Below are 72,089 nucleotides of genomic sequence, written 5' to 3' on the forward strand. Positions count from 1 at the left end.
AACAACGCACGGTGTTCCCAGAAAGGGCCCCCCAGTTAGTGGCTCCAGACTTCCTGGAGAAAGGGTGATAAGACATTAAGGAGACCCATGGGAAAGGCTCTAGAAGTGGTTGTGTGAAAAAGACAGTGGTGATTAGCCTAATCTGAAACTCTACAAATGGTAGAATAGAATAGAAATAGAGAATAGAATAGAATAGATAATAGAATAGAATAGAATAGAATAGATAGATTTCTGTATTGGCCAAGCATAATTGGACACGCATGGAATTTGTCTTTGGTGCATATGCTCTCAGTGTACATAAAATAAAAGATACATTCATCGCAAATCATAAGGTAAAACACTTAATGATAGTCATAGGGTACAAATAAGTAATCAAATCATACTAGGAAACAATCAATAAAGTTACAGTCATGCAGTCATAAATGGGAGATGAGTGATAGGACCCTGTTTCCCCAAAATAAGACCTCCCGGATAATAAGCCCAATTGGGCTTTTGAGCACATGGACTAAAATAAACCCCCCCGAAAACATCGCAACACAGCAGCCATGAGGTGACCACCCTCGCTCCCTCCTGCACCTCAAAAATAAAGACCTCCCTGAAAATAAGACCAAGCACTTATTTTGGGGGTCAAAAGAAAATAAAACCCTGTCTTATTTTGGGGAAACATTGTAATAGTAATGCAGCCTTAGTCAATGGTTTGACTGCGGTGAGGGAATTATTTGTTTAGCAGAGTGAAGGCATTCACCGTTATGGGAAACAGGTGTTGTTTGCGCTCTACATGGGGCAGCCTTTGAAGAGTATTGGAGACTTCAACTCGTCCAGAATGCAGCCGCGCGAGCGATTGTGGGTGCACCTCGGTACACCACGTTACACCTATCCTCCGCGAGCTGCACTGGCTACCGATCGGTCTCCAGATACGCTTCAAAGTGCTAGTCGTAACTTATAAAGCCCTTCATGGTATTGGACCTGGGTACTTGAGAGACCGCCTGCTGCCAATTACCTCCCAAAGACCTGTCAGATCTCACAGGGTCGGCCTCCTCCGGGTTCCGTCCACCAGCCAATGCCATCTGGCTACTACCCGGGGAGGGCCTTCTCTGTAGCAGCTCTGGCCCTTTGGAATGAACTCCCCGCGGAGATCCGGACCCCTCACCTCTGCTGTGCCGGCAGGCCTGGGGTTGATGAGTTCCCCTCCCTCTCGACTGGTATGGCTGTGTGATTTTTGTGTTTTAATTATGTGTACTGTTGTTTATGTTCCTTTCCCTTTTGAGTTGTTCGCCGCCCTGAGTCCCTCCTGGAGAAGGGCGGCATACAAATAAACCAAAACTAAACTAAACTAAAAACTAAACTAAACTAAAACTAAACTAACATTTTGGGGGGGGGAAAGTTGTCTGGTGTGCCGGGCTCTGTAGCGTCGTTTTGAGGGTAGGAGTTGAAACATTTAAGTCCAGGATGTGAGGGGTCTGTAAATTTTCACAGCCCTTTTTTTTTACTCATGAAGTATACAGGTCTTCAGTGGAAGGCAGGTTGGTAGCAATGGTTTTTTCTGGCCCACGGAGCTTTCAGCTTGAAAGAAAAAGACCGTTATGGGAAACAGGTGTTGTTTGCAAACTCTGTGGCACTGTTGGTGAAACGTCCTTGACAAGGCACTGCACCATGCCACCAAGGCTAAATTAGTCTGCTCCTGCTATCATCAATCCAAGGACGTGGGGAGGGGAAGTCACCACCTGGCGAAGCGCCACGGCTCATAGTAATAAAAACCTAGCACCCGGGGACCTAAACCCCTGGGAGTAGCAGCCAAAATGACTTTCCTGTGGACGGCTCTCACTTACCTAGTGCTCCTTGATGTTGCCTGTGGTGAGTAAAGCATGTGTTGCCTTTCTAGGTTGGGTGGTTGTTTCCTATTCTTTCATCACGGCTGAGGGATCGTGCAGTTCCTATGGGGGTGGGGGGAGCATGCTTAAGTTCATTGCTTGCAACATATTACACACAAGCGCACAACACACGTTGCTAAACTCATAGACCTGCTTGGTTGAATTGTCCTCCCTTGCAAAAACCAAAACAAAAGAGCAACAGGATGGGAAAGGAAGAACACAGAGGAACTGTGAATGATGCCAAGGACGTTTTCTGGCAGTTAAAGCAGCTTGTTGTCACTTCTTGGGATTCACTTTCCAACTCCAGCAGTCCCTTTTTCCCAAAAATTGCTCTGCTATATAATGTCACAGAGGAATTATTGAGTCTGTCATCTGCACCTCTATAACTGACTGGTTTGGTTCTGCAACCCAAGAATAGCAATAGCAGTTAGACTTACATACCGCTTCATAGGGCTTTCAGCCCTCTTTAAGCGGTTTACAGAGTCAGCATATTGCCCCAACAACAATCCGGGCCCTCGTTTTACCCACCTCGGAAGGAGGGAAGGCTGTGTCAACCCTGAGCCGGTGAGATTTGAACAGCCGAACTGCAGAACTGCAGTCAGCTGAAGTAGCCTGCAGTGCTGCATTTAACCACTGCGCCACCTCGGCTCTGACAGACCGAGACTTCAGAGGATAATTAGAACTGCAAGAAGAAACAACTGCTACCAACCTGCCTTCCATTGAGGACCTGTGTACTGCACGAATCAAAAAGAGGGCTGTGAAATATCTACAGACCCCTCGCATCCTGGACATAAATTGTTTCAACTCCTACCCTCAAAATGAGGCTACAGAGCACTCCAAACCAGAACAACTAGACACAGAACAGTTTTTCCCTGAACCTCATCACTCTGCTAAACAAATGATTCCCTCACCACTGTCAAACTATTCACTAAGGCGCATTACTATTACTATTAGTTCTCATTGTTCCTATCACCCATCTCCCCCCTCTTATGACTACAGGACTGTAACTTGGTTGCTTTGTTGCCTATATTGATATGATATGATTGCTCCAATTGCTTATGACTATGACTATCATTAAGCGTTGTACCTTATGATTCTGGACGAACGTATCTTGTCTTTTTATCTGCACTGAGAGCATCTGCACCAAAGAGAAATTCCTTGTGTGTCCAATCCCACTTGGCCAATAAGAATTCTATTCCATTCTATATGTAGACAAAGAGGGACATGATTAAAAGGTATAGAAAAAACGTTGAGGATAGTTCACTTAGAACAGTGGTTCCCAAACGTGGCAACTTTAAGACTTGTGGACTTCGACTCCCAGAGTTCTCCAGCCAGAAGAGCTAGCTGGAGAATTCTGGGAGTTGAAGTCCACAAGTCTTAAAGTTGCCAAGTTTGGGAACCACTGACTTAGAAGATTGAAATGGACATTCAAGCGGAGTTACATCAAATTTACTTTGGCCCTACTTTGTCCAGGAAAATTTCAGAATGTGGGCCCTGCCACATGTATCACTCAAGGGCCAATTATGGCTTTCTCAACTTGATAATTTAAAATGCCCCCATTCTGTAGCCTAAAGTGTAACAGCCAACCAGTTGTATGTAGCTTCTGGTTTCCCTGAGCTTGTCAAGAATAAGCAGCGAACGAACAAATCTGAACCAGCCTCCACAATCTTCTGCCTTTCATGGAAGGCTACTCAGTCCAGATCTAAGATACTTATCAGATTGACCCTCTTTGTCTTTTTGTAGGCTGTGGGATCCCAGCCATTAAGCCCGATGTGAAATTTACAGCGAGAGTTATCAACGGGGTGGATGCCATTCCTAATTCTTGGCCCTGGCAAGTCTCGCTGCAGGTAAGGACATCAACCATGGTCACTGGTAGCTCAATAGTGGTGGTAGGGATAAGTACTATTATATCCAAGATGCTGAACTGCATTTTAGGCACAGCAGGCAAGCTGAGGACCCTGGAATGGAAGAAGATAGAGGATGGAGCACCAAGTGTTGTCTGGTTGAATTGAGTCAACATGTGGGCACAATTAAAGCACATTGTTTATGATAGAAGGTAGAGTGGTGTGGTGGCCTAATGGTGAAGACACTTGCCTTACATTCATAAGGTTGAGAGTTCAATCCCAGGGTGGCAGGTGTTTTAATCCCTAGCGCCGTGTAACGGAGTGAGTGCCCGTTACTTGTCCCAGCTTCTGCCAACCTACCCTGTTTCCCCCAAAATAAGACTTCCCCGGATAATAAGTCTAATCGGGCTTTTGAGCACATGTGCTCAAATAAGCCCTCCCCCGAAAATAAGCCCTCCCTGAAAATATTGCAACACAGCAGCAGCCTATGAGGTGACCATCCTCACCGCTCCCTGCACCTCAAAAATAAAAGAATTCCCGTAAATAAGACCAAGCACTTATTTTAGGGGTCAAAAGAAAATAAGACCTGTCTTATTTTTGGGGAAACACAGCAGCAGTTCGAAAGCACGTAAAAAATGCAAGTAGAAAAACAGGAATCATTGTTCCATGCGCCTTCGGTGTTTAGTTATGCTGGCCACATGACCATGGAGACGTCTTCGGACTCTTTGGCTCTTCAGCTTTGAAATGGAGATGAGCACCACCCCTAGAGTCAGAAATGATTAGCACATATGTGCAAGGGGAACTTTTGCCTTTACCTTAAATAGGTATATTTCTCACAATGATCCTTGAAGTGAGAAAAAGACGCTGCAGCTCTATTAATCCTAGTTTAAACTCTGAGTGGTTTTAGTAAGTCTGTTACTCTAAAAATAAATGAGCACTTGAACAAGCAGAGTTTGGCATAATAAGGCTACCCTTTTAAGACAATAATAGTGCATAGTTGAGAATAGGGTAGGGTGGACTTGAAGCTGCCCAGAAAAAGTGACTAAAATTTTGTTGCCGTTAACAACACAGTAGTGTATTTCTGAAAAATTTTTTAAAATGTGATGTCATTTTTGCTGACCTTCAGAATATATGCAGGCACTTATTTGCACTTTTCCCAATTCCTAAAATTCATGAAAATGATATTTTAAAATGTAAATAAACTGTTTTTTTGAAAATCAAAGACTACTTACCTTTCTCTGTTGTACAAATGTGTTTTTTGTTGTTGTAAATTAACTAATACTATATGCGTGCAACTTTAAGTATTGTATATTCTTTCTGGATTCCTGGTAGAAGAGTGTGCACGATTTTTTTTCAAGACAGATTTATTTATTAGTTTTTTGCTGCTACTTTGCATCCAAAGTGAAAAGAATGCTCAAATTAATTGCCAATAGGACGTGGCTTTTGAATTCATTCATGTCTATACTTGGAAAAGGTGAACTATAGATTGTTTTTCTCCCCTTGATCTGTTTAGTTCAAGTCCTCAAAAAATGAAAGGGGAAGCAAAGGAAAAATTAGGAGCATAAAGTTGCTCAACATTCTGTTTTCTTGATGCATTTTATCTTTCGTGCGTTCCAAATCTGTGCTATTTTGATATTTTTTTCTTTCTCTAGACTAGCTCACGTCACCATTTTTGTGGTGGTTCCCTGATCAATGAAAACTGGGTTATTACTGCTGCTCACTGCACTGTGCAGTAAGTAATGTTCTTCTTATATTGATCACTGTCCTAGAGGCACCATGTTACCAGTTTCATCCTTACTTGGGATCATCAGAGGCTGAGAGTTAAAAATCCCCAAGTCTTAATAGTTCCCGGGGACACCCCTGCTTTTGAGAATTCTCGCCTTTGAGCTCTGTCCATCAAAAGGCCTGATCTGATTTAACCATCTCTTTCCCCATCTGCATCTCCAAACTATTCTCTCCCTTTCTGAATTACTGAATCAACAAAATGATGTGAGATTCAAGAGTCTGAATATCGGTAGGGGCTATTATTTTTTTGATAGCCTATTTATGATCTATGATCTATAACTTCATTGTTTTATGTGTGAATACTGAGAGCTTTTGCATTGGAAGTAAATTTTCTATGTCTGATCACATTTGGTCAATAAAGAATTCATTCTATTCTACTCCACTATTCTATTCCTACTCTATTTATTCTATTCTGTTCCTAATTCTATTTCTATTTCTTTCTACTCCATTCCATTCCTGTTCGATTTCTATGCTATCTATTCTATTTCTGTTCTATTTTCTATTCTGTTCTATTTTCTATCCTATCCTATCCTACCCTACCCTTCCTTATTTCTTTCATGCCCAGCACTAAGGCATTGATTTACAGTATGCCTCAATGTTCAGTTTAGCTGCATGTATGCATCAGAGAGAAAAGGTCACAATAGCACATTAGACATGAGTTGTGTTTTTATTTCTCCAGACCGGGGTCAGATTTTGCTTACTTTGGAATGCAAAACAGATTGGATGATGCTGCGCCAGTCCAATCGCGATCCATAATCGAGGTGAGTGTCTTATTTGGGACCATGTCCAAATGACCAAAGAGTGCATCATGCAAGGAAAGCACATTTAGGCATCGGGGATAGAAGTAAGATCACCATCTTTACTTTTTTATTTGTCCCACTTCCCAATCAGCTTGTAATCCTATGCGGTTTATAATGGAAACCGTTTAAAATTATTTTATTGAAGCTCATCCCACAGGGCAATGCAGCCCCACAGTTGTGGATGTCATGACAGACAGTTCTGCTAAGACATGGTTTGTTGGCCTAATTGGTTCACTACTTAATTATTTCCCTTTAGAGAATCTTAACAAAGGAAAAGATAGCACTTAGATTAACAGAGTTGGAAGGGACCCAGTAGGTCATCTACTCCAATGCCCCACCTCCGGTCAAGCAGGAGACCCTACCCATTTCTAGCCAATGGAAGTCCAATCTCTTCTTGAAAGCCTCAAGTGATGAAGTTCCCACAACTTCCAAGGGCAACTTCTGTTCCATTGGTTGACTGTTCTCATTGTCAGAAAGTTCCCCTTATTTCTAGGTTGAATCTCTCCTTGGTCAGTTTCCATCCATTATTCCTTGTCCGGCCTTCAGGTGCTTTGGAAAATAGCTTGATCCCGTCCTCTCTCTGGCAGCCCCTCAAAGATTGGAAGACTGCTATCATGTCTTCCCTGGTCCTTCTCTTCACTAAACTAGCCATGCCCAGTTCCTGCAACCGTTCTTCATATGTTTTAGTCTCCAGTCCCCTAATCATCCTGGTTGCTGTTCTCTGCACTCATTCTAGAGTCTCAACATCTTTTGTATAGGTGATGATGAAAAGTGGAGGCAGTACGCTAGGTATGGTCTTACTAGGGCTTTATAGAGTGGCATTAGTAGCTCACTTGATCTTGATTGCATCCCTCATTGTATCCCTCACAATCTGTGATTTTAGATATAAGAGCTAAAGGTGATATGGAGAAACCCCAGTATTTCCATTCAGAAATACCAGCAGTTATCCGTTGCATAATCGTATTGTTCATCATCTTGGTTTTGGGATGGGAAAAGCTCTCAAGGGCTTAGCAGGGAGCGATGGACTTCTAAGATCTTAAAATCAAGCAGAGACTATGTTTTTTAAGGTTTCTTCCTCCAACCTGGACTACAATTAGTAGTGCAGAATGCAGCCGCGCGAACGATTGTGGGTGCACCTCGGTACACCCACGTTACACCTATTCTCCACGAGCTGCACTGGCTACCGATCGGTCTCCGGATACAGTTCAACGTGCTAGTCGTAACTTATAAAGCCCTTCATGGTATTGGACCTGGGTACTTGAGAGACCGCCTGCTCAATTACCTCCCATAGACCCGTTAGATCGCACAAGGTCGGCCTCCTCTGGGTTCCGTCTACCAGCCAATGCCATCTGGCTACCACCCAGGGGAGGGCCTTCTCTGTAGCAGCTCCAGCCCTTTGGAATGAACTCCCGCGGAGATCCGGACCCTCACCTCTCTCCAGGCCTTCCAGAAAGCCATCAAAACCTGGCTGTGCCGGCAGGCCTGGGGTTGATGAGTTCCTCTCCCCTCTCGACTTGTAGGCTGTATGACTCTTGTGTATTTTAATTACGTGTATTGTGTTTGTATCCCCTTTTCCCCTTTCGAGTTGTTCGCCGCCCTGAGTCCCTCCCGGAGAAGGGCGGCAAATAAACTAAAATAAACTAAATCAATCAATCAATCAATCAACCCGGATGTTTTCAGGTAATCACCCACTGACTGGGATTCTTACATATAGATAATGACCTCGCTCTATTGAAGCTGTCTACTCCAGTGGAGCTGAACGACTACGTGTCTCCGGTCTGCCTCGCTTCTCCCCACGGAACTTTTCTCCCCAGATTTAAGTGTGTCACATCTGGTTGGGGACGGGACAAACTGACTTGTAAGTGGCCCTTTGGGAATCAAGCGGGCTGAGAAAACCCAAGAGAGAAAGCGAAGACACCAGCCTGCCTTCTTTCATTCAGTCCGACAAGAGCCGAGGTGGCGCAGTGGTTAAATGCAGCACTGCAGGCTACTGCTAGATCAGCAGTTCAGCGGTTCAAATCTCACCGGCTCAGGGTTGACTCAGCCTTCCATCCTTCCGAGGTGGGTAAAATGAGGACCCGGATTGTTGGGGACAAGAGGCTGACTCTCTGTAAACCGCTTAGAGAGGCCTGAAAGCCCTATGAAGCGGTATAAGTCTAGCTATTGCTATTGCTATAAAATTCCAGCTGATTGCTTCCTCTTACACCATTTTTTTTCTTCTTTCTGCCAGCATATGAATCTGCAGTCATTACAGCAAGTTGTTCTTCCCTTGGTGCCAGTAAACGAATGCCAGGAAAAACATTACAGGCCTATCACCAGTTCTATGATCTGTGCGGGTGGAGCCGGTTCCTCGTCTTGCCACGTAAGTTTCTCTATAAAAAGGATTTTATCAAGGCAGTGGTGGATTCATGTACCTTCCCTACCAGATCGCAAATGTGAGCTCGCACGCGCCGTGTCTGTGCATGCACACCTCCTTCTCCACATGCGCAGTGCTCGTGCATTACGTCAGGGTGGGTGGGTGGAACCTCCCGCAGCCGCAACTAGCGATTTGCCTGAACCGGAGAGAACTGGCTGAATACCACCTCTGCAGCGTATTGAACTGTGGAGAGGTTCTTTGTGTCCAGCCATGGACTTATTTTGGTAAGGTAGAGAAATGCACCCAGTAATATACTTTAGTGTTTCATACCTTTGGCCCTACTGGAGGAGGCCTTAAGAGTTCCACTCACTCAAAGGTTCTATCCACTATCAGTGGAACAGCTTGCCCCCAGTTGTGAATGCCCCAACACTGGAAGTCTTTAAGAGGTTGGATAGCCATTTGTCTGAAACAATGTAAGGTTTCCTGCCTAGGCAGGGGGTTGGACTAGAAGACCTCCAAGGTCCCTTCCAACCAGAGGTGGGTTCCTACCAGTTCACACCTATTCGGTAGAACCGGTTCGTCAAATCTACCAAACCGGTTATAAGAGGTTCCACCAGTGGACCCGGAAAGCAGGCCACACCTACAGAAGAGGTTCCAAGATTTTTTGAAACCCACCACTGGTCCTTGGATAGGATTATTCTCCACTATCATGCTCCTATTTTAAAACTCAGTGCCTCTGTGAACGGTAAGGATGACTACTGCGTTTATGGTGCAATCAGAACATTGCGTGTGTTGAAGTTGTTTTAACGCAAATCAAAGATGCCTTTTAAAAAACAAGTTTGCATCATATTCTTATGCATGCCAGTGCTGTGTGTGAGGTAATTTAAGGTGGTTCTGACAAGTGTCATCGGCATCTTCATATCCGGTCACATGGGTGGCAGCCACTCCCATCCGGCCACATGGGCGGCAAGCCACTCCCACAAAGGAGGCCACACCCACAGAGTAAGTTCAAACAATTTTTGAAACCCACCACTGCTTCCAACTCTACTGTTGTATTATAAAGGAAACCAGAGTGGCAATCATGATCTAAAGCCTGATGAAGAGCTTCCAAGGGCTTTTTAAGGTCAAATTAATCTCCTTGGGTTGAGGTCAGCTCTTGTGCATCAAGGACATGACTATGTGATCTTCTTGACGCCCAACAAAAATGGTTGACCACTGCTGTCTTCGTCCAGGCTGCTAGTTCAGTTTTTCAGGCTAGCTTGTAATCCTTGATTTCCCCAAAGACCTGTTATTCAAGTACAATTGGGCTGTCTTTGGAGATTCTGTCACCCAGGTCATGGTTGTCCCAAAGGTGCTTTTTCAAAGGCAGCTTGACTTCCTCTCTTTTTCTTGAAGCCCTTTCGTTTCTCCTCCAAGAAGCTTCTTCACTTCTGATGGAAGAACTGAAGAAGCTTCTTGGATGAGAAGCAAACGTCTTCAAGGGAAAACAATGACACTGCCCAGTCACCTTTTGAAAAAGCACCTTTGGGACAAATTGGGCTCCAAATTGGCTAATTTTTCTGGCTCCAGGCTAAAAAAAGTTTTTCATAAAAGCATTTGCTTTTCTTTCCTTTTAGGGTGATTCTGGTGGCCCTCTGGTATGCCAGAACGGCCCAACTTGGTATCTGGTTGGGATCGTCTCCTGGGGAACTCCAGCTGCAACGTCTCTATTCCTGCTGTCTATGCCCGAGTCTCCAAATTCCGCAACTGGATTGACCAATAGTAGCCACTCGCTGATGACACACCTGGAGACACAAGACAAACACTCACTGGGACTCCCCCCATGTAGAAAATATATCAATGTACATTCTTGCAACTGAAATCTGGGGAAAAAACACATTAGTTTTCATTTCAAAAAAAATATTCAAAATTTTTTGATTAGAAGATACCTCAATATTAAAAGTCATAAAAGCCGGCAACAGTTCCAGCCTTACCTCTTTCAAAGTTTAGGGGGAAAATACTGAATATAGGAACGAATATTATCTACAATCACTTTCAAACAACTGTTTTTATCCTTCCACTAACTTGAGTTCAGGGCCTCACCTGAAAAAGCCTGCCATTCATTAGAGCATGTATTTTAACCATTGTTGTTGCTGCTAGTTGCAAAGTTGTGTACGACCCATCGCGACCCCATGGATGTTCCTCCAGATCTTCAGTGACTCCATCCAGCCACCTCATTCTCTTTCGTCCCCGTCTTGTTTTGCCCTCAATCTTTCCCAGCATGAAGCTCTTCTCCAGTGAGTCCTTCCTTCTCATTAGGTGGCCAAAGTACTTGAGTTTCATCTTCAGGATCTGGCCTTCTAAAGAGCAATCAGGGTTGATCTCCTCTAGGACTGACCGGTTTGATCACTTTGCAGGCCAAGGGACTCGCAGGAGTCTTCTCCAGCACCATAATTCAAAGGCCTCCATTCTTAGGCGCTCAGCCTTCCTGATGGTCCAGCTTTCACACCATACATTACAACCATACCCCACCAATAAAATAAAATAAAATAAATAAACCATCCTTCACTACTCTGTGAGGATCAACATTTTACTGAATAAAAAGGTTACAGTTCCAAATTTTAAAAAATAGACTGAATACACAAAATAAATAATTCCATACACTAATTTCAACATTACAGGTTAACTGTCATGCATCAAATCGCCCTCTAAAAAAGTAGAGATTCCATTGTGTAAAAAAAAAAAAATAATCCCAAAAGGCACCAAAGACAAAAATCACAGGTAATGAATACTTGGGAGAAACAAAGTAGGGAAGGGAAGTCGCTGATCTATAAAAGTGTAAGGAGTAGAAACAATTATTTTTGACAAATTGGATGTTATGGTGACAGGAAGAAGTATCGGACTAAAATTGCTTAATTCCTACCTTGGAGGATTTCCAAAGGACACTGGAATGCAGGGCTATCCAACTTCCTCAACTTTAAGACTAGTGGCTTCAACTTCTAGAATACCATGCTGACTGGGGAATTCTGGGAGTTGAAGTCTACAATCTTGCCGAGTTGCACATCCTTGCTGTCGTAGTTCCAAAAGTGACAACATTCGCAGCACACCAGATATTGGCAGGAAGGCAGCAAGTTATAGTTGGGGGCTGCTGGAGTAAAGAATATTTGAAAAGTACCTTCTCTCCAAACAGTTATCAGAAAGGAGTAACCTGTCAATCTTTTTTTTTAAAAAAAAACACACCATTTTCATGTTGGGTTCCAGACAGCCCGAGGTTCTTGGAAAGCCTCTCTAGCCTTAATTGAGGACAAACACTGTTAATGGGCCTCAATGAAACGGCTAGTCCCTCACTGCTGAACCATCTCAGCACCGTAGAGCTGCTACGAGTATGTCTGGACGCACTATCTGTACACAGAGTTACAGGACGTCCTTGACTTAACGGCCACGACCAAAACCTAAAGTTCTGTGGTCAAGTGAGTTGTGCCCGGTTTCACAACCTTTCGTTGCCGCCGTTGTTAAGCGAACCACTGCAATTGCTCAGTGGGTCGTGAAGGGAGCCCGGCTTTCCCCATTGACTTGGCTTGTAGGAAGCCAGCTGGGAAGGTCACAAATGGTGGGATGTATGACATGCTGGTGGCCAGGTGCCTGAATTTTGATCCCATAACCATGGGGATTCTGCAACTTAAAGTGTGAGAATGGTCATAAACCATCCTTTTCAGTACTGTTCTAATTGTCACTAAACAAAGAGTTGTAAGTCAAGAACTAGTTGTAATTCCACTATCTTAGCCAGCAACTGTCCATCTAGGACAGTGATGGCAAACCTTTTTGTTAGGGCCACGCGCCAGAAAAGCCAAACTTCCACACCCAACAACCAGCTGGCTGGCATGCATGTGCAGGCCAGTTTTGAGCACCGCAGCCAAACACACAAAGGGAGCTCCGGAAAAGCCAACAGTGTGCATGCACACCCAACCATCGGCATGCAGAGTTTTTTGGCACTGCCACATATGTGAAGGACAGCTGATTGTCGTGTGCGCACGCACGCCAGAAACCCGGAAGACAAACAGGCAAGGCTGCACGTGCCAGGCGACATGGCTTTGTGTGCCACTTTGGGCACACGTGTCATAGATTCACCATCACGGATCTAGGATTTCAGTTAATCTATAGGACCTCCTCCCTAAGATAAATGGTTTGGAAATAGGTGGCTTGCTGAACCAAACCGAGAAAAATTAAAAGCAGAGCAGGCAACAAGGGCGAATTTCCTATTTTTTTATAGCATTGTTTCTGCTTCGTGACATCAGATGAAGCCCAAAATCATCCAGTAGTTCAAAATGGTCGCTAAGATTTGTAATGGTTTTTCCCCTCTTTGAACACAGGAGTCCCTTGTGTTACATCAGACTTCCTTTGACACACTGTGTTTCAAAAGTTATTTGTAACCCAACACGGAGAGAAAGGAACCAGTCTGGACTTACTAAGGGTGCATCATCAGCAGAGAGGTTCTTTGGACTGTGAACTCCTTGTAACTAATGTAGGCCTAGGTTTCCAAGAATAATGACTGAGTGGTTTAAATAAAGGCCTTATATGGCACTTAAATCCATCTTGAGATAAAGGCAACTGTTTGAAAGTATTGGCAAAATGACTGGTGTGGATTTATGCAACTGATCCTATTCCCCAAATGCGTTTTCTTGACGTTCTCCAGCTGCTGAATTCTGTTTACAAAACCACGGAAGAACACAAAACTACTTTAATTCCATTTTCACCTCCTATTTACTCATCAAAGCTGAAACTTCCACAACAACAATCATGGTTATTTATGAGATAAATGTTTAAAGGCCAACCTAGGCATTATGGCAGACACAGAAGGACTGCTATTTAGATGACCTCCTGTCATCTCCACCAGTCACGGGGAAATCCATGTTGGTGCACCATGGGGCTAGTAAGCAGAGGAAGATTGGGACAGGAGTCTCTTGCTGGCAATAATTTCACATGAAACGCAGCTCTGACTGGCTTGTGAATTACCATACGGTCACAGTAACATCTCCGTATTTGAATTCTCTTCCACTGGAGAATAAAAGTCGTTAAAGAGCCAGAAACATTCAAGCGCGTTTTGTGACTCTTGGGGAAATGTTGGGAAGCACTGGGATTTGTGCTTCGTATGAAATGATGGGAACTGTTGAAAAATGTGGCTCATAGGAAATATTAAATTATCGGGACAGGATAAAGTGCAAGAGTTCCTGGATTCAAAAAAAAGCGTTGGCAGTTTAAAGGCAGACAATAAGAATGCCTGATAAAAGCTAAATATCCTGACACTGTGGAATACATAGATGCTTGGCTCCAGTCGGCCTTCTTTAATCACTGCCCTAGAAAAAGATCTCATGCTTCTTCCTACTCGGCAGTAATACAATGACACTTCTTGATGCCAGCCCTTGGGTAAGCATGGCTATAGTCCAATGAGCCCTTAGAAAGCGCCAGGAAGAGACTGGCATAAAAGGTCCCACTGATGCTCAAATGCAAGACATAAAAGGAATATATTTCTAACAGCAAAATGTGGGCCAGAAGTGACTTCTAATCTAGAGCACCACGGAGGGAGCCACAGGAGATGGTTTGGCCGTTTATGTCAAGACCATCTACCACCCTTCCCGAGCGGTGCTGGAAGCAGAAGCGGCAGAAAGGGAGCATCAGCTGGGTGCCCGGCCCAAAGTGCTGGTATCTGAGCGGGTCGTGCAACTGGGACCTGACCCTGCAGGGCAAAGCTGTGGGGAACTACACCACTCCTGGAGATGATGACTGGGGTGATGCTGTTTGAACCCCAGATGGATGGAAGCTAAGCGGGACAGGCCTCGATCCCGGATGCCCCACAAGAACGCCAGGGAATGGGGATTCCTGCCACTGTCCGTAGCCAAATGCTAGCTGGTCTCCTGGAGCAGTTTGGACCAACTCAGCATCGGCAGCGCCATTCAACCCCTTGGCACCGAGCAGCCCAGATGGACCTTGGCCCAGCCTACGTTCACCTTCCTGGGCCAAGAAGCCACAGCACCACTGAGTGCGTGTCCACCTCCTTTCACTCAGCACGGAGCAGTTTCGGCCCATAGCCTTATGCATCGGGCCATACCAGCTGGGGTGATGGTCATCACGGGATTGGAGATGACCCAGCAACAAAGCCTACTGAACCAGCCCGGCCCGGTGATATAGGGGCGCAGCAAGGATTCTAGGGCCAAGTATTCCACCACAGCAGCCGATATAGATGACGTCTTCAGAGTCCCATTGTTAGAACGTAACCCCAACTTTCCATTCTTCCTCTCCAAGGCACAGATGGATTTCAAACTAATCGTACTTTTCAACACAGTATTGCTAAGTTCCAGTATATTTACAATAGTTTAGGTATTCCAAGAGTGAGAAAAGGAGGCATGGGTACTGGGCACAACCTAATCTCGAGGTCAGGAGAATATTCAATGGTCGTTATTGCGTACATATCATAAATCAACAGCAGCTAAGCCCCAAAATGAATTGGAGCAGGAGAGGAGGAAGAAGCATGGATGAACAGTTATGCTGCAACCAGGATAAACATATTTTTTTTCTTGCCTTAGAAATTATGGCATAGACTTAAAAACAAAAACTCCACTTTGTGAATGATTTGCTTATCATTAGTAGGCCAGCGGACTACACTTAGCCATCCTTCATGGAAGTTTTTTTTGCTTCTGTGCTTAGATGGTACTGATCTCCATGGACACCAGGGGGTCAAAGCGGTGACTCTCGCTCAAATTGTCCTCTTCTTATTATCCAGAAGGAATGGAGCAAAGAAGAGTTAAAGAAATCTCTACCGCAGACCTCAGAATCTTCTGAGAGTCAAAGAAATCCGCAAAGGCCAATGTCTATGGAGATTCTCAGACATCCTGGTCATGGTTGTCCCAAAGGTGCTTTTCAAGAGGCAACTGGGCTTTCTTTATCCAGTGGCCTCTTGAAGAAGCACCTTTGATGCACAAATGCCAATGGGAAATTTGGTATGGCTCAACGGCTATCAAATATGAATCAAGGTATGCCAATTATGGTACAGTAAACATGACAGGATACGAAGTCATGTGTTATTAGATGTTTGCAACTAATTGACCCAACAGGCAAGAATATCCTGAACCACTAGATGGCACCCTGGCCTGAGAAACCAATTCTACACAAGGTTTGCTTAGTACAGGAGTAGAGAGAAATCAAAAGTTGAGTAACACATGCTCAGGGAATGTAAAAAATAAGCTGCAGGACTCTTCTAGAATCATCACTCACTAGAGTAAAACTTATCTTTAGGCTCATAAGGCTCATAAAATTCAGTGTCATTTTAACTGCCCAACATGATAAAAGCCCTTAAATATCAAGTCTGAAGAAATGCTAAACTTTAAACTGCCAGCTAATTATCGTTCAAGACATCTGTGTTAGTTTTGAGACAAGTTACATTTCTAAAAAGGATCTGCCAGAGGGTATGAGGAGATGGTTTCTGATAAAAGGCACTTTTTTATAGCTGTCTTGGCCACAATTCCAAACTGGAAAAAAAGGACAGAAAATGATCAAGAGGACTAGGTCAACTAAATACGGTTTGGGCTGACATAGAGAATTAAAGGCATCGCTCTGGATGGTTATTTCAAAGCTAGGATCAACTACTCGGAAACTCCAGATGGTCTTTTGAGCAGCCTTGGCTTCTCACAAGAGTCTTCCTATGCCCAGAATGAGGTAGCAGAATTCATTGGACCACTTCACCATGCAAGGGGAAGGGGAGGGGTACCACTTTGAATCAATCCCCACGTTTGGCAAATCATCTTTTTGCTAATGAAGATTTAGTGCCTCTGAAGGCTCCCTCCTACTCCCTGATGTGCTAGCTTTGTATGTGCAGGGAGATGCATTTTCTCCCCGCTGTTGAAATTAAAAGGATTAATGCTGTCATCAAAATTCCCACACTTCCTTTGGCTGTATAATTACATCAGGCTTAAACAAGGATAGAAGAATTCAACTCTCCTTCAAGTTGGTTAATGATTTACAGATGCATGTTGATAATGTGCAAATCTTCTTGTTATAATCGTTCGCATTGCTTCACCTGACTTTATTTAAAAAATGGCTACGGCAGGATTATTGCTTTTGGTTCCGGACTCTTCGTTTGCAACCGTGCAATATTTTTTTTAAGTGGGTTAATCCTTCGGGGTCTTTGCAGTGTAGATATTTGTGGATCTCATTAAACTACGCAAGTTAACGATTCTAAACTGTACTCTCTGCACATTCTATGGGCAGACACAACAGTCAACTTCAACCACAACATTTGATGAGAGATTCTACTGCTCATTCTGTCATTGTAACAGGACATCTATAGTAGGGTATGATGTTGGAAGACAAAGTTTTAAGGTTCTTCCAGTTCTCTGGAATGTGGAACGCAGAACCACATCTTACAAATTTGGCAGGCTTGGAATGACAACTGGGATTATAATATTCATCCCAACATTAAGTGAAAAAAACAGAAACAAATTGAAGTTCAAAGCAATGCCACAAAACACGAAAGAGGCAAGAAAGAAGAATAAAACTCATTCCAAGCCATTTCCAGCTAAATGTTGGCCCAGATGTAGAGAACATCCCCCTCACACACAGACATTAAATCTTAAGAGAATCTCTAGAAAAAAAATTGTTTAGCACAGTCCAAGAGGTCACGCTGGTAAAGAAAACTGATTGTACGTTTGTGCACTCTTGGAAATGCTTTGAACTCCGGGTGATTCCAGATCTTAAGCAAGTGAGCCTAGTGTGTACTTCTGTATGTATCTACACAGAAGTCGCCCCCTTAATTTAATCAAGCTTATCTCCAGGTAAGTTGGCAGAGAGGACTGCCTTCTAAATCTCCCAACCATTGGACACTGTGCCAACAACAACAACAACAACAACTGACTTTCGTCATTAAATAAGCAGTGATAGCAAGGATTTTAAAATGGAGTAAGCATTTTCTTTTCCACGTGTTTCCAGTATTTCAGACCATCAGCTCAGGACTTGACCCAGGGAAGGCCCAAAACGGATTTTCCTCATTTCCCACCACAGCAGAGATACTGTACTGACCCTGCCCAGGTAGGGCATTTCCCCCCAAGGTGTCAATGTCCCCACAAATCTCCATTTCTTTCCAAACAGAAAGACAGACACAGGGACTGAACTTTCAGAGAAGAAATAAGGCAGCTGGAGCACTTCGTGGGCCCCCTGCCCCAGTGACGAAAAGAAAGAAGCGAGATCATCTCTCGTGGAGCTGTCAGCCGTTGTACTGTTGCTGGTACCGCAAATTCAGTTCTCGCAGTTCCCTCTCCCGCACTCGGCGGGACTTGTTGGATTTGGTGGAACGGCTGGAACGGGTAGACTGAGCTGATTTGGTGCTTTGGCAACGAGACGACGCCCTCTTGAGGAGGTTCTGAGAGATGGAGCGGTGCAGGTTCTTCATGGAAGAAGAGGCCGCCATGCTCACCACCCAGGGATGCTTTAAGGCTTGAAGTGCTGTCATCCGGTCGCCAGGGTCCACCGTGAGCAGGCGGTCAATGAAATCTTTACCAAGATTGGACACGCTGGGCCAGGGCTGAAAATGAAGGAGAAACAAAGGGACGGGGAAAACATTAAATTGTGGTTGGAATGCAGTATTGCAGGCTGATTCTGCCCAATGCCAGCAGTTCGATCCTGACCAGTTCAAGCTTGACTCAGCCTTCCATCCTTCCAAAGTCAGTAAAATGAGGACCCAGATTTTGGGGGCAATAGGCTGACATTGTAAACAGCCCAAAGCACTATAGGGCAGTATATAAATTTAATTGCTATTGCTATTAAAGTTGGCAATAAGCAAACAAACTTGTTTTTCTTTAAATAGGGTGATTTCTCCTTTGCACTTGCAAGCACCCCATCATTTGCTCTACTTAAAGATTCTTTTGTCTGTGGACTTCCAACTCTGACTTTATGTTGGCTTTTCCCTACCAAAGTAATGGGTATCTGGCCACGCCCGCCCCTGGTTTAGCAAAGGGGGAAAAGTTGTGATATGTCACGTGACAACAATATGACATCATGAGTTTGACACCCCTGCACTATAGTATCAACGGATATTCAATAACCCCTGAGATTAGAGGGTTAGACAGATTTTTTAAATATCTACTGTGGTCTCTCAGTGTTCCCTCCAGACAGAATTCACTGGCTAATTAGATGCATACCCAATTTATACTACTGGAGCTGGAAACTGGTTTTGTTTATTTATAGCACAAATTTGTTTCCAGCACAATCAATGCCAAGAGAAAAAGGAGTACAAAGTACCATCAGGCTACTGCAATTTCACATTTATGTAGAACCTATGCTGAAGCACAACTATTATCTATCATTTGATTAACTATAATGGGCATCACAGTAATAATGTATTATGGGCATTTCAGTGATATCCAAAATAATTGGTTTCATCTAGATCAGGAGTGTCAAACTTGATTTCACTGGAGACTGCATCAGGGTTGTGTCTGACCCTGGGGGGGAGGGCATGGCCAGGGGACATGGCCAGCTTGACGTCACTCCTATTGGGGGCACTGGTGGTGGTCTGAGCACTCTGCTAGCGGAAACAGGCTCCTGAGCACCGTTTTCGGCTGCCACTGCCTCCTGCAACTCTCTGCCAGTGAAAACAGAGCTCAGGAGGGCTGCGTACTTGGGAGCCTGTTTTTGCTGGCAGAAACACCACGGGCCGGTTCTTCACTGTTTCCAAGGGGGCCCCACGGGCCGGATCTAAGTACCCTTCAGGCCGGATCGGCCCCTGGGCCTTGAGTTTGACACCCCTGATCTAGATTTTGTACCTAAATAAAATAAAAACAAAAAAGGACCGTGTTTGTAGTTAGAAATAGGTGTTAGGTGAAGCTCACATACTGCTAGAATGTTAAATTTAAAAATGCTAATTATCATCATCAAATAATCAAGGTTAATGTTTCAATGTTGTTTTAACAATTTAAGCAACCAGTATTATTTTAACCATAATGTGAAGCAATTCCTGAATGGGGAACTGAGACAGGCAGCAATAAATTATCACCTTCAATCTGACAAGCGAGTCAGCATTACCAGCTCAGTTAAGGGGCGCTAAACAGGAACAAATTCTCCAACAACAAGGAATTGGATTTCTTCTCCTTTCAATTACTCTGCCACCTTCTGAAATGGTAAGCAGAGAGCACTAGTAATTAGAAATCTCTTCTAGTCAGCAAACACAAATTGGTTTATTGATCTGTTTATTTTGCTGGAGGCTTCACCTGCTGTACAGTATGTATCTTTGGCTTGATTTAATTAAGCTACCCTTCTGAATATATATATATATATACACACACACACATACAGACAGACAGACATACATATACACCCCTATTAAGGTTAGAAGTGAAACGAGCTTACTAGCTTCTTTGCCTACCACCCATTAAAATGATCACTTTCATTTCCTGGGATGAAATGAGAATAACGTGGAATGCTGGCCGCAGAATCTCAATTTCATGAGCTTCATATTACTTCTTTATATTAATTTTTTTCAGTATTTGCTCAAGGAGAGTTACATTGGATGCAATGTTAAAAACCTGCGTTTGAACTCAATTCTTAGGGTATCACTTAAATGTCAAAGCAAGGAAAAAAAGATGATTGGTATACAACAAGTTCATGGACAGGAAAGAGGGTGGGCTTATCTCCCACCCACCCCAACTGAGTCCTAAACCAAATCAGACCCAACACTAATGATTGCTTGGATGATCTAAAACAAGGGTCTCCAACCTTGGCAACTTTAAAACTTGTGGACTTCAATTCTCAGAATTCCTCAGCCAACAAAACTGGTTGTGGATCATGGTACTTGGTAGTGGATCTGGGTACTTGAGAGACCGCCTACTGCCAATTACCTCCACCCGACCAATTAGATCCCATAGATTAGGCCTCCTCCGAGTCCCATCTGCCGGTCAATGCCGACTGGCAACTACGCGGAGGAGAGCCTTCTCGGTGACAGCTCCGACCCTATGGAACGATCTCCCCGTGGAGATTCGTACCCTCACCACCCTCCAGACCTTCCGCACAGCCCTTAAAATCTGGCTATCCCGTCAGGCCTGGGGCTAAAGACTGTAACCCACCCGAATAGTATGAATGTTGTGCTTTTAATGATGTATTGTCTTATGTGTTAATTGTTTGTTTCCCCCCCCCTTTTCGAGTTGTAAGCCGCCCTGAGTCCCCCCAGGGAAAAGGGTGGCATATAAATAAATTACTCTAACTCTAACTCTAACTCTAACTCTGGGAATTGAAGTCCACAGTTGCCAAGGTTGGAGACCCCTGATCTAAAGCGTAGAATTCAAAAATGTTCTCGGTATTGACATTCATTTAGCTACTGTTACTGGAAAGGATTATAAAGGTAGTTCTCGACTTACAACTCTTCATTTAGTGACCATTCAAAGTTACAACAACACTGGAAAAAAGTGACTTAAGACCATTTTTCACACGGATACTGTTGCAGCATCTCCGTGGTCACACATGACTCCCATTTGGACGCTTGACAACTGCTTCATATTTATGAAGGTTGCAGTGTCCTGTGGTCACGTGATTCCCCTTTTGCAACCTTCTGACAAGCAAAGTCAAGGCGGGAAGCCAGATTCACTTAACAATCGGGTTACTAACTTACGAACCGCTCTAATTCACTTAACAACGGCAGCGCGAAAGGACGTCAAATCCTTTGCCAAGGCAAAGGTTTTGGTTCCAAAAGCAGAACCACAGGTTATTCAGTGCCAATTTATCCTTGCCTAACTAGGTGTAGCATGGCATCTAGTCATCAACCTTGCACGGGTTTAGTCTGGAGCAGGTAAAATCCACAGGGAAAGAAATGTGCTACAATATTTGTATATTTGAGATAAAGTTCCATTCAGCTGGAATTCAAATTTCCCCCAGATTGACTCCTTTCTTCCTCTTTATTGTTCCAAGCTCAACCAGTAGAACAAGCAAGCAGCAGCAATAGAGGTAGAGCTAAATGGGACTCCGCAGGTAACTGCAGCAATAGACAAAATCCATAGCTGTTGCTATAGACATTCAGAGCCTCCTTCGTGGGCTTTTGTGTGGAGATACTGCTCCAATAGCAAACCCAAGCACCAAGGACAGAGGAGGCTTGAAAGTAATTATTTTGCCTGGTGATTTGTTTGTTTGTTTGTTTATTCCATTTGTATTCCGCGCTATTCCCGAGGGACTCAGGGCGGCTAACAAACAAAGTGGGGGGGGGGAATACAAACAACAGAACAAAATACAAAACAAGTTAAAAACAAAACAAGAGTCGCAATAATTCAAGTGGGGCTGGGAACTCAGATTTATACTGTGGTTGGTCATTGTTCCCAATAGTCATGCTTTGGTTAAAGCTTCATAGTGATTTCCTGAAGGGCTATTTCCAGTTTTTCAAAAACAATGGAATGTGTTGTGGCCCGGCAGGAGCCGTTGGAGCTGCCGCCAGACTCCGACAGCGAGGGGTCTTATGAGTCGGCCCTGGAGGAGGTGGAGGACCCTGGACAGGGTGCCGACTCCGAGCAGGGCGAGGAGAGACTGGTTGGCCACCAGGTGGCGCCAGAGCCTTGGATCAGTGGGGAGGAGACAAGAGTGAGTGATCCAGAAAACACCTGTGAGTTGTTCTGGGATGCACGCCGTCGAAGGGCTACTCGGCGTCAAGAACAACGGCGTAATTACAAGAGGTGATTACGCTCAGCTGATGCTCATTAAGATCCTCTCCTGATTATAAAAGAGACTGCTTGTGCCACGCCTTTCTGCAGAAGTCAACGTTAAGGACTAACAAGAAACAAACTTGGCAGGCTGGATTGCTGCCAGAGTTTGTTTGCATTGCTGCCAAGTTTTGTAGGACTTGCTGCCAGAGTGCTTATCTCTTTGTTTATGTGGCTTGCAGCCAACAAGAGTCTTGACTGATTAAAAGAAACCTTCTCATTTACGTTGGTTTCAGCTTTCGTTCCTGGACAGAGGAGGGGGATCAGAACAGGAATGTATCCATTTAGTTATTCACAATCCAAGAATGATATCCTAGAAATTCTAACCTCTTTGACACCCCTAAATCCTTGGTTAATTCACTTCTATTTTACTCTTCTGTCTTCTTTTTTTAATGTATCTTCTTTAAAATGCAAGGTTTGGCCAATGGGTTTGAGGAACCTAGAGAGGGATGAAGGCCATCAGGTGACTGACTGCTGTCGCAGAGGGTGTGTGTGTGTGTACATATCAGGGGGTTATTGCTTTTATTGTTGTATGTTGGGTTTTTATTTTTTTGTAAGCCGCCAAGAGTCACTGAGAGTGAGTGGGGGGGGAGTATAAATTTTCTAAATAAAAAAATAATAGCTAATTGTTTTCTTTCCGCTTGTCCTTTTAGCGGGGGTGGGGTAGGGGGGAAGGTTCCATCAACACCTATCAGAACCTCTTTTCACCATTTCAAAGACGCTCCTGAATGGCTTAGTGGGAAATTACAACTTAGGAGCAAAGTTTAAGGTTGACTGAATATTGAAAACAGGAAGGATTTGCTGTTCTGTGATCATCCCGGACAGCTTGAACTCCTGTCCAGTCTTTCTCTGTCAACCTGATCCACTTCACATGATTGCTGTATGTGGATAAAAGGGTATGCATGCTGCCTTAACTTTCTAACAAAGGATAAGATATGAAGGGGACCAGTGGTGCATACTGTCAGGCTTTTCAACCCCAAGCCCCCTCCAATAATAAGGCCCAAGCAAAGTTGGGGGGGGGGGTCAAAAGAAAATAAGACCCCACCTTATTTTCGGGAAAACATGATACATTTACAGTACCACATGGAACAGAGTACAGCAGGGCTGTCAAAGACAAGGCCTGGGGGAGCAGATCCGGCCCGCAGGGTGCTTAGATCTGTCCCGCAGGGCTGCCCTGGAAACAGTGAAGGACTGGCTTGCGGTGCTTCTGCCAGTGAAAATGGAGCTCGGGAGGGCCACATGCGCTCCCCCCTCCCTGCCAAGCTATATTTTCACCGGCAGAGGGTTGCAGGAGGCAGTCACAGCCGGAAACAGAGCTTGGGAGGGCTATGCACGGCAACCCCAAGCGACATTTTCACTGGCAGAGGGTTGCAGGAGGCAGTCACAGCCGGAAACAGAGCTTGGGAGGGCTATGCACGGCAACCCCAAGCGACATTTTCACTGGCAGAGGGTTGCAGGAGGCAGTCACAGCCGGAAACAGAGCTTGGGAGGGTTATGCACGGCAACCCCAAGCGACATTTTCACTGGCAGAGGGTTGCAGGAGGCAGTCACAGCTGGAAACAGAGCTTGGGAGGGCTATGCACGGCAACCCCAAGCGACATTTTCACTGGCAGAGGGTTGCAGGAGGCAGTCACAGCTGGAAACAGAGCTTGGGAGGGCTATGCACGGCAACCCCAAGCGACATTTCACTGGCAGAGGGTTGCAGGAGGCAGTCACAGCCGGAAACAGAGCTTGGGAGAGCTATGCACGGCAACCCCAAGCGACATTTTCACTGGCAGAGGGTTGCAGGAGGCAGTCACAGCCGGAAACAGAGCTTGGGAGGGCTATGCACGGCAACCCCAAGCGACATTTTCACTGGCAGAGGGTTGCAGGAGGCAGTCACAGCTGGAAACAGAGCTTGGGAGGGCTATGCACGGCAACCCCAAGCGACATTTTCACTGGCAGAGGGTTGCAGGAGCCAGTCACAGCTGGAAACAGAGCTTGGGAGGACTATGCACGGCAACCCCAAGTGACATTTTAACCGGCAGAGGTTGCAGGAGGCTGTCACAGACGGAAACAGAGCTTGGGAGGGCTATGCACGGCAACCCCAAGCGACATTTTCACTGGCAGAGGGTTGCAGGAGGCAGATTACCTCCCATAGACCGATTAGATCTCACAGGTTAGGTCTTCTCCGGATTCCATCTGCCAGCCAATGTTGGCTGGCGACTCCCAGGGGGAGAGCCTTCTCTGTTGCAGCTCCAGCCCTTTGGAATGACCTCTCCGTGGAGATCCGGACCCTTACTACCCTCCCGGCCTTCTGCAAAGCCGTTAAGTCCTGGTTGCTCCAACAGGCCGGGGGGCTTTCAAAATATCCAGCCCCACGGAAACTGTGACTGTTGTGTATTTTAAAGTGTTGTTTTGTTTATTTATCCCCTTCCCTTGTTTATTGTAAGCCGCCCGGAGTCCTTCGGGAGTGGGCGGCATACAAGACAAATAAACATCAACATCAAACATCAGTCACAGCCGGAAACAGAGCTTGGGAGAGCTGTGCACGGCAACCCCAAGCTACATTTTCACTGGCAGAGGGTTGCAGGAGATCATTGCAGCTGGAAAAAGGAGCTCAGGAGCCCATTTTGCTGGTAGAGCACCCAGGACGCTGAAGGCACCCGTGACATGAGTGATGTCAAGCTCTCCCCACCCACACCCCCGATGCGGCCCTCAATGAAATTGAGATGGACACCCCTGGAGTAGAGCTTCAAGAAATTGCCGCTCTATTTCAGTTTGTGTGATTGGACAGCTCAAGGAGTCCCAAGTATAGACTCAGGCCTTTGGGGAAAGCACAGGCTTAAATATATTGAGCCGACTGAAACAAGCAATATTCTTGTTCTGCACACCGGAGAAAAGGAATAAGTACTGCTAAGTAACAGATTGCCAGTGAAATGGCCGTTGTCAGCAAAAGACTTAGCAAGCTAAACAGGGAGAAATTGGGTGATGTACTGCCCAGAGCATTTTGAAGCTATAGCAGATATTTACAGGGGCTTCTCAGGCACTCTCTTCTAATGAGTCCCGTATCCATTTTGCTCAGTTCACTTTTAACAATACATATATTTGGAAATAAATAAATGACCGTGCTGTAGAGTAGCCGCATTAAACATCCAAAATTGTCACAATCATTTAAAGAAACAATCTATAGCAGGGGTCTCCAAACTTGCCTTAAAGTCACCAAGTTTGGAGACCCCTGATCTATAGTATAATTCACTTGGCAACATCATCCAGAATGGGTTTTATATATATTTATATAAAATATATAGTACTGTGCAAACGTTTTAGGCAGGTGTGAAAAAATGCTGTAAACAAAGAATGCTTTCAGAAATATAAATAACGATTGTTTATTTCTGTCAATTTTCAAAATGCAAAGTGAGAGAACAAAAGAAAAATCTAAATCAAATCAATATTTGGTGTCACCACCCTTTGCCTTCAAAACAGCAGCAATTCTCATAGGTACACTTGATTTTGTAGGATTATAATCAGGTGTAAGATCAACCAATTATACCAAACAGGTGCTAATGATCATCAACGTCACACATAGGTTGACATCCAGGCAAGAACTGAAACAGAAACAACTGTGTAGGAGGCTTAAAACTGGGTGAGGAACAGCCAAACTCTGCTACCAAGATGAGTTTCATGTCATGGCAAGATTGAGCACAGCAACAAGACATAAGGTAGTTATACTACATTAATAAGGCCGCTCTCAGACAAAGATTTCAAAGCAGACTGGGGTTTCAAGATGTGCTGTTCAAGCTATTTTGAAGAAGCACAAAGAACGGACAACGTTGAGGATCATAGACGCAGTCGTGGTCGGCCAAGGAAACTTAGTGCAGCAGATGAAAGACACATCAAGCTTATTGCCCTTCGAAATCGGAAGATGTCTAGCAGTGCCATCAGCTCAGAACTGGCAGAAACCAGTGGGACCCAGGTACACCCATTTACTGTCCGGAGAAGTCTGGCCAGAAGTGGTCTTCATGGAAGAGTTGCAGCCAAAAAGCCATACCTCCGACGTGGGAACAAGGCCAAGTGACTAAAGTATGCACATAAACATAGGAACTGGGGTGCAGAAAAATGGCAGCAGGTGCTCTGGACTGATGAGTCAGAATTTGAAATATTTGGCTGTAGCAGAAGGCAGTTTGTTTGTCAAAGGGCTGGAGATCACTACAATAATGTCTGCAGGCAACAGTGAAGCATGGTGGAGGTTCTTGAAAGTTTGGGGCTGCATTTCTGCAAATGGAGTTGGAGATTTGGTCAGGATTAATGGTGTTCTCAATGCTGAGAAATACAGGCAGATACATCATGCAGTACCATCAGGGAGGCGTATGATTGGCCCCAAATTTATTCCGCAGCAGGACAATGACCCCAAACACGTGGCACGACAAAACAAAACCGCGCTCGTCAAAATAGTGGTGATAAAACCGTGTCGCTAAAGCCGCGACGTCATCACCGCGCGTCAAAAGCGTGGCAACAAAAGCGCGGCGACAGAAGGGCGCTTTAAAACAGCGTGGCGGCAGAAAATGTAATAATTTAAATTAAGGTTAGGATTAGGTTTAGGGGTTTGCTTTAGGGTTAGGTTTAGGGGTTTGCTTTAGGGTTAGGTTTAGGGTGCTGAGTGCTTCGGAAGGCGCGGATTTGCCCTCTGCCCTTATGTCAGCGCGGTAAGATCGCATTTGCTTTAGCGATTTGGACGGCGCGGATTAGGGTTCACGCTTATGTCTCGGCGGATAAGGGCTTTGCGGTATTGTGGTGGAACCCCCAAACATATGGCCAAAGTCATTAAGAACTATCTTCAGCGTAAAGAAGAACAGGAAGTACTGGAAGTGATGGCATGGCCCCCCACAGAGCCCTGATCTCAACATCATCGAGTGTGTCTGGGATTACATGAAGAGACAGAAGGATGTGAGAAAGCCTACATCCACAGAAGATCTGTGGTTAGTTCTCCAAGATGTTTGGAACAACCTATCAGCCGAGTTCCTTCAAAGACTTCGTGCAAGTGTACCTATGAGAATTGCTGCTGTTTTGAAGGCAAAGGGTGATCACACCAAATATTGATTTGATTTAGATTTTTCTTTTGTTCGCTCACTTTGCATTTTGAAAATTGACAGAAATAAACAATCATTATTTATATTTCTGAAAACATTCGTTTACAGCATTTTTTCACACCTGCCTAAAACCTTTGCACAGTTCTCTCTCTCTCTCTCTCTCTCTCTCTCTCTCTCTCTGTGTGTGTGTGTGTGTGTGTTTATATGTGTGTGTGTGTGCCACTCTCATTAGTCTGTGAATGTTTTAACAGCCAAACAAACCAAAATGAGATTTTCTCAAAAGGATTCTCCAACCATATGTATTAAAAGGGAGGAAAGATTAGTATATTTATTTAAGAAAATTTATACGGCTACCCAACTCATCGTCCTTAAACTTTGGGTGGCTTTCAAAGATTAAAAAAATATTATATAAAAAATAATGAAGAGATATAAGCTCCACTACCTCACCCCAACCCCTGCGACAACAATCAATCAAACAAGCCACTTGAGTGGCTCCATCACACTCTGGGTTCCACGGACAAAACCAGTCCTTGTGAAAGAGGACTAAAATGGGGGTCAATCTTATTTCTTTGGGGATGAAGTCCCACAGGGAGGGAGCTACCATAGAGAAGGCCCCTCTTCTTGGTCTCATTAGATGAACTTCCTTAGGGGAGAGGACACAGGGCATTCCTTGATGTTTCTACAACTAAATGCATTTGTTTTTAAGACCCAATGCATCTAGCAGTTTCATTTTCTTGGTAACAAACGTTTGACAGTTACAGTAATCACCCTTTTCCCACACAATGGAAGAACATGCAGAAATTTTCAACCTGGAAAGTTTTCAAAATTTCTTTTCTCTTTCTCAGGAACTGAAAAGATAATAACTTGGATCAGTAAATAAAAATTTGGTCTCTTTTATTGTACAAATAAAAATAAATAGGGACCCGGTGGCGCAGGGGCTAAGACGCTGAGCTTGTCGATCAGAAAGGTCGGCAGTTCGGCGGTTCGAATCCCTAGTGCCACATAACGGAGTGAGCTCCCGTTACTTGTCCCAGCTTCCGCCAACCTAGCACTTTGAAAACATGTAAAAATGCAAGTAGAAAACTAGGGACCACCTTTGGTGGGAAGGTAACAGCGTTCTGTGTGCCTTCGGCATTTAGTCATGCCGGCCACATGACCACGGATACGTCTTTGGACAGCACTGGCTCTTCAGCTTTGAAACGGAGATGAGCACCGCCCCCTACAGTCAGGAACGATTAGCACATATATGCGATTTACCTTTACCTTATTGTATAAATACAGTTTTCTCGCACTAAAAAGTGATGAAGCTGAATGAATCCTTCAGTACTATTTATGATCCAATTTGTAACAACTTGGAATTTCCTTAGTCTTTGCTAAGCTCATTTTCCAACAGCTACCAAATAACATCTAAATTGATCACCTGAAGTATCTCAAAACATTGATTTCCACTGTAGGGATGGAAGTTCTGTGCACTTGCTATGTAATCTGTAGGCTTGTGTCAATACAACTCATTCATCTTGCATTTATACAGCCCAGCTAGTGAATGCAACAGCAGCAGCAGGTGTTCCTAAAAACTAACAACTGGAAGCCTCCTCCGCACAATCAGCTACGTGCACAATTTTACCAATCGACACTGATCGGTTTCAGAAGAAGCCTAACAATCCCCCAGAAAAGCATTCAAGTCCAAAAAGCAAAACAGCCTTAATTGGGAAACATGTCTCTAAACCCAGTCCTGGCACTCTCCCAGGAAAGGAAGGGATAAGAGACAAAGTCACCCATTGACACTAGCTAGGGTGGGTAGACTGAAACCTATGTACCAGGTGTGATGGACTGGAGGTGGGGTGTGTGGTAAAGGAGATGCAAAAGGATGACCCTGAACAAGTGGTCGATATGCTGGAACAATCAAGGAGATGAAAGAAAGAAAGAAAGAAAGAAAGAAAGAAAGAAAGAAAGAAAGAAAGAAAGAAAGAAAGAAAGAAAGAAAGAAAGAATAGAGAAAAAAGAGAGAGGAGAGAAAGAGGGAAAGAGAGAGAGAGAGAGAGAGAGAGAGAGAGAAAGACATAGACACAGACAAGACAGAGATATGAATGGAGGGAGGGAGGGAGATAAATCTATTTTTGTGGTTCTATATGCCATTTCATGAACTCATTTTTATAAGACACCTTTTTCTTTGTCTCCTGTTTCTCCAAGAAATCATTGCCAAATACTGGAAGGGTAATTAAATGACTTTTGACATGGTCATCTTGCTCCAGTGCTTTTCAACAAACTTAGTATATACTTCATACAAATGAAAAAATGACAAAAGCTATTAGAAACATATACCGTATTTTTCAGAGTATAAGATGCTCCGAAGTACAAGATGCACCTCGATTTTGGGGAGGAAAACAAGGGGAAAATATCTGCCTCTGCCTCCCAGCAATTTGCCTCCTTGCAGCAAACAGCAAACAGTACAGACGATGTACACTGTTTGTAGTGTTAGATTTCAGACTATACTTGTACAGATGCTATTGAAAGTGATGTGCTTTTTGGAAGTATAGTTATTCTCTGCTATTTAAAAGAATAGCACTTTTTAAAACAATAGCACTGGGCCTCTTCAGAACAAGCATTTATTTTAAAAAGCTTCTTCATTTTGTTAAATTATCTAGAACAATAATAAAGCAGTCTTTAAAAAATAAGTCTAATAATTTGAACATTCTATAGGCATTTATAGTTGTTGATTTACCTCCTTGCAGCAAACAGCCTGATTAGCACAAGGGGAAAAAAAATCTGTCTCCCAGCAATTTGCCATATGGAGCAAACAGCAAGTTTCACTTTCAATTTCTCTCCATTATCAGCTGTTAATAGGCTGCAGGGATTGCTATAGCTTATTGAAGCCTTGGCAAGCTCCCACAAGTAAATTGCTGGGAGGCAGAGGCCAAAGGGTTGGGGATGGTGGGTAAATGGGGTTACATTCAGTGTATAAGACGCACCCAAATTTTCACCCTATTTTAGTGGGGGGAAGGTGCATCTTATACTCCGAAAAATACGGTACATCAAAATATTCCCAAGAGTCCAAAATTTGAATGAAAGCCACAATATTCACATTTTTCAAAGATAAATGCTGCAAGCTTCAAGAACAATTTGACACTAGGTTGGAAAAAAAGAAACTTGCAGACACTTATCAGATGGGGAGACCAACTGTGAACGTCCATTTGGGATTTTATAAAGAGTCCTGTTTTGGGCACAGGGTCGTCTAGAAGACCTCCAAGGTCCCTTCCAGCCCTATGATTCTATGATGCATAAATTTTAAGAGACAATGTGTCCATCCTTTGAAATAGGAAATCTAAGAATTCTTGAATTGTGGATAACAGATTCTGTAACAGAATCCCGAAAGCCTGTCAGAGCTTCTCTAGGCTTCAATTTACACCTAACCCAATCAAGAAAGAGTTGGGTTTTTTCACACTTTCTACTTTCTTAGAATACGAATATCTTTTCTGTAGTGGTTGGGTATTCTCCTCTTCCTTCTCTGAGTCTAATCTGCATTCTACCATACTGCTACAAAAATTAAGTAGAGAAATAATAAACAATTTTCCTGACACCATCCAGTGTGTGTCTATTTTTCCAGGTACATCAACCTGAATCTAAGCAGTTGAAAATAAAATAAATGACTTTAATCACAATCAAATAGTCTATGTTCTCGTGGTCAATACGCAGTGGGCAAAATTCAAGTCCACAAAGGTTATTAGCCCAAATACACCCCTCTCTATTTTCACCGCAACATCTTGCGTACAAGGTTTCTGATTAGCTTCAGTATAATCAAGGTTGCAAGCAAAGAGGCCCGTGGCCATTTCAACTTTGAAAGAGAGCAAATGCCAAATGAATCTGTAGTTCTGTGAACATTTCTGCCCACTGCATCACATCTGGCCACAGAGCTGAGGCAATCAGATCAGCACAAAAGGGAGTAAACTCTAGGTACATTAAGTTGTCAGCTGGACAGCTGCATTAAGGGTAGGGGGAAAGAGCAAAGAACAGGGGGGAGAAAAGAAAAGAGAGTTTCAGAGTGTGCATTTGTCAGGCTGACCTCAGGGATGGAAGCATCTTATTTCAAGCTCCGTTCAATATTTCTCTTTTTTTTAAAAAAAAAATGAAATAAAAAAGGAAGAACACTCTGCCTTTTCAACAGAGCTCCTTGAGGTTACATGAAGCCTCACCATCACTGGCTCAATCTCTCTGATGCAAAAACACATTCCTTGGTAAATGGATTTCTCTTCTAAGAAAGGGTAGGACCGCTCTTAAGGTCCTCTTAAAGAGTAAGAATATTGTAGTCTCCTTTCCATCCAAGATTTTCATGGATTTGTTTCTTCATTCTTGCATGCACTTGAAAATTGAGCCTCGGTGCTAAGTATCTGTAACACTAATGAGGGGTAGAAATTAAAGGCCCTACAACTCCTGCTGGACTCCAACCTCCATCACACTGATTGCTGGCTGCTAGGAATTGGAAACCAACCAGACCTGCAATAATTGTTTCTCAATCCAGAATTAAAAGTATCTTACAGGGGAAGGGGCATTGTGAGAAAGCAGTCAGGTTAGAACAGGTAGCAATAGCACTTAGATTTATATGCCGCTTTACAGCAGTGGTGGGATCCTGCCGGTTTAACAACCACTTCAGTGATGGTGTGCTTTGCGTGTGAGCGCGCAAAGTTTAAAGAAATCTTCACTTCCGCGTTACTGCTGGGGAGTAACACAGCTGAGGCGTGGCAATCCACTCTGCCACACGAATCAGCTGAGAAGGTAGGAAAGTAGCGCAGGGAGATGGGTGGCCCCCATCTGATTATCGGCGCAATCCGGTTTGCCCGAACTGGCGCGGTAGAATCCCACCCCTGCTTTTCAGCCCCCTCTAAGCGGTTTACAGAGTCAGCCTCTTGCCCCCAACAATCTGGGACCTCATTTTACCCACCTCGGAAGGATGGGAGGCTGAGTCAACCTTGAGCCTGAGATGGGATTCGAACTGCCAAATTGCAGGCAGCCGGCAGTCAGCAGAAGTAGCTTGCAGTTCTGCATTCTAAACACTGCGCCCCAGATTTCACCCCATTCTCAATCATTAAATCTCAAAGAGTGAATTTCAGCTTAGTAATAAACAGAGTTGTTGCTATTAATGTAAAATGAGAGGAAACCTCCATCTAAGACACCTTAGGCATCTAGCACAAAGATGGGGAAACATGGACACTTTAAGACTTGTGGACTTCAATTCCCAGAATTCCTGAGCCAAACACACTGCTCAGGAATTCTGAGAGCTGAAAGTCCACAAATCATAAAAGGGCCAGAATTCTCCACTTCTGATCTAGAAGAAAACTGGAATACTAAAAAACCTAATCCAGTCTCACAATTTAAGACTACAATTATCAAAAGGGGCACAATTTATGTAAGATGTTTAAGGCAGCCTCCCTCACAGTATTTAATCTTTTCTACAAATTTTAACATTTGTGCATTACACCAACGAGTAAGTCAATACTTCATCAGTGACGCACCACAGTGTGTTCAAGGCAACATCCGCATCAAACCTTTCTGAAGTGTGTTCTGCGTCAAGGTGCATTAAACTTTGTATCAAGTGGAAGTGCTATTCGTTAGAAATTAAAAGCTGATGTGAGTCACAAAGCAACAGGGAGGGAGGGACGCTGTTGGACCGTTTTCCCAGGCAAGTTGACAAATGTAAATGACAAATTTCAGCCACTCTTCCAGGCAGATGGTGCATCCTCTACCTTTCAAATGATGGGGGAAAGTTTACAAACTGCATTTTGCTTTACTTCGTCTCTACCCTGAGAAACATTCCAGATAGGCTTTCTTCCCTTTTCAGTTTTTAGCAATACAGAAAAAACAAATCCTAAATGAAAAGGAAAGGCAGGACCAATGTGTTTGCTTTATTTCGCCTTCTAAGCTTAATGCATTATTCACAGCATTTTCCTCTAAATATCATTATTAAAAAAGAGCCAAGGAACTGAAGAAGTAGAGAGGGAAAGGAGAGAAGGAAATGGACAAGAGGAGTAGGAGAGAGAAAAGGAGAAGAGGAGAGAGAAGAGGGGAGAGGAGAAGGAAGAGAAGAAAGTAGAGAGGGGAAAGGAGAGAGATTAATATATATAGAGAATGTTAAGGTACATTTATGAAAATAATGCCTACAACTATGACGTTCAACATTATGTATTTAAAAGAGACTATAAATGTATGATTAAGAGAATATTGGTTATAACCAGGGTGTACAAAACTATATATACTCAAAAAGGACTGGATACAGCCAGGACATTGCCGTTGCAAAACTGGAATTGTATTATAAAAAAAAAAGTACAATAAAAATATTTATGTAAAAAAAGAGTCAAGGAACTGGCAAGGTTTAATGCAGGTAGTCCTCAACTTACAACCACAATTGAGCCCAAAATTTATGTCACTAAGTGGGAAACTGGTTAAGTGAGTTTGCTTCATTTTACGGGTTTTCTCGCCACATTTGCTAAGTGAATCACTGCAATTAGTAACCTGGTTGTTAAGTGACTCTGGTTTCCCCATTGACTTTGCTTGTCAGAAGGTCGCAAAAGGAGATCACATAACTCTGGGACACTGTGACCGTCATAAATACGAATCAATTACTAAGTATCTGAATGTAAATGGTCATGTCACTTTATTCAGTGCCATTTAATTTTGAGCAGTCACTAAATGAACTGTTGCAAGTCGAGGATTACCTGCATGTGCAAATTCAATTGTGTTCTGCCTGTGTGTTGCTCCATATCTTAGCAATAAACATTTCCATTGCCTGGGTAGCATTTTTCCTTTCTGATCCCTGTCGAGGACTACTTGAAGGGACTCTTCAAGGTCGGCCAATGAGTTTCATATTTCCTGAGACCTGAAACCAGGCCTCTCTAACCTTAATAGTCTTCTAAAATACAGGGCCTTTCCAGACAATCTTGGGCTCCATGCGTGCTTGTCAACCAACTTTTGCTTTTGCAAGTGAGAAGTAGACAGACAAAAGACAGCTAGAACCACCGCAGTCACTGAGCTTCGACAGGGGCATATGACCAAGCACAGAGGGAATTTAAGGTCTGCAGACATGAGAAGGGGGAAAAAAAGCTCATAATCGCATTCTAATGAGAAAACCACACAATACTTTGCGTTAATTAGAAAAGGAAAAACCTACAATGAGATGACTGAACAGAATGGAATATCCTGGAGGATGACATAACAGAGCAATGCACGGGAGCGCTTCAATTAGGAAACTGTGGAAATAACTGCAGCCTTGCTACTAAAGTTCCATCTGCCCTTGGTAACAGGTAGAACGTATTGAGCGTTGGCATGCATTGAAAACATTTTGTGCAATTGTGAAGCTGGGAGGGCCGGGAACTAACAAACCTTAGAGCAGATGTTATCAAAATAGGAGGCAACCAGGGATGGGCTGCTGGAGATTCACAGGGGTTCGGGATAACCTCTAGCTAAGATTATGTGCAGTTTGGAGAACCCCAAATCCCACCCCTGGCTGGCCCTGCCGACCCTGCCCCACTCCTCCCAGGAGTCCCGACGCAACCCGTTTTGGGTGCAGGTAAGCGCAGGGCGTGTGCGGAGACTCACGGAGGGCAAAAAACAGGCCTCCTGGAAGTTTGGAAGCCCAGAAATGTGCCCATTTCCAGACTTCAGAGGGCTTCCGGAGTTTGGGGAGACCTTTTTTGCCCTCCCGGAGGCTCAAATAAAGCCTCCAGAGCCCAGGGAGGGCAAAAACGTTCCTCCCCACACTGTGGTGGAGGAGGCCGACTAGGCCATGCCAGAGAACCCCTTGCTAAATTTCCCATCCCTGGAGGCAAGGCTGAGAAACAAGTGGGCAGAAGTCTATTGCCATGTAAAGATAGGAGAAAGAAACTCTTTCAAGAATTTTAAAGAGTATTGTACAGCAGCTTATTGTCATTAAGGCTTCTTGTACCTTGCAATACAAGCAACCTACCTATCCAAGTTCCCAAACAAAGATTTATTGCTGAGCTTTGGGGGGAAATCTAAGGACGGTCTAAGTGTTAACTATAAAAACAAAAACCGGCTGCTCGGATGGTTTGAGAAGATTAACAGCATCATGTCCTGCTATTTCTGAGGTGTGAAATACATGAAAATTTAAAAGTACATATTTAAAACCTGCACATAAAAAATGTAAAACACGGATGCCTTCTTCTCCCATCGCTTCCTGTGATGTGGCCCCATTCATAAATTAGTCAAAGATGCAGGCAGGTAATTTGGGGGATACTTTTAGCTGGAGTTTTTCTTTATCAACCATAAGTGAGCAGAACAATGGGATATATCAAATCATTTGACTTCTCATCTGGAATCACCAGACACATCAGAAGGAGCGTTTTCTGCTGTGTATCCCGATTTTTATTTCCATTTTATACGGCAAAACAAAGCCTTCTGCTTATTTAAATAAGCCCTGATAAAGCAAAGAAGCTGCAGAGTGCAGGGAAAAACACAATTAGTTCCTAACAGATAAATTGAGCTGATCCTGCTCTGATCAGCCCTGTAACGCAGGAAGCTAACATCATCAGAAGTGTTTCGAGTGTCTCTCCAAACTGCATTAAATTTCCCTTCTTGGTCATCAACTATACATCATCCAGGAGGCAAAGAATAATAATTAGAGCAGTTGAAGTCAGCAGAACCTGAATGAGTTATTAGAGTAGCGTGGCCATTGATCGCTTAATAGCCTCTGGAAAACAGAATGGAACCACATAAGGAAGACACCTGCTGCTGTACTGGCAGGCAGCAACTGCAATACAGGTAGTCCTCGACTTACAACAGTTCATTTAGTGACCATTCAAAGTCACAAACTTCTCATCCTTACGACCGTTGCAGCCTCCCCATGGCCACGTGATTAAAATTTGGCCGCTTGGCAACTGACTCATACTTAACAACTCCAGGGATTCCTTTAACGACTGTGGCAAGAAAGTTCGTAACATGGGGCAAAATTCACTAAGCAACTGCCTCACTTAGCAACAGAAATGTTCAGCTCAATTGTGGTCCTAAGTCGAGGGCTACCTGTAGCTGGCGTCAGATTTTTCTTGTCGACTTTCTTTTCGCTGTCAACGGCCTCTCAGCTATTTTAGTTACGAAATTGAGCCCAGCCTCAGTTTTGAAAAGGCACTGGGTTTGAAAGAGTGGAAAAGGAGAAAGGTCCTTGCTGTTGAAATACTTCTTTGACAGAAGAACTCAACCTCCTGAATTCTTTTCCTCACAAAAAGTGCACATGGAGATTCTCAGCCATTCAGGTCAAGATTTTTCAAGAGCAACTGGACTTTCTGTTTTTTTTTCTTTTAAGAAAAAAAAGAGAAAGAAAAAGAAAAAATGAAGAAAAAGAAAAAAACAGAAAGTCCAGCTGCCTCTTGAGAAAGCACTTTTGGGACAAGTGCATTGAAGTTAACTCTGCAACACAAAATAGGAAAGATGCTGGGAACAAGCAAACAATAATCCTTTGAAAGATATTAAGTGTTATGCCTAATTTTATGTAGCGCTAAACCAGAATTTAGTATAATCTGCAGACAATTCTTTGAAAATATGGGAGAACAGGGGGGGGGGGGTATTCAGCTTTGTGCATGCTAAAAGAAAGACTCTTAATAGATTGTGTTTATCTTTCTTCCATTCTTGGCTGGTTATTGTGAATTAAACAAGAATCATGTTTTGCCAACTGCTAAGAAAGCCAGTAACTAATCCTTTGTTTTAAATCATGTTTTGATTTAGAAACAAGAAATGTGGACAGCTAAATTAAGTTGTACATAATTCTTCTGACTCTCAGGCCGGAAGAGAAGGAAATGGACAGTAAAGAAATCTGAGGCTCCACTTAGGTTTGCAAAGAGTCATGCACCAAAACTCTTGTTGTTGTTGTTATGTGCAAATACAGGTAGTGAGAAAAGTCAGCTCTTGAATCTAAGAGAGACAAACTCAATAATCAAACAGCTTTGGCAAGACACTGCAGCTTTGCCTTTTTGATATACATCTGATGGAATTAGGATTTAAGTCTCATCAAAAGCATTTACAAGTCAACATATATTAATTCAAGTTACCATTCTCAAGAGAAACTGGAGGTCATCTATAAAAGATGTCTGCATGACATAACCCAACAAAACATACATAGAGAAACGACAGGTCAAATTAAGAAATAGTACTTATCCATATTTGACTGGTGGAGTATTAAGAACATTATTGTTGGGGGCAATATGCTGATTCTATAAATCGCTTAGAGAGGGCTGTAAAGCACTGTGAAGTGATATATAAGTGCTATTGCTATTACAGCTGTGCAGTGCTAAAAGTTTCTTCTATCATTACTTTTCTGGTAAGGTCACACTGCAGCACTTTGGGCCATTCCCTAGCAACAGGCATATTCCTACAATAGATCCACTTTTCAGAGCAGAGTAATTCACAAAAATCAGATTATCCTCTTTGAGAAGTGATTCAAATATTGAAGACGGCACTGCAATAACATTATAGTCTTTTGCCATTCTTTTATTTCCTTTAATTAGGTTTGATACTGGAAGAAGTGCCTTTTCCCTGTATCAGTGGGGATGGAAAGATTCCCCTTGTTGCGAGTGTGGTGGTGATATACAAACCATTAAACATATTGTGCAAGATTGCCCACAATGTGCATTCCCTGGTTCCCTAGATGTGCATGAAGCAACGCCAGAGGTGATAGCCTGGATAGGTGAATTGGACCTCCAGTTATGAGGCCACTGCCACACACCCTTAGAAGTATTAGTTATAATTACATGGAGTGTGTGTATGTGTGTGTTTATTTCTCTTCTGTCACATTCTCATCATAACACATCATCATCATCCCTTTACTCACCTCCCCCGAGTAGCTGTATTTTCCTTTCAGAATTTGCCGATACAAGCGGGTGCGGTTATCATCCTCAAAAGGCATAGTCCCACTTAGTAGGATGTACGAGATCACCCCGAGCGCCCACATGTCCACAGAGTTAGTGTAAGGCTTCCTGATCAAGATCTCTGGGGCAATGTACTCCGGGGTCCCACAGGTCGTCTTCATTAAGCAGTCATCTCCTTTCTTCCGAGCACTCGCCAGTCCAAAATCGGTGATCATGATTTTAGAGTCCATACCTGGGTGATAGTAGAGCAAGTTCTCTGGCTTCAAGTCTCTATGAGTTATGCCCAATGTATGCAAATATTTAACTCCATCCAATACCATCTGTAGCACTCGGGTGGCATCTCTTTCCGTGAAAGACCCTTTGGCAATAATCCGATCGAACAGTTCGCCTCCGGTGGCCAGCTCCATGACCATGTAGACACGCTCCTGAGTCTCGAAAACTTCGATGAGCTGGATGATGTTGGTGTGCCGCACTCGGCGTAGCACGCACAGCTCCGATTCGCATACTTCTCTCCCCTCACGGTATTTGGTCTCTATCAACTTGATTGCGTAAGGTTGCTTGGTAGCTTTGTGCTCCACTCGTACCACCCGACTAAAGCTACCCCGGCCAATCAGAGCTTTGATGTCGTACTTGGCTGTCACTCGGGGGTCAAATTTGGCACGGTACTTTGCCACTCTGTTCTTGCGGGGCTCCTGCTGTTCCACATACGGATTGGTGTGACACGGAGGAGAAGGAATAGCAGACTTGATGGCATCTCCATCACCTTTGATGAAATGTTTATATATGTCCGTTTTATAACCAGTGTAGGGCTCGACCTTTTTAACAAGATCCAATTGAACATCCTTGGGAGGCTCGGGAAGGACTTTACTAGTCCCACAGCCCATCACTGAATGGTACTAGTCATCCATCAATATGGTCTCCCAGGATAGCACCACAGCAACCATGCCTGGAACAATTCCAACCATTGCAACGTTCCAAGATGATGCTGAAAAGAAAGAAAAATAGTCAGTGAGTTGGCTCAGTTATATTTCCTGCATTTACAGCTTAATTGAGATTGAGATTGAGATGCTTTATTTGTATGCCGCCCTTTTCCCTGGGGGGACTCAGGGCGGCTCACAACTCAAGGGGAGGGAGGACAAACGAGTCACAGACATAAAAACAATACATCATTAAAAACACAACAGTCATACAATTCGAGTGGGGTTGAAATCTTTAGCCCCAGGCCTGTTGGGACAGCCAGGACTTAAGGGCTACGCGGAAGGTCTGGAGGGTGGTGAGGGTCCGGATCTCCACGGGGAGTTCGTTCCAGAGGGTCGGAGCAGCCACCGAGAAGGCTCTCCTCCGGGTAGTTGCCAGCCGACATTGGCCGGCTGATGGAATTCGGAGGAGGCCTAATCTATGGGATCGTATCGGCCTAGTGGAGGTAATTGGCAGTAGGCGGTCTCTCAATTCAAACATCAGGAACTTTTTAGAAATATCAAAAATGTTGTAATTGGATAATACCCGGTTTCTATTACTAGAAAGCATTAGCGTTTCAGAGCTGAGGTGGCACAGTGTTTAGAGTGCAATATTGCAGGCTACTTCAGCTGACTGCTAGCTGTTTAAAAGATCAGGCTAGATGAAAGGATGGGGGAGATGCTTGGGGCAGATGCCTATTACTAAAATATAGGATATCTCTGTGTGTGTGTGTGTGTGAGAGAGAGAGAGAGAGAGAGAGAGTGAGTGAGAGAGAGAAAGAGAGAGAATGAATGAATACAGGATATGTCAGTTACACAAAGAGCAGAATAAAAAAAAATCATGGTAAATATTAACATATGATAATGTAATTATTATATGATAACAGGGGTATTAAATATAATTGTAATAGTATAACCAAATAATTTAAAACTGGGTTTTCTTATATCTTGGCCTATTTACATTTTATAGGTTATCATACTTATAGTTAAAAACAATCTCTATTTTAATACATTCATAGTCTCTCCCCCCCCCCCACCCTAATTCCTACCCATTGTCTCTACCCACTCATATAAACTGTTCCATGTCAGGTAATATTCTGAAGTCTTCTTTATCCTTAATTTTAAAAGTTCACCTATCCATTTCAGCACATTCTAAAATTTTCCGAATTACTTCATTGTCTGGTGGAGTGTTTTCATTTTTCCAGTATTTGGCTAATATAATCCTTGCTGCTGTTAGTATATGCAAAGCTAAATATAAGGTCCCTTTATTGTAACCCTCTGTTATTATTCCCAACAGATATCATTCCGGCATTGAATCTATATTCTGTTTAGTTATCTCTTCCAGCCAATTACATAATTTCTCCCAGTATTTTCTTGTTTTGCTGCACACCCACCACATGTGATAGTATGTGCCTGGGGACTGATTGCATTTCCAGCATTTTGTAAACAGGTTACTAAACATTTTTGTCAGTCTTGCTGCGAGTAGATGCCCCCTGTAGAACATTTTGTATAAAAATATATAGGATTTCTATATCTAAAAAGAGAGAGAGCAAATCTAGTCTTTTTTGTCCCCCAGTGGGGACCTCACCTTTCTCCTTTACTGATATTTCCTATCCAGCCCACTGAAGCTCTATATAGAATAACAGAGTTGGAAGGGACTTTGAAGGTCTTCTAGTCCAACCCCCTGCTAAGGCAGGAAACCCTACACCACGTCATATCTCAGCTTCCTTAAGTATTTCTTTTGCAGATGGGTTGGGATAACATGCCAACTGGGAATTATGGGTCCTGGGACCCCAAACAACAACGGGCTGGGGGGCAACCAGCTGTCCAAAGGCGGCGCTGCGTTTCCCAGACCCCTCGCTGCCTGGCATGGACAAACTCTGCCCGGGGGAGAAGAAGAAGCCTGACGGAGGCCCAGACTCCTCAGGCGCGCTCGCAGGGGGCGATCGAAAACGGGCCTGGCATGCGGACCAGGTGGAAAACAAGCGCAGGCCCGGGAGGACCGAGGCCTCCCATCCCAGCCCCGTCGAGGCCAGGCAGAGAAAGAGGAGCGGGGCGAGGACCGGAACTCGCCGGGCTGTCCCGAACGGACTCACCTCAACCCGCGGCCGGTGGGGCGCCGGGTCCAGCCCAAGCCCACAGGAGGTTCTGGCCTGGCCTGGCGCGGCCGTCATGACGTCATCAACACGCGCGCTCGGGGAACACAACGCTAGGTACCACAGGCCGCTTTCCTCTACTGTGATTGGACCAGACCAGCCGAGCGGGGGCGGGACTTTCCCTGGTCCTTAGAGAGAGAGAGAGAGAGAGAGAGAGAGAGAGAGAGAGGAGGGTGGGGAGAGAGGAAGGAACAGTTGGCGACGGTTGCTAGGGAAACTTAAGCCCCGCCTGTAGAGGGCTGTCATTCTTTTTTGCCCTGCCTTATCCATCCGCAAAATAGTTTTCTGCATCGTTTGATGGTCGTTGGTTTAAAACGCCTTTTTGAAAACCTGATTCTGCTTCCCTGTTAAAAGAAACCTTGCAATTTTGGAATGAGTGGACGAACACTTTTTTTTTTTACTGTTTTAAACATTTGTATTGTTTCTTTGACCCAGATTATTGGGGGCAATATGCTAACATTGTAAACCACTTAGAGAGAGAGCTGTAAAGCACTGTGAAGCGGTATATAAGTCTTAAATGCTACTGCTATTGTATGGTTCCTTTATTTTGGGGAGGTATTATTTATGTTTTAATAATAATTAAAACATTTGAATTATAAACCATTCAGAGCTACGAATGTGAAATAGGCAGCGAATGAATGAATGAATGAATGGACAACAAAAGGTAGAAAACAAAAACAACTGTGGGGGAAAAATTAATTTGGATGCTGTGATATTAGGAAAATGCCATTTATTAGCCCAATAAATCTCTCTTTTAAAATAATTATTTTTGTGGCCACGCAGTCTTCATGATGGAAATCCTTCCTCTGATTTCTTTGAATTACAATGCCCAATTAACAGACCTCCTTTTTTTTTTTTTACACGTAGACTGTCTTATTTGTCTTTCAAAGATCATTGGCATCAAGTTGGCACCTGTCCTGCTTTAAATCCCTTGTTAAAATCCTTTTGATTGAGAGGAAGGCTTTATTTTCCATACACGCCAGTTTGACATCCTTCAGTTAATTGATGCGGTTAATTTCTTTATGGAAAATAGTAAACTTCAGAGCCTCCTGTGGCACCGCTGGAAAAATGCCTTTAATATACTCCAATATACCCATGATAATTAGTAAAAAGCAGTTTGTAATCCCACTGATACCGTATCTTCTTTAAAAAAAAGGCTGGGAATACTTATTGATGCTGTAGAAAGCTTTTATTGCATGCTTCTATAAAAAGTATTTATTCCTTTATTTATCACATTTCTGCACTGCCCATTTCTCCTGAGCGACTCCAGGCAGCTTATAATAAAATGATTGGTTCCAGATTCTTTACTGCAAAACATCGTTTTTTGCCAGTCTCACATCTGCCCCCCTCAGACTTTTTTTGGGGGGGAGAGGAAGAGGTAAATGTGTAAGAATATTCTTGTGGCATATTTCCTTTTTCCATTTTATGTAGTGTTCTACATTTCTGTGTTCAGATCAGATTGTGGACATCTTTATAATAAGGGCTCCCAGCGCGGATTTATTACAAGGGCTAAGCTCCACCCACGATGACCCATTCTAAAAGGTTGAATGTGTGATTATTACTAGCTCAAATGATTTTTCCACAGGTTCATCCTCAAAGGAAATGGTGATCAAGAGCGCTTTGTTGGCAGAAATTCTCTTACAGGTAGTCCTTGATTTACAACTGCAACTGAGCCCAAAATTTCTATTGCAGTCTGACCTAAGCCTAGTACACAAAATTGTATGCTACAACATCCTATCTATCAATGACTACTTCAGCTTCAACCACAATACTACAAGGGCAAGCGATAGATACAAACTCAAGGTAAACCGCTCCAAACTTGATTGCAGAAAACACGATTTCAGCAACAGAGTGGTCAAATCTTGGAATGCTCTATCTGACTCCGTTGTTACATTCCTAAACTCCCACAGCTTCAACCTCAAACTGTCCACCGTGGACCTCACCCCATTCCTAAGAGGCCCTTAAAGGGGGCATGCATAAGCACACCAGCATGCCTACCATCCCTGTCCTACTGTCCCCATTTATTTGTACTCATTTCTTTTGTTCATGTCCATGTTTATACTTATACCTGTTATCTTGTACATGTTTGCCAAACCAAATAAATAAATAAAAATAAGTGAGACATTCGTTAAGTGAGTTTTGCCCCATTTCTTGCCACAGTTGTTAAGTGAATCATGGTTACATTAGTAACATGGCTGTTAAGTGACTCTGGCCTCCCAATTAACAGGACCCCGGGACACTCCAAGCGTCATAAATATGCCACATTTGTCAGGTGTCTGTATTTTGATCAAACGACCACAGGGTTGGTGCAATGGTCATAAGAGTCCTTCCATCTCAATCCTCATCCTCATTTGTAGAAGAAGAGAAAAGATTAAAACTTGAAGAATTCCAACACAAACATGGACACAATAGGTGAAATATTAAATCTGAGCTTCTCCCCCAAACGTAAATTAAGAACTGTATGGAGGGATGCATTAGCTCAGTGGCTAAGACGCTGAGCTTGTCAATCAGAAAGGTCAGCAGTTTGGCAGTTTGAATCCCTAGCACCACATGACGGAGTGAGTTCCTGTTACTTGTCCCAGCTTCTGCCAACTTAGCAGTTCGAAAGCACGTAAAAATGCAAGTAGAAAAAATAGGGACCACCTTTGGTGGGAAGGTAAGAGCGTTCCGTGCACCTTCGGCATTTAGTCATGCCGGCCACATGACCACGGAGATGTCTTCAGACAGCGCTGACTCTTCGGCTTTGAAATGGAGATGAGCACCGCCCCCTAGAGTCGGGAACGACTAGCACACATGTGGAACCTTTACCTTTATATGGTATTGCACAGACATACAAAGAGACATGCAGATAGACATAACCCAAAGACGGCTTTTTTAATAGGGTTGGTATGTATACATCAATTCTTCTAAAAGGTTTTCTAGGGCTCTTATCTTGCACAAGGGCCCACTTTCTCCCACTGAAATAGCTGAATATATATATACATATATACATATATACATATATACATATATACATATATACATATATACATATATACATATATACATATATACATATATACATATATACATATATACATATATACATATATACATATATACATATATACATATATACATATATACATATATACATATATACATATATACATATATACATATATACATATATACATATATACATATATACATATATACATATATACATATATACATATATACATATATACATATATATATATATATATATATATATATATATATATATATATAACCCCCGCATCTATTTCTCAAACTCAGCTACCAGAAATAATTAGGATGGAACATCTCGTCCTATTCCTTTTTCTCCCTAGTGTCCTGCAAAAGTAGATTTTTCTGCTGTCTCATAACACAAAGGCCGAATAGTGAGAGATGTTGCAGAAAATAAATTATGGAAAGTCTTAAGCTCTCAGGAGCAAATTATCTAGTAACCTCAGCAGGGCCAAACCATCAGTAGCTCCAGGAGTATCAGCTCAAGGGATTGGTAAACGATTATAGGTAAAGGTAAAGGTTCCCCTCACATATATGTGCTAGTCGTTTCCGACTCTGGGGGGGCAGTGCTCATCTCAGTTTCAAAAGCGAAGAGCCAGCACTGTCTGAAGATGTCTCCATGGTCATGTGGCCAGCATGACTCAACATTGAAGGCGCACGGAACACTGTTACCTGTTAGGGGTTCGAACTGCCGACCTTTCTGATCGATAAGCTCAGCATCTTAGCCACTGAGCCAAACAGAAAAATTCAACCAAGTTGGCTAATATTGCAGTAACACTTGGCTGTAAGTGATTTGTATCTTGGACTTCAAATTAGGTAATAAGAACTGGAGAACCAGAGCAAAAGGACCATGATGTGCAGCAGTTGTTAACACGCAATAAACCTAGCAAACATGATAATTAAGTACATTTAGTCTTGGTGCCTGAAATTGACATTCTTATAAAGTCCAGCTGCTAGTTTCTTTGCCCAGAAATGAGACTCTGAATTTACGCTATAGGACACTGCACACCAGAACAACTAGACACAAGGATAGCATTTTCCCAAATGCCGTCACTCTGCTAAACAACTAATTCCCACAACACTGTCAAATTATTTACTAAGACTGTATTACTATTATTCTTCTCTGCCTTCCTATTACCTATCTCTTCCCACCTATGACTATAACCATGCTGCTTGTATCTTTACAATTTATATTGTTTTCTTTATTCCTAGTACAATTCGATTGCTTATTAGTAACCTATGACTATCACGAAATGTTGTATATTATGATTCTTGGTGAATGTATTTTATTTTACTTTATGTACACTAAGAGCATCTGCACCAAAGACAAATTCTTTGTGTGTCCAACCACACTAGGCCAATAAGAAATTTTATTCTATTCTATTCTATTCTATTCAGATTGGGAATTTCTAGGCAGGTGACAAATATTTCAAGATTTAGAAGTCTGAGATTTTATTTAAGACTCAGAAAATTAGAAGGGAATAAATCAGTCACCTCTGGCCTCTCAATTTCACTAGGGATGGGAAGAAAATAATTTAACATACACACTGAATTTTGTGTTAGTATTATTCAAAATACTTTGAACTGAAGAGTTTCTTGGATGAAAACCGAAAGATCTTCAAGGAAAAAACAAAGAAAGCCCAGTTGCCTTTTGAAAAAGCACCTTTGGGACAGGATGCCTGAGTATCTCCATAAACATATTCAAACTATAATATTTTCCAAATTTTATAATGCAAAATTACTTTTTTTTAAAAAGGCTACAATAGAAAAAATAACTATACAAGACTGGGCAGATTCCCACAAGTATGTTAAAAATGCATTACATTGGGTGGAAATTACACTACAGATGTGATAAACAAGCGCAGGCAAACGTTTCCCCATGCACCAAAAAGAACACAGAATTTAGAGATTCTATTTTTTAAAAAATAAAATCTTGCAAATGAAGGAGAATATTCCTGTCCCAGGATCCAATCTGTGTCAGTTACCAGAACCAAAGATTTAGTCTTCTGAACTCCATGTTGGAGCCCGTCTTCCAGGAATTTCTCTTGATAATTCTGGATGGGCTCCAGCACAAGGCCAAAAGCTCAGAAGACTTAACCTCTGACCCAGTGTCTGACCGAGATTGGTTGTGTGTGTGTGTGTGTGTGTGTGTGTGTGTGTGTAAAACATTGGATGATGTGAACTTGATATACGGGCAAATATGAGATACTGACATTCATTTGCTCATCCTTGAATTTAGCTATCCTGCGAAGACCTGGTGGTGCTAGAAAGCATTCCAACATTCAAAGTATAATTTGTAATTCACGCAGCCTTGGCCTTCACCTTTTTGAAGTGTTTACTAACTGCTTTCACACAGCTGCCCGGAATACGCTCTATACCATCTGGTGCCTAATCTCTGAATAATAGCCACGGCACAGCCTCTATCTCCCCCACCCTCTGCTCACAACTACCAATTCTGAATCAGAGCATCATCCTCTTCCTTTATCCTCCCTCCCCCCCACCCCACCCCAGTCTAGCATCCACAATCCTTTCCAGTTCGGAAAGAGGTTGTCCCTTAGTGAAGAGACAAGGGGACAGAGAAAGGGATAATGTCTACAAAGCATTTAATCTTCTGCCTAAGCAGCAATAGAGAGCAAATTAGGATTGACTCCAATTAATTTGCCTTGATGGGCAAAATCTGGAATGGAGCCATTTCTAAGAATTAAGGAAAAGGCAGAGAGGATAAAGTAGGTCACGGGAGATTTTCTCTCTCTCTCTTTTTTTTTAAATGGTCCAGGAAGGGGGTTCATTTCTGTAGCATCTACACGATGCTCTTCGGAGACCTGTTTTTCTGGCCCGATTTGAATTATTCCATCAAATACAGACTTCGCTTACTGCAGTGTGGATTTAAGTAAGAAAAGTCGGAAGGAATAAGTATAAATGGGCAATAGGAAAATGAGATACGTGGTAGCAGGGGTGGGTGGCTGCCGGCATTGCTGTTGGTTTGCTTTGTGTGCGCTTTGCGCATGCGCACTTCAATGTAAATTGTTCTGTGAATGCACAAGGACCATTAAAAACTAATAAAAACCTTGCTGACAATGGCAGCAGAGACAGGAGAACTGGTTCAGGGGCGTGGCCAGCCTGTGTCATTGCCAATTCTGTGACCCAGGCCAAAATACCACTACCAGTTCGCCTGAACTGGTGCAAACTGGTAGCAACTCCACGGTAGGACTACGCCTGTATTCCTTTTGGTCTGGGATTACAAGAGGCTCTTTCCCCAAAGAGATTCAAGATCACTTTGCAAACAACCATCCTTCCCCCTGTGGGTTTGCCAGAAGATATCAAAAAGGGGAAGACAGGATGTCAGAGAGATCATGAGTGCCTCCATCTATGCAGGAGAAGAGACTTTTGGAAAATGTTATCAGGTTTTGATAGATTATTAATATTCTGTCGTGACTCAGCAGAAGTTTGCTATGAGTTGAGTCGGGATGCAGGAATAACAATGCAGCTGGGGCTTGTTAGTGTCGTCTTCTGGAGATAAAAGGACCGATGGTGCCATGCCCTGTTGCAGAAGTCAACGTTCGTCATTCGTGGTTCGTTCGTGGTTCGTCGTTCATCGGTCGTGGTTTGTTTGTGAGAGGCACTTGGATAAGTGATTTGCTTTCTGTAACCCTGATTCAAAGAGACACTTGGAGAAGTGATTTGCTTTCTTTCTGTAAACCTGGTTTTGCTGTAAGAGCTCTTTGTTTTTGCATTCTGCTGCATAACCTTTTTGCCAGAGACTTTATTTATGTTTATTTTTGGGCTCGCAGCCAGCGTGAGCCAGGACTGATAAAGTTATTTCTTTTTAAGTCTGTCTGACTGTCGTCCGTGAACGACTGAGGAAGGGGGGTCAGAACAATATTCCAATAAGGAATCTGTCCATCATGCCATTTATCACAAAGATAAAATTAGAAAATTTAAAATTTGGCTTATTCCAAATACATCAGATTCTGCATTCACTGCCGTTTCAAAAGTTAAGGCATAAGAAACTAGAGGAAAAATATGATTTGGATTCGAGTAGTTTTGTTTCAGGAGCTTTGGTGACTCCTGCTGCTTTGAGAAGTTATAAATTGCCTAGAACTATGAATAAGATGGCAGGGTGATGGTTGCTCTTGTGTAGATGAAGGTGTTAACAATAACATCAGCAAAGAGTAAACAAGCCTCAGCACCTTGGACAGCTCCCTAATAGCAAATTGAACCTTATCCACTTATATTCCTGTTCCACCAAGTTGGGACTCCTTCCAAGCTTCACTCTTACACTGGTATATGGAAAACATATTTTGGGGATGCTGACTATGTGCATTGTACACATCCAATCAAGTGTGTTTTTAACAAACTACAGCTTGGGATGATAAGCATATATTCGGTGAAAGGTTTCTTACTTTCTCATCTCTGTGCTCCTAAAGCACCCCTTTCTAAACTTCCTGCAGATGATTTGAGGGGAGCAGCTGCATATTTGTTGCAGCACAGTGTCTTCAGGTTGTGTACTTGGCATTCATTATACAAGCATACATTTGGCCCTTTTGTTGTGATTTAATTAAGCCCTGTCAGACCCCAGGTTGCCCTATCCATACTGCATAATAGCCTCTCTCAAATCCTCCTGCTTCAGACACAGTGCGTTCTGAGTATATCGATATACAGCTGGATCCAAATGAAACGGAACTACTAGAATAGCTAACATGAGAGCTCTCAGATAAGTAGTCAACAATGTCTGATGGGAATGCAGAGGGATAAAGAGCGATGAGTAGGCAGTGGAAAGGATCGTCATGACTCCAGATAAGATTCTGTTTGTCTAGGCAACAAGGGCATCAACGTCAGTTGAGCTTTGATTTCCGATCCAGAATTTAGGAATCTCAACAATAGTTGATCACCATCTTCTTTCTTTACTCAAAATTCTACCCAGAAGATCCTACAGCCCAGAGAGGCTACATCCAATACACCAGGGGTGTCAAACTCAAGGCCCTGGGGCAAGATCCGGCCCACGGGGTGCTTAGATCTGACCTGCAGGGCGGCTCTGGAAACAGTGAAGGATCGGCCCTTAGTGCCTCTCCATCAGTGAAAACAGAGCTCGGGAGGACCGCAAGCACTCAGGCTATCACAAGGGCCTCTGACATGAGTGACATTGAGCTGGCCATGCCCAGCCTGGCCATGCCCCCCCCCGAAGTCAAACACAATCCTGATGCACCCCCCAAAGAAATTGAGTTTGACACTCCTGCAATCAGAGGTGGGTTCCTACCAGTTTGCACCTATTCAGTAGAACTGGTTCGTCAAATCTACCGAACCGGTTAGAAGAGGTTCCACCAGTGGACCTGGAAAGCAGGCCACACCTACAGAAGAGTTCCAAAAATTTTTTGAAACCCACCACTGCCTGCAATACACTGTCAAGAATTCCAACTGGTCAGGTTCTTATAAGATTTTTTTACTTGGATAATGCTGCAGAAACATATTGCTTCCCCCCAACAAGTATCAGATACCAATAAGGGTGAATTGAAAGCATTACGAGTTGTTGTGTGCATGTATCAAGAGATCTGATACCATAGCAATGCCTGGCAGGCGTTTGGGATAGTCAGCAGATTGGCATGAGCAGAGCCTCAACTGCCACTGAATTAGTTTTGTGCCCATTGAAGAGACTGGCATCCTAAAAGTGGGAAGAGCATTGCAATCTAAAATCATCTAAGATGTGGTGGAATCTAGAGCTGAGTTGAGGGAATGTAGGAGAAGGAACGACAGAATCTGGGGGTGGAGTCAAAAGAGAAACCAGCCTAGAATCTCTATATAGTCACAAAGGGACTAAGTTCGACCACCTTAACCCTAGCACCGAAATAGCGCTAACCATTCGTTGAGTAGATTCCCATGTATAGGCATGAACCATAGACTATCAATCATGTGATCCTGATTCTTCGTTCCTGGTCACCTAGCCTTGAATCGATAATGGGGAGGAAGCAGCTGAAAGGAGATTCTCTCTAAAACTTCCACAGTGTTTGTGTAGTAGTTCTGGAGTGAGTAGATTAATCTAGTTAAGATTCCAATCCATAGGCGAGCAGCAATAAATACTGATCAGCTCCTTGTGTCGTTGCTTCCACCTGACAAATGGCATTAATACAATGTAACAGCACTTCTTCTAAGTCTGCAGGATTACAGGTGAAATTTCACACTACTGAAGAAAGGTGTTTCATCCGGCCACCTCCTTCTCTGTCATCCCCTTCTTCTTTTGACCTCGATTTTTCCCAGCATGAGGCTCTTCTTCAGTGAGTCACAGTGAGATCTAGTGGGTACACTCACAAAATGGCTGCCACATGGCAGCCTGGCTGCTCCTGAGGTATCTGCTTCGTTGGAGACAAGCCAATAGGGTTTTTTTTTTAAACCGAGCAAGAAGGTAGATTTTCCAAAGAAAAGACCAGGCTGCAATTGCTGATATTATTTTATAAGAATGTAAGTCTCATGTGGGGCGTAAGGACATGATTGGGAATAAAGTTGGGCTGGAAGCTGGTGCTTCTTGGTTTTCTTATTTAAAATGAATTTTCATTTTAGAAAGTAAAATGGAGCTTGGATCTAGATAGGCACGATGGAAGGTGTTATAAACCACATTTCAGACCCTGATATTCTGTATACAGTGATTAGCTCTTATTTCCTTTCCTGCCACTGGATTCTTTCCCAAAGTTTGCACAGATTTTCTGTTATTATGGTGACCATTTTAACATCCTCCTGTTCCAATATTTGAGGGAGAGGGAGTCAAGTCAAGCTATTCTCCACCTGAGCACCTGAGGTTAGGACAAGAAGCAATGGGTGGAAACTAATCAAGGAGAGAAGCAACCTAGAACTAAGGAGATATTTCCTGACAGTTAGAACTATTAATCAGTGGAACAGAAGTTGCCTCTAGAAGTTGTGAATGCTCCAACACTGGACGTTTTAAAGAAGAGATTGGATAACCATTCATCTGAAGTGGTGTAGGGTTTCCTGCCTGAGCAGGGGGTTGGTCTAGAAGAACGTCAAGGTCCCTTCCAACTGTTATTCTATTCTATTCTATTCTACTCTACTCTACTCTACTCTACTTGTCTCTATTTTTTCCTATTCTATTCTATTCTATTCTACTCTACTCTATTTTTTCCTATTCTATTCTATTCTATACACCCTACCCTACTTTATTATATTCTTCCCTATTCTACTCTATTCTATCCTATTCATCCTACCCTACCCTACCCTATTCTACCTTATTCTATTCTATTCTATTTTATTCTATTCATCCTACCCTACCCTACCCTACCCTACCCTATTCTATTCTATTCTATTCTAAATATGTTTTTTCCTTCCTTTTCTTTCTTTCATGATGTGTAAACGCCCAGATATTTCTCCTTCCTGAAGAAGAGCCCGGGACATGTTTTCTCTGAGTTCCTTCATCCAAATGCCAATGTCAACAACCGTTCAAACCAGCCCGAAAGCCACATTTGGAGGACTGACTGATCGCATCAGTTGTTAATTCATACGAAGCAAACGTGAGAACAGCCTGAATGAGTAAATACGTCTAGGAACTTTTCAGTGAGCTTGTTGTACCCTTTGTTGTTCACCCATATTTGCAGCTTAGCTGAATCCTGCAGGGACCTCAGATTAATTCACTCTTAAACACAGGATCGTCCGCCGGGTACGTGAAGAACAGGCAGATTATCTGGTCTGCAGGCTACCTTTGAAACACTGGAGCTGCTCTATTTTGAGAGGACAGGGCCTAGGTCAGAGATGGCTAACCTTTTTGTCATTGTGTGTCATGCGTGGGTCCCCTCCTGCCCCCTGCCCCCTATATATGCATGCATGACTCCTGTGATCCCCCACCCCCTTGCACATGCACCCTGCCCTCTCACCCATTTTTTGCTTCTGGGTTAGTAGTGCAGGAGGATTTCTAGGCCCAAAATGGGGTGTGGGGGGAGGCGTCCGTGCACCCACCCACCACCGTTTTGGGTCTGGGAGGCCTCCTGCACCAACCTGGAAGCCAAAACAGGGCTTGGGGGACAGGGCTGGCTGAAAGAAACAAACACACGCGCACGCGCACGTGCGCACACACACACACCAGAGGTGGGTTCCTACCAGTTTGCACTTATTCGGTAGAACCGGTTCGTCAAATCTACGGAACCGGTTAGAAGAGGTTCCACCAGTGGACCCGGAAAGCAGGCCACACCTACAGAAGAGGTTCCAAAAAATTTTGAAACCCATCACTGGTCCTTGGATATGATTATTCTACACTATCATGCTCCTATTTATAAAACTCAGTGCCTCTGTGAAAGGTAAGGATGACTACTGCGTTTGTGGTGCAATCAGAACATTGCGTGTGTTGAAGTTGTTTTAACGCAAACCAAGGATGCCTTTTAAAAAACAAGTTTACATCATATTCTTATGCATGCCAGTGCTGGGTGTAAGGTAATTTAAGGTGGTTCTGACAAGTGTTGTCGGCATCTTCATATCCGGACACATGGGTGGCAAGCCACTCCCATCCGGTCACATGGGTGGCAAGCCACTCCCACAAAGGAGGCCACACCCACAGAGTAGGTTCAAACAATTTTTGAAACCCATCACTGACACACACACACACACACACACACACACACACACACACACACAAACACACAGTGGTAGGATTCAGCCGGTTCGCACCTATTCACTAGAACCAGTTGTTAACTGTCTAAGCAGTCTAGAGAACTGGTTGTTGGAAGAAATCATTGCATCTTAACTATTTCAATTCCTCAAGGTTCTCTGGCACTCTGCCTGATTTGTAACTCTGGCCTACAGGTATTTCTAAACTAATCATTAGTCCTTTAGGGCAGCTTTTTGCAAGCAAAGAAGCTTTTTTGTAGTTTTGTACAGGTAATCCTTGACCTACAGCAGTTCACTTAGTGACCATCCAAAGTGACAATGGCACTGAAAAAAAAGTGACGTATGGCCATTTTTCATCCTTACGACCATTGCAGCATCCCCATAGTTACGAGAGGCCAGGCGAGGAGAAGCGCCCCTCGATGTGAGTGATGTTAAGTTGGCCACGCCTGCCCAGTCACATGACCACCCAGCCACGCCTACCCAACTGGAGAACTGGTTGTGAAATTATTTGAATCCCACCACTGACACACGTACGCACAGAGACAACCTGGAGCTTCCAGGCTTTGAAACTACTCTGTGACTATCGACGAAGAAAACCTGCGTCTCCCTTGCTTGTCCCAACACACCTGATTCTATAATAAGGCCTAACAAGGAAGAGACTCCTTCTCCCCAAAGCGTGCCAGCACAGAGCGAGAGATGGAAATAAGCAAGCTTTGAGCTCCTTGGAGGCCTCCAGATCTTGTTTGTGCTTTCAGCAAACACTGAGCTCATGGCCTCCAGAGGGATCATCTTCCAAGTCCATACTTCTCACACATTCGGACCCAAAGACTGCAAGCTGGTGACAGCCAAGGATTGGTGGGCAGTTTGCCAGGCAATCAAACAACACAAAACCCCTCTTGGCTCAACCTGGATGCTCACACTGCGTCTGGCCTCTTACGTGGGTGTTTCTGGGACTGCCAGTGTGGTTCTTCATGTTTTAGGCTGCATAAACAGAGGGATAGAATCAAGATCACGTCAAGTGTTAATACCACTTTATCATGCTTTGGTAAGGCCACACTTGGAATCCTGCATTCAGTTTTGGTTGTCATGATGTAGAAAAGATGTGGAGACTCTAGAAAGAGTGCAGAGAAGAGCAACAAAGATGATTAGGGGACTGAAGGCTAAAACATATGAAGAACAATTGCAGGAACTGGGTAGGTCTAGTTTAATGAAAAGAAGGACTAGGGGAGACATGATAGCAGTGTTCCAATATCTCAGGGGCTGTCACAAAGAAAAGAGAGTCAAGCTCTTTTCCAAAGTACCTGAGGGTAGGACAAGAAGCAATGGGTGGAAACTAATCTAGGAGAGAAGCAAATTAGAACTGAGGAGAAATTTCCTGACACTTAGAACAATTAATCAGAAGTTGTGAATGCCCCAACACTGGAAGTCTTTAAGAAGATGCTGGATAGCCATTTGTCTGAAGCGGTATAGGGTTTCCTGCCTAGGCAGGGGGTTGGAATGGAAGACCTCCAACGTCCCTTCCAACTCTGCTATTCTATTCTATTCTATTCTATTCTATTCTTCAGGTCTACACAAAGCACAGCATGAATACAATTGCAAGGATCACTTTTTTTTAACACTGGGCTTTTCTCTGCTAGGATTGCAAATATAGTATTTTGTACCAATGGCCCAGATGCTGTGCCATTGGCAGTCCAACTGTCTTTATTTATGATTTCCACTTGGAAGAAGGGAAAAGAACTCTACCTTGTCTCTACCTAAGCTTGCTTAGAAGAAGGCAAGTGCCTTGCATTTGTCTCTAGAGCAGGGGTCTCTAAACTTGACAAATGTAAAACCTGTAGACTTCAACTCCAAGAATTTTGGGAGTTGAAGTCCACAAGTCTTAAAGTTGCCATGTGATGAACTACCGTATTTCCCCAAAAATAAGACTGGGCCTTATATTAATTTTTGCTCCAAAAGACGCATTATGGCTTATTTTCTGATTAGATCTTATTTTGATGGGAATACAGTACTAAATGCCTCCGTCTGTTGACAATCTTAACTGGGGCTTATTTTGGGGGTAGGGCTTATATTACGAGCATCCTAAAAATCATGCTAGGGCTTATTTTCCAGTTGGATCTTATTTTCTAGGAAACAGGGTACAAGCAGCTGCCTCTTAGCCCAAATTATCAGGGTGAAAGAATTAACATCCCAAGGATGCAGAAGAAACCATTCCTATAAATGGCTACTCTAAATTCACTACTGATACCACATTACAATATTTTTATTGCTTGGCTTGTTGCAATAATAGATAATAGAATAATAGGCTTGCATTGTTTTCTAGTGGGGGGAGAGAATCAGCTGATTCCCAAGCCAGGTTCCATAGGCAAGCCCTCCGTGTTTTTGATTGCTTTTCTAATTTTGTATCCAAGGGAAGCCAACTTTACGATTAAGAAAGAGAATGAAAAAAAAATACACATCCCAAATAGTTACTCCCTGCTCCATTAAAACCTCACAACCAGGTTTATGAGGCTCGCTCTTAAGTTTACAACAATACCTGTATATATGCTCTGTCTAATTCAGGTGTTTACATCTGAACGCATCAATAAATTTTGCAATATTCTACTGGGAGAAATGCGGCCATCCGCTTAGAAAGGGAAACATTCTGTAAATAAGATCTACTCTCGACAGAGTTAAGCAGGTATCCTGAGCGGTAAAAAGAGAAAAATGCTTTCGACTTGGTTTGATTATTTCCCGGAGGCGCTCAACGCCCTCCAAACTAACTCATCATCAGTGACAATAAAACTTGAGATTCTTGTTATAACGGATGGCAAACAACGCCAGCAAATAAAAAATAAAAAAAACCCTCTCACACCCAGAAGGTGCTTGGAAATGAGCAGCATGGCTGCAGACCAAAGGCATGGATTTAATTGGACCAAGACAGGTGTTAAGGTTTTAAGCAAATAGGGAGATTAATTAAATTATGGAAGGGAGCAATGGCAAGAACAGGCAAGAAACTAAGCCAAACTGTTAATACCCGGGTGGAGAGGAAGGCATCTGCGAGTTAACTTTTGCCTTCCCTTGCAAATCGGTGCTAGAATGGCATTCTTCGTGCCCTGCATTCCAGAGTAGAAAGGGGGGCAAGGACCTTTTAAAAGAAGTTTAGCACAGATGTTCTGCTGCTGTGTCTCCAAGCCCTACATAACGCATGGGTGAGCGGCTTCTCCAGAAGCTGCTTTCTCTCCCTTCATTTCTGACCGTAAATGACAGGTGGGAGGTGCAGCTTAAGACCTTCTGGAAGTCTACGGCGTTCTCATACTTACAGTTCAGCAAATGGAGGTCCTTATTCTAGGCCACCGTGAAGAGTAGCTTTCTCAGGAAACCATGTTGACCGTATGAGACTTGCTAAAATGTGTGACCTGCAAGATCTTCAGGACTCAAGATCCAAATTTACAAATGTAGAGTTTTCCATGATGGACATGCCATTCTGAAATCTGTTCCATACATGATCATGCTCCCTTGGGTCCCTCAGACTCAGATGTAGCTGGGAATGAGTCATCTGTAGGATTCACTTGCCTTCCCTACTGGTCCGCAAATGTAAGTGTGTGTACACCACATCTTACGTTGCACACCACCTTCTGTGCATGTGCAGTGCTTGCGCATAACATCAGGGTGGGTGGGAGGAGCCTCCCGCAGCCACCGCTACTGGTTCACCCAAACCAGAGAGATCCAGCTCAATACCACCTCTGGAACGAGTCCTGCCTAGCAATAGCACCTAGACTTATATACCGCCCCATAGTTCTTGTTGTAAACAGAGGTTTACAACATCAGCATATTGCCCCCAATTATCTGGCTCCTCATTTTACCAACCTCAGAACGATGGAAAGCTGAGTCAACCTTGAGCCCCGTCAGGATCAAACTCCAGACTGTGGGCAGAGTTAGCCTACAATACTGCATTCTAACCACTGCACCACCAGAGAGCTATTTGCAAATAATATAGACCATGATAGCAATAGCACTTACTTATATACCACTTTACCTGCTTTATAGCCCTCTTTAAGCAGCTTACAGAGTCAGCATATTGTCCCCAACAATTTTGGCTCCTCATTTTACTCACCTTGAAAGGATGGAAGGCTGAGCCAACCTGAGTTCGATGAGATTTGAACTGTCAAATTGCAGGCAGCCGGCAGTCAGCAGAAGTAGCCTGCAGTACTGTATTCTAACCACTGTGCCACACGGCTTAAGGGTTTGATGGGCTTGATTTGGTACTACTAGAGCCGAGGTGGCGCAGTGGTTAGAATGTAGTACTGCAGGCACTTCAGCTGACTGTTATCTGCAGTTCGGCGGTTCAAATCTCACCGGCTCAGGGTTGACTCAGCTTCCATCCTTCCGAGGTGGATAAAATGAGGACCCAGACTGTGGGGGCGATATGCTGACTCTGTAAACCGCTTAGAGAGGGCTGAAAGCCTTATGAAGCGGTATATAAGTCTAACTGCTATTGCTATTGCTACTAGATGGACTCACCGTGAAGCAATTTCCTGTGCAACTTATCTGAGATGCACTTTCCTTCTTTCTCCAGAATCTACCAACTAAGGATGCTGATTACATGCTGCATTCCCCCCTTAAAAATTCTTCACTCAACTCAAAGCCTCTTTCTGTGTGTGTTGCAAACTTTGGGCTTCCCCCAAGCTTGCTGATATCTTCGGGTTATTGGCTGGTGCGGTTTTGGTTGTAAGTACAACATTGAGATCATGAAATTGGAAACAGGAGGAAGGATAAGATCTCCTGCTCTGACTTTTTTTTTTTTTGCTGGCTTGCTTTCTTTATGACCAACTATGTCAAGAGCAAAAGAGAGAAAGCAAACTGACCATGAGATCAGTGCTAGCTTTGCTGAATTTTCTAATGTTTGAAAAATGCATTTTTTTTTTGTATGCTCCTAAGCAAAAAATGAAGATCGGTAGTGTGATGCACAAAGTGAAGTGTATGAAGTGTGGTGCGCAGCCTGGTGTTCTAACCAAGGCTTCCCAAGAGCATGAAGCAAACTCCTTGTCCCGACAAAAACTCCTTTTATTAATTTACTGTGAATCCCTTTAATTCACATCCAGCAAAAGTCTTTCAAGGGAGGATTACAGTCACAGACCTTATCTGGCTTGGAAAGCTGCCAGGCTGATATCTGCAAAACTTGGCAAGGAGTCCCAGAGAGTCAGGAACCAATTAAGCAAACTAATTGTCTCCAGCAAACTCCACCCCCTTTTAGTCCTCTTTTATTTCCTCTGGGAGGGGCCATTCATTGTCCACCTGTGACCTTACTCCCAAGTCGACCCCTGTTCTTTAGCTGATCCCTTTGTCTGGGAACTCTGCACATGTGCACACATTGGGAACAGGCTGCAGCTGTTTGTCTGCCTCACCGATGTCTGACTTTGAAGGCAGCTGATAACTGGCATGTGGCTCTGGCCCCTTCTCTGCCTCCGACACAGAGCCCTCATCAGAGCCTTCTCCAGACTCCAGGATTGGCCCATGTTACTCCCCAACCTCCTCACTGTCCCAATCTCCTGCCAGCTCTGCTGGCAGGTCACAACACCCAGGGCAGACAGAAGAAATGCAAAAATGCCTTTTAATAGAAATATAGATACACATTTAAACAGCAGGTATGAATGGACAAGAGCTGAGGATTTCTCTCTAATCCAGTGAGGAGTGACAACACATGGACATGTCTTTGTAAGAAAGGCAGGCCAGGCTGACAAGATACCTTTGCATCTGCTCTTCCCCAAAAGATTTTTTTGGCCAACAAAACAGTGAAGACTATCCCATTTCACCCATAGTTTCATAATTACCCCATGTCAGCAAGGAAACGGAGAATGCAGAATGGTCAAAATTAGGCTTGCAAACAGCAGTGCTACAAATATTGCATGCACCCTCCGATTGGTCGCAAGCTCAATCCACAAGCTCTGCGGTCATCACCATACAGGTGAAGCTCCCAACTAGCTATGTCCAGTGGGGAGAGAGGAGGTCTTTTTTTTTTAAATGCACAAACACACACAGCACTGGATTCATTTTGCCTTCACGGTGGCCAAAGATGGGAGAACCCAACGGGAAACATAAAAGTACCAAGTGGGCAGAAGTAAATAATGGCTTTCCACAAAAGAAGAAGAAGAAGAAGAAACAAGTACAGATGCTGTCTTCTTGAACAGATGAGCTGGGAAATCTCCCAAATGAAGTAGCCACCAAACAGATGTCAGGACACACATACTGACTAGTCAGGGGTGGGTTCCCTGCCAGCATTACTAACGATTTGGCGGCCGAAATATAATGTTGTGAAGCACGCTCGCTTCACAACATTAAAAAGGGGGGAAATTACGTTTTTCAATGAAGATTGTTCTGCACATGTGCAGAAGAGAAAAATCAAGATCGCACTGCCAAAGATAGAACCAGTTCGGTCACGTGTCCGGCCGAGTTACTACCTATTCGGCTGAACCGGTCCCCAAACCGGGTAGGAACTCACCTCTGTGACTAGCGCACAGACTGAAGTGGCTGAGCTCTGTTGAGGATCACGACACCTCCATGTCATCTCACCTGGCCCAGATTGACTCTCCTAATGAGATACTGCCAAGACATGGGACACAGGACTGGGGACACCGGAACACATTTGAGCACCTTTGACAAAAGTTCTCTTGAGTAGGGTCATGGTTGTGAGTCCACACCTGCTTGCCATGGAGCATGTTCTGGAATTAATCCCTACTCTTTCTAGGGAAAGCTTTGCCTTCCACCAATCCATATGGACATGACAAAGGGAGAGGGTCTCATAGCCCAGTCCAGAACGAAGGACAAGAGGGTGAGAAACATGAAGCAGAGAAGATAGACGGATGAGACCAGATAGAGACCTGAGATTGGAACCTGCAACTCCTACTAGGAGGCAGCTTCCATGATTCATGTGTGTAAGGAAAGAAGGTGCACCTTTAGCACATTCAAAGGTTGTGTTTCATGCCACCTAGATTCCAGGTCAGTATCTGGAGTTCTGTGGGAGTTTTGGATGGGGAGGAACAGATTTAGGTTCAACCTTGTAGGATGAAGGGACTATGGATTTTTTGAGACTTTTCCAACTCTTCTTCTGCATGATTTGGGGAACCTCTCAAACTCACAACTCCTGCTTAGAGAGCAGGCGGTAGTAGCCATGGCTCGGGGTTCTTTTGTGTGTTCATTGTGCAACAATTGCAACTAATCCTGAATTGGGAGGCCCTATTCATGGCCACGCCTTGGCTACCTCCTGCCTGGATTTCTGCCACGCAACCCACGTGGTACCCACTCTTGAAGATCACTTAGAAGCTACCACTGGTCCTTAACGCAGCAGTGGACACAGTAATGAATGTAGCTTATATTCTCAACTAACACACCCACTTTGTGAGCTGTATTGGTTGCTGGTGAACTTCTAGATACAATTGAAGGTGCTGGTTATCACTTTAAGCTTTTCATGATAGAGCCGGATTTTTGTGAGATCCCGTCTCCGATTATTTGGCATCTCCAGTAAGATTGAAGAGAGTTGGCATGCTCCAATTCCCATCACTTACGCAATGACATCCGATGGATGTCATTGCTTCACTGGTATTGCACTTGCCTATGGAATAGTATTCCCCCAAGATCTAGATGACTTGCCCCACTACCATGGTAAGGTTTTCTCCCAGACATTGGGTCAGGAGATCTTCTGGACCTGTCCAGGTTAGTTATGCTTAGTTATTATATTGCCTCTAGTGTAATTTGTATTGCATTTAATTACATGTACATTACAGTGTTGTTTTGATTGTGTGCTGCCTTGAGTCATAGGTTGAGAGAATAAATGGACTAAATACATACACCTGATGTGATTTGACCTAGGCAGGTTCCAGGCAGGCAAGCCCCATCACCTCCTGTCCTCCTACATAAGAGACCAGATGCCCTGTAATCGGGGCATACCAGGCATTGCCATCAACCCCTAACCTTGACAATATTCCTTAGAGAGAAGCAGAACAAGGTCCCCAGTCCATCCATACTGTGGTGGACAAGAGAGGAGGGATGGGCTTCTCCACTGCTCCTAGACTAAGCAAAGGGTACCAGAGCCACGAGAGCTACAAGAGTCAATCTACCCATGAGGCTGGGCCAGAGAAGGGAAGCTGCCCCCCGCAAGGTCTCTTGGTTGGTCTCATCTACACGTAAAGCCTTCCCATCACCAGCCAGCTGGGCTCGTGAGCTGCAGAGGTTATGTAGGTTGCCTTGGAACTGGATCTTTCGGGACTCTTGCCGAAGGGACTCCCAAATGTTGGGCTGCCTCTCAGGGCAATTGGACAAAACCTTGGTGGCACAGATGTGAAGTCATCCCAGGACCTGTAGGAAGAGAAGGCTCAGTGAGGATAACAGCAATGGCACTAGACTTCTACACTGTTTCATAGTGCTTTTACAGCCCTGTCTAAGCCGTTACAGAGTCAACAATCTGGGTCCTCATTTTACCAAGGATGGAAAGCTGAATCAACCTTGAGCTGGTGAGATTTGAACTGCTGAACTGCAGCTAGCAGACAGCTGAAGTAGCCTGCAGTACTGCACTCTAACCACTGCGCCACCTCGGCTCTTTAAGCTCAATTTATGCTGAAGCCATAGAGAACAAAGTGGGAGCATGATTCTATTTGTATGGGGTCAATGGTTACACAACATTCCCTTCTATTTTAGTTTGGGGTCGCCCACGCAAAAAGGGGCTAGTGTTAGAAACAGCCTTGGCTACATGACTACAAGCATCAGAAAGTAGCATTGGTGAAGGTCACAAAGGGAACACCACAGAAGTGGGTTCCTACCAGTTCGCACCTATTCAGTAGAATCGGTTCATCAAATCTACCGAACCGGTTAGAAGAGGTTCCACCAGTGGACCCGGAAAACAGGCCACACCTACAGAAGAGGTTCCAAAAATTTTTGAAACCCACCACTGGTCCTTGGATATGATTATTCTACACTATCATGCTCATATTTATAAAACTCAGTGCCTCTGTGAAAGGTAAGGATGACTACTGCGTTTGTGGTGCAATCAGAACATTGCGTGTGTTGAAGTTGTTTTAACGCAAACCAAAGATGCCTTTTAAAAAACAAGTTTACATCATATTCTTATGCATGCCAGTGCTGTGTGTGAGGTAATTGAAGGTGGTTCTGACAAGTGTCATCGGCATCTTCATATCCGGTCACATGGGCGGCAAGCCCTCCCCACAAGGAGGGCCACACCCACAGAGTAGGTTCAAACACTTTTTGAAACCCACCACTGGAACACCAGTAAGAAGAATCATTTGCATTACTGTAACTGTGGTGCAAAGTGGCTCTAGACTAGCATAGACATCTAAAATTCAGTTTGCAGGGCATTTCCCTGTATTTCATTCTAGTGTTCTGATCTGATCTTCAGGGATGTATTAAAACTGCATTGGGAGAACATGAAGTATTATGCTTGCTCAGGATTTTCATCATCCTAATTATGAAGAGGCAACTCCTACAAATGCACACACCTCTTCCCTGACACCACCTATACGAGGAGGGTTGTAGGATGTCTATCAACGTGTGTCAACACCAGAGCAATTTGCAAATGCCTTACCTGCTGCCATTATTAAAACCTTTCAAAAGGCCACAAAAGGGCTCTCATTCCCACCTTTGAAATTCAGTGGTGGATCTTAATCTTCAAATTTACCGAAGCAAGATCTAAGTCAATTTTGGCATCAGATGAAAATTATCAGTAGGGCTGCTGGTGGAAAACAAACCTCAGGTAAATCCATGCAGAACCCGGGACAGATCATACGGGATTTAGCGTGTCACATGAAAACTCAAAGAAACGATGTCTACATGCAGGGAGCAATATAATCCAACAGTTCCTTGGAAGTGGCTGTTCTGGTGCATATATGTTATTAGCTACTAGCCGATAACCCCCGCATTGCCCGGGTATTTATTGATAGGGGGAAAATACCAAACGTAATTTATAATGTTGGCTTTTCCCCCTTACCAGAGGGAGCCTCCTTGGGGAGTACTGTGAAGCCGTTATCATGCCAACTCCACTGCACTGCACAGTAGAAGCCATTTTACGGCAGTACAGTAGAAGCCATGTTAAGGCACAACAGGCTGTATCTTAGCAGAACACCTCCCCCCCCCAAGAGCTGTTAGGGGTGTCTTACCCCCAGAATATTTGTTTCCAGAGGGTAAGTCATCTGTGTACCAAGTTTGGTTGAAATTGCTCAAGGCGTTCCAGAGTTACGCTGGAATATACATGCACACAGCCATTTATATATATACCGTAGATAGATTGTTTCCTTAACTTTGCCTGGCTGACTAAGTACTATGCAAAGAGTTTTGGGCTGGATTCCCAAATCATGTTTAGCCACAAAATGATTTGCTTAGTTTGTACCATATCATCCTTTGCAGTTTGCAATCTATGGTTAATGGCTTTGCAACATATGAAACTGTTGAAGGCTTATTCAACAAATAATAAACCTTCATTTGGGCAATATTTTAACCCAATCTTATCACCTGATCCTTTAAGAGGTGGATGTGGGTAAACTGAACATTGCAGTTCTAGGGCCCAGATGGTCCTGAAGTCCAATGTTTGGGAAGGCAGTGTTACCTTCCTTAGACGTATGGATGACCTTTGGGTTCCTAACTGGGAAAACAAGGGTTTTCTTGGTCTCTTTCTCAAACCAGTGTTCCTATTTTTAAAGTTCTGTGCTGAAGTATCAGACTTGGGAAAGCTGAAGTCAGCAATACCAATTCAGATGGATGAATAGCTCGAGGAATCTTCTCGCAAGCTTTGAGGCAGCTCCATAATAACTTTACTACTGATGGGTGCCTGAAATGAGGAACCTGCACTCACCTACAGATGGTGTTCAACTCCTCTTGATCCTGGATGGTGTCATCCTCCATATCCTTCTGAACATTTTGAGCCATGCTGTCTCCAAGGCTAACCAGGCACTCTGCAACCCCTTATAGATGGTGTTGCACTTCCAGCCAGCCGCATTCACGGGCTGCCCCACCAGCACTGCAATGAAGTTGAAATTGAGATATTCAGACTGTGTTATCTTCAATAGCTTTCCCAAGCTCACAACTTGATAATTGTGTAGGACTATAATTCCCATAATCCCTGGAAGCATGCAGGATGGGGTGATGGAATCATAGTTAAACTTTCCCGGAATGTGTCTTAGAGCAGGGGTCTCCAACCTTGGCAACTTTAAGCCTAGAGAACTTCAACTCACAGAATTGAAGTCCACCAGGCTTGAAGTCCACCACGTTGAAGTCCATCAATCTTAAAGTTGCTAAGGTTGGAGACCCCTATCTTAGAGGATAAAGATAAAGGTTCTGCTCGCACATATGTGCTAATCATTCCCAACTCTAGGGGGCAGTGCTCATCTCAGTTTCAAAGCCAAAGGGCCAGCACTGCCGAAGACGTCTCCATGGTCATGTGGCCAGCATGACTAAATGCTGAAGGCACACAGAACATTGTTACCTTCCCACCAAAGGTAGTCCCTATTTTTCTACTTGCAGTTTTACATGCTTTCAAATTGCTAGGTTGGCAGAAGCTGGGACAAGTAATGGGAGTTCCACTCCGTTACGCGGCGCTAGGGATTCAAACTGCTGACCTTTCTGATTAACAAGCTTAGTCACTGAGCCACCCCGTCCCTGAGGATCAGGTCTTAAAGGACAGCATTCATCAAATAGCCAGCAGAGCCAGTGTTTGCCATTATAGGCCAGAGTGGCAAGTTGAAAAATTAGAGACAAAACACCTCATAAAATTAAAATATATATTTCGGGATAGCTTCAAAAGCTATTGCTATTCAAGAATTCTAAAGCAGTGTTTCTCAACCTTGGCAACTTGAAGATGTCCGGACTTCAACTCCCAGAATTCCCCAGCCAGCGAAAGGGTGCTTGTTTCACCCCTGGCCTCTTTCTATTGAAATGTTTAGGCATTGGATAATGGTAATGATTATTCCAAAAATGATAAGGCAATTTTCTGTATTTCCTGAAGAGCATTTGTAAAGGGCAATCCATTCTGATAAAATAAGTTATTTTAGGGGGCCAGAAAAGAAGCAATTAGTTGTACATTCTGGCTTTCCTTAGTTTAAATATTTTGCATATATAGCCGGGTTTGATTTCTGAACAACCGAGAATAGCACCCTAAGACTGTTGATAGGGTTGCTTATTTAACGGTGTGTAAAATTTAAGATGGTGGTTTTGACATATGGAGAACCAGTTTGATGTAGGAATGAGGTTCTAGGCTAGAAACCAGAGACTGTGAGTTTTAGTCCTGCTAGAGGTACAAAGCCAGCTAAGTTACTTTGGGCCAGTCACTCGCTCTCAGTCCTACAAAGTAGGCAATGGCATTAGGGCAAGCCACTTCATATAAATCTAATAAACCTAAACCTAAACCTTCTGAGAAGTTGCCAAGAAAACTGGCAAGGACTAGTTCAGTCAGTCATTAGAAGTCAAAATTAACTCAAAGGGCATTTTAAAAAAGGTTTGATGTGTAAAAACCCTTAGTGACTCAGCTGGGTATAAGCAAGCATTCACCAGGACTTCTGTTATCCAAGACACTAAAAGCTAGAATCCAAGACGGTGATTTTAAAAGACAAAGAAAACTAGGACTTCAGAACTCTGGACAGCTCCTAGAAAGCTCTGGGAGACTGCCTTTGAGCTTAAATACCAAGGACAACTTTTCAACAAGAAAGTTAAAACTACCCAGGAGGAATCTGAATTCCCAAATTCATGCATCATACAAAGCCTGATATTCAAATGATCAAAACTGAGATTGCACGATGCCCTAATTGCAATGTGGTTTAACCTTATGTGGAAATTTTTACTAAAGTAGGCTACCCAACATTCTGGGCTGAATTCATTTCTTTTGTTGCTTTGAACCTGTCCCATCACTGAAATACACCCTCAACAAAAGACTTCAGAGAGAGGGAAAGCACCCACTTTCAGACAAGGATATGCCGGTACATAAAGCAGCTGGCTAGCATTCCCTAAGGTAAAGGTAAAGGTAAAGCTTCCCCTCGCACATATGTGCTAGTCGTTCCTGACTCTAGGGGGCGATGCTCATCTCCGTTACAAAGCCAAAGGGCCAGCGCTGTCTGAAGACATCTTCGTGGCCATGTGACCAGCATAATTAAACACCAAAGGTGCACGGAACACTGTTCCTTCCCACCAAAGATGGTTCCTATTTTTTTTACTTGCATTTTTACATACTTTTGCATTGCTAGGTTGGCAGAAGCTGGGACAAGTAACGGGCACTCCCTCCGTTATGCGGCACTATGGATTCGAACCGCCAAACTGCTGACCTTCTTGTTGATCAGGAAGGTCAGCAGTTCGGCGGTTCGAATCCATAGTGAGTGGTATCGGTATCTTAGCCACTGAGCTACCTTTAGCATTCCCCCCCCCCACAAAGCACATTTCTGTTTAGATAACAAGACTGAATGTAATAAGGACTTAATTAGAATGCAGAGTTAAGACCGCCCCAAATTGAATTGAGGTAGCTGTCTTGCATGGCAAACTATGACCATCTCTTGAGGACTCAGAAAGATAAACCACGTATCTTATCTTAAAGAGGTAATACTCAATGCATGATGACAATTGTCCCCCAAATTTATGTTGTTAAGTGAGACACATGCTAAGTGAATTTTGGCCCCTTTTATGACCTTTCTTACCCCAGTGGTTAAGCAGTTCTTAAATGTATAACCCAGTTGTTAAGTGAATCTGGTTCCCTTGCTGACTCTGCTTGTCAGAAGGTCGCAAAAGCGGACCAGACAACTCTCCAATCATCATAAATGTGAGTCAGGAGTCAATCATCTGAATGTAAATCATGTGGCCATGGGGATGCTGCCACAGTCATAAGTGTGCGAAAATGGTCATAAGTCACTCTTTCAGTGCCATTGCAGCTTTCATGGTCACTAAATGAGCTGTTGTAAGTCAAGGACTACCTGTAAAAGTCTAAATCTATATCAATAAGTACCGCATCAAATAGCTGTTGGAGATACTGGCTGAGTTAGCTGTATATTTAGGAAATAACAGACTTACTGTCTTAGGGCCTCAGTGATTACAAAACAAAAAAAACACCAAAGGCCTTTGTCAATCAAAGTAACTTCATTCTGTCCCTGTTATCAATGCGTTAACAGAATAAAGAATAACAGAGTTGGAAGGGACCTAAGAGGTCTTCTAGTCTAACCCTTCTGCTCAAGCAGGAAACTATACCATTTTAGACAAATGTCCAATCTCTTCTTAAAAGGGTACATACCAGTGGTGGGTTACAAGCGTACACTCTGTACGGGTGTACCGTGCGTACCGGGAGGCACTGCTACCGTTCCGGTACGGGGTTCTGGAGGGCCTGCCCGCCCGCCCTCCTTACCTGTATTTGAGCTCTTTGGCGCTTCCGCACACATGCACGGAGCATACGGCACCTGCGCGATGCTTCGGCGAGCAGCTGGAGTGTTGCAGAGGCGTCGCAGGAGATAAGGACGCATGGGCACACTCCGCGCATGTGTACGTGTGCTGCACACATTCATGTGGTGGATGCCGAGCCCCATTGCATCATACCAGTTGCACCAGGATCCGGAACCCACCACTGGTGCATACTGAAATCACACGTTTCTATTAATTAGCTATAGAACCCTGTGCTAGTTTGTACCTAAAAGTGTCAAGCCAACAACAAACCATATAATCAAAATTGAACACACATATATTTAAATAAGTAATATACATGTGCTGTAGGTGAACTTACAACACATTATTATGTTGGATCTTGCAAGCCTGTAGGCAGAGAGTTCACCGTTGCAATCTTTTGCATGGAATCTGGAAGTTCAAAATGTATATAAACTGCAAGGCGATCCAACCGGTCAGTCCTAGAGGAGATCAACCCTGACTGCTCTTTAGAAGGCCAGATCCTGAAGAGGAAACTCAAGACGTTGGCCACCTAATGAGAAGGAGGAAGGACTCCCTGGAGAAGAGCCTGATGCTGGGAACGATTGAGGCAAAAGAAGAAGGGGACGGCAGAGAATGAAGTGGCTGGATGGAGTCACCGAAGCAGTCGGTGTGAGCTTAAATGGACACCTGAGGATGGTAGAGGACAGGAAGGCCTGGAGGAACGTTGCCCATGGGGTGTGATGGTCAGACATGACTTCACAGCTAACAACAACAATACAAAACTGCCATTTGGATATATTTCTCACCAGAGAAAAGTTTTTATCTGGACCATACTATACCAATCTTTCCCTAAGAAGGCCTTTTTCCATATGCTGTTTAACAAACCCATCCTAATCACTGGCAATGCAAGAGTTTTCAAGATCATTTGGAAGACAGCGGGTTGGAGAAAACTGGAGGGAAACACATGGCATTTTGTATTCAGATCCCTAGGAAATGCCAATCACCCAGCCTTATGTCTTATTTAAATTGATAGAATTTAAATACACACCCACACACAGACACAGATATGCACAACTCTGAGTCCACCAATAGCATCAGATAAGAAGCATTAGGATTAATTATGCTAATTCTATCATCAAATCATAGGCAAGGCAGACTCTTTATTCCAATGCAGGCTTTTTTCAACCCATTAGGATTTGAGCATCTTCTCTGATATTAAACAAGCAAGGATGAGTTTCCCCCAAAACCAAGACAGGAAGGAAATTACAATTCCATAAGGGCTTTCAGAAAAATGGCTTGATCAGGATTCTAAAGAGCTCATTCGTGGGTTTTTAAAAATTTTCTTAACAGATTTTTAATAAGACAGGGGAAAAATAAGAGACGTTTCCATATGGGAAAACAACACGGCTTGGGTGTTCCTTCCCACCTTGGATTAAAAAAAATACTTTGAATGGAACAGGAAATTAAACATTTCAATCTAACCGATTGCTAATTTTATCTTAATATTGCCGGTCATGTTCTGATGATGCCGTACTACTTCTAATAATAATTGAAAGACAAAAGGAAACCCAGTTCAACTGAGGCCAGAAAATGTAAAGCAGAAGAAGCTTATTAAAAGAGCAGAAAAATAAGTAGAAATAAATAGAAATAGAGCAGAAAAATAAAAGGGTTTCTTCTGGGTACCACAGAAGGTAATAATATCATGTACCTTGGGATACCTGCAGTTTCCTTACCAAAAGGTACAATCTTGGCCTCTTCTCCTCACCCACTTTATTTAGCATTCAGCTTGTATTTTTCTCCATGAGTAAAAGAGGAAAATGGAGGGCTTGGTGAAACACATACACAACTTTGGGACATCTGTGCAAATCACTCCCTTTCTAGACCGGTGATGAGGATGGTTGTAAGGACATTGGAGACAACACAATGGATAAGGATAGATTAAAAAGTACCAGCTGGAGTTGGGAAACCTGTGGCCCTCCAGCAACACCCAACACTGGCTGTACAGGTAGTCCTTGACTTACAACCACAATTTATGTTGCTAAGTGAGACGTTTGTCAAGTGAGTTTTGCCCCGTTTCACAACTTTTCTAAGCCACAGTTGTTAATTGAATCATTGCGGTTGTTGAGCTAGGAACATGGCTGTTAAGTGAATCTGACCTTGCTGGTTGGAAGGCCACAAAAGCTGTTTATGTCTGTCTGTCTGTCTGTCTGTCTGTCTGTCTGTCTGTCTGTCTGTCTCTCTCTCTCTCTCACACACACACACACACACAGGACTCTGCAGCTGCCGTACATATGAATCAGTTGCCAAGCATCTGAATTTTGATCAGAGACCATAGGAATGCTGCAACGGTTGTGTAAAAAATGGTCACAAGTAACTTTTTTCCCCAGTGCCATCATTAACTTTGAAAGGTCACTCAGCAAACTGTTGTATCTTGAGGACTACTGTATCAGCAGACAAGTAGTTCTGTCAATCTCTAATGTATTACACAGACCAATTGCCATTTAGACACATTTCTCACCCTCCAGAGAAGGGAAAAAGTTTTATCTGGAATATAACTATAGCAACCTTTCTCTGACATTTCTCCTGCCATCCTTTTCCCCATACAGAGGCAAGCAGAATCTGACCCAGCACCTCACCCGAAGCCTTGTCCTGCCTCAGCCTCTTTTCTTTTTCTTTTTTTTTAATTAAAAAGTTTTTATTTACTTTTTTAAAAATATGAACCTTCCCTCTTTCCTTAAACAGTGTGTCGTCTGGGTACAAATATCTCTATGTGATAACCATCAAGATTTACAACATGGGAAACTAATGAGATTTAAAGACAGAATCACAAATTGGGGGCGTGTAAGGATGTATAATTATATAAATACATTGATGAGAATAGTGGGGAATTGTAACCAGGTCTACATCTCGGTCAAAACTAGGTGTGTGTGTGTGTGTTAAAAGCACAATGACTATATATGTATACTTTTTTGTTCTATTTATCAAAAAAAAAGAAGGAAGAAGATATACGTTAAAATGAAATATGTATATTGAAAAGGAATGATAAATACCATCAACATAAAATGGAGCTTGTTCAGAAGCTGAAATATACCAAGTGAATGAAATGAAGAGTGTGACATAGAGGAGAGAGGTAAGGGAAAAAGAGAGGGATAGGAGAGAGGAGGGGGGAAGAGGAGGAGAGAAAGGAGGAGTGGAAAGGGGGGAGAGGAGGAGGAGAGAGGAAGGGGAAGTAGAGAAGAAAAGGATGACGGAGGGAAGAAAGGAGGGAGGGAGGGAGAAGAGAGAGGGAGAAGAAAGTGATAGATAGGCACAATAGGGTGCGTGGAGAGCAGAAGAGCCAATAATTGTTTTGAGGAGTTGATGGTCAGGTGAATTGATGTAAACATTTAATAATACAATATGATGTTGGCTATGTAATAGTATACATGTGATTATATGTTATGAAAATGGAAAAATAAAAAACTTAATATGCAAAAAAATTTTTTACAACATCATTGACATTGATATTAATTCTCTAATCTTAGAATTAAAGTATATTAAACAACTGAACATAACAATCCTGTTCATTTTTTCCCTCTTAGCATATCTTCTAGTAAAAATGTAATAATAACATCAAGCATAATGTTGTTTTCAAAAGCAAGAAATCCTCCTCCTCCTGCCATCCCATCCTTCCCTGAATTAAGGAGAAGAGCAACCTCACATCCCATCCCCTGAACCTAAATCCCCCCAGCTGGATAAGAGCCATCCCCAACATCAGCAGGAGGAAAAATTCACGGAATCTGTTGTTTTTTTTAAGGATCCTGCAGAGGATTGGACCCAAAGGGAGAATCTTTGTGAAGTCTTCAGGACATTCTCAGACGACAGTAATGCATTTTATTAAAAGGCAACCAGCTTTTCTGAGCCACATCAAGCTTTTAGCACAAAACTCATTTGCTTTTAAAATGCGCGTGGGGTGGGGGAAAAACAATCTCCTTATCTTGAGCATCCCTTCCCTCAGATATTGGGGGGGTGAAGAGGGTGGGGTAGGGAAGGAGACTGACTACAGCCAATAGAGCATCTGTGGGAAGCATCAAGCGGGTGTTTTGCAAGGGGTAAGAGGAAGCGGGTGTGTGTGTGTGTGTTAAGAAGGAAAGACAGGAGCAGGAGTTTGTGAAGAGGACATGTTGAGGTTCCTTCTTCCACTGGCAAGAACATCGAGAGGAGAGAGAGAGAGAGAGAGAGAGGAAGAGAGACAGAGAGAGGAAGAGAGACAGAGACAGAGAGACAGAGAGCAGCAGAGCGAGGAAGACAGAGGAGAGGACAAGAGACAGAGAGACAAGAGGACGAGAGAGAGACAGAAAGACAGAGACAGAGAGAGAACACAGAGGAGAGAGAGAGGAGCAGAGACAGAGAGAGAAGAAGACAGAGAGTCAGAGACAGAGGAGGACCAGAGAGAGACAGAGAACAGAGACAGACAGACAGAGAGAGACAGAGAAAGACAGAGACAGAAGAGAGAAAGAGAAGACAGAGACAACGAGACAGAGAGAGGAGACAGCAGAGAGAGACAGAGACAGAGACAGAGCGACCAGAGACAGAGAGAACAGCACAGCGAGATAAAGACAGCGAGAGAGATGTGGCAGGAGAGAGAAAGGACAGACAGACAGAGAGAACAGAGAGAGAGAGAGACAGAACGACAGCTGAGAGAGA

General features: G+C 43.5%; 2 protein-coding genes across 2 annotated transcripts; both read right to left on the bottom strand.

The window, feature by feature from the left end:
• Positions 1-17,732: 17,732 nt before the first annotated feature.
• Positions 17,733-41,423, bottom strand: LOC116517365 (serine/threonine-protein kinase H1). The gene is made up of 3 exons (XM_032230268.1): positions 41,343-41,423; positions 38,254-39,275; positions 17,733-18,206 (listed from the first exon to the last, which is right to left on the bottom strand). Exons 2-3 carry the CDS (start codon positions 39,172-39,174, stop codon positions 17,889-17,891), a joined length of 1,239 nt encoding a protein of 412 aa, XP_032086159.1. The 5' UTR covers positions 39,175-39,275; positions 41,343-41,423; the 3' UTR covers positions 17,733-17,888.
• Positions 41,424-61,079: 19,656 nt separating this feature from the next.
• On the bottom strand, positions 61,080-64,292 carry LOC116517930 (neuritin-like). Its single transcript, XM_032231118.1, is given in 5 exon segments — positions 61,080-61,351; positions 61,354-61,364; positions 63,868-63,973; positions 63,976-64,032; positions 64,247-64,292. Coding segments are annotated over 5 exon segments (492 nt in total).
• Positions 64,293-72,089: the final 7,797 nt, after the last annotated feature.

This window comes from Thamnophis elegans, chromosome 14, assembly GCF_009769535.1.
Source record: "Thamnophis elegans isolate rThaEle1 chromosome 14, rThaEle1.pri, whole genome shotgun sequence".
NCBI classification, from domain to species: Eukaryota; Metazoa; Chordata; class Lepidosauria; order Squamata; family Colubridae; genus Thamnophis; species Thamnophis elegans.

Bases quoted from the DNA above. Each gene is read 5' to 3' on its own strand.
- LOC116517365 (XM_032230268.1), bottom strand. From the start codon at position 39,174: ATGGGCTGTGGGACTAGTAAAGTCCTTCCCGAGCCTCCCAAGGATGTT. The intron at 18,207-38,253 runs GTGAGTAAAGGG...CTTCATTTTCAG, and splicing joins AATACAGCTACTCGGGGGAG to CCCTGGCCCAGCGTGTCCAA.